At 41.5% G+C, this 72,089-nt stretch overlaps 1 protein-coding gene across 1 annotated transcript; it reads left to right on the top strand.

Moving 5' to 3' along the window:
- Nucleotides 1-30,519: 30,519 nt before the first annotated feature.
- LOC120314091 (interleukin-5 receptor subunit alpha-like) lies at nt 30,520-66,204 on the top strand (the record flags this gene model as incomplete). The annotated part of the gene is made up of 6 exons (XM_039356813.1): nt 30,520-30,874; nt 32,301-32,393; nt 36,263-36,408; nt 65,240-65,381; nt 65,475-65,647; nt 66,080-66,204. Coding segments are annotated over exons 2-6 (624 nt in total), but the record flags the coding sequence as incomplete, so codon positions are not given.
- Nucleotides 66,205-72,089: the final 5,885 nt, after the last annotated feature.

Here is a 72,089-nt window from a genome sequence, read left to right as displayed (position 1 = left end):
AGCATGGGTAACAGTCTTAATATAACAACAGTAAACTACATTGCTACATTTTGCGACAGTATACATAAAAAGCCAACCCACAGGTTGAAAACCGCTGGTTTAATGCATCCAGCAGTAAACTAAAGCAGGGAGGGGGCTGGCTTTCTACGGCATCTAATCCCCTCCTTGCAAAAGAAAAAAAACTGAAGCGTAAAATGATGGCCAATAACTTTAGCAAATAACACAAACAGAGTCGGCAGGACCCTGTCCCGGACAGAGACCAACTGGGTTAATGTGAAAGACAGTTTTTACCAGGGAATCCTCAAGGATAAAGAGATTCTGCCTTAGGTATAGGTGTCTAGGTGGGATAGATTTGGCTGGGGGGGGGTGGAGAGGGAATTTCAACAAAAGCCTCCCAATCTTAAACCCTCAGACCTCTCCAAAGGGTTTTTTCCTGAAACTTGTGAGATCTTTTTCTCATTTTACATTCTCTTCTTGATGGAAAGAAACTATTTTCTTAAAAAAGTAGGCTTGGTTTTTCTCTGCAGAAGAAGTAAGGTGGGGAGAGCCTGGACTGGAAAAAACGAGGGGGATCACACAGTCTGAATCTGGCAGAAGTCTGGGTATACTGCCTTCTTTTGATAACCCCCCTCCTCTCTTTTGCATATTGGAGAGGCGGGGGATAAATTCTATTAAAGCTGCCCAACAATGCGAGGAGTTGTCAATCAAAACCACCAGATCTGCACCTTCTGTCTGCTTCCTGTAGATGTGTAACTAAGGGCGATGGCGTATAGGTGATCAGATTTTCTTTCTGCAAAGCCGTCCTAGGCCTCTAAATCTCTTTTTTTTCCCTTCTTTCTTTGGAGCCTTTGAAAAGCATTTTGAGCAAATAAAACAAACCGCTCTCCAACTTTTCTCCCCCACCTTCTGTTAGGGGGCATCAAATTCACCCAATCTTCTCCTCTTGAATATTATTTCTCTAGCGTTCCTAAATGGGCTCTTCCTATGATTTACTTCTTTCTTTTTTTAATATGCCATTTATTTGTTCATATTTGAAGGTAATAAATCCGTGAGGTTAAAAAGTTTGAGCAAACTATTAAACGGCCAAGCCTTTGCCTATTTAATAAGGGATTGAAAATCTGGACACCCGACCTTCCGGGGCTTTTTCCTTGCCAGCTGCTTGAGCAGAAAAGCAGCTGAATCTCTCCGGTGGGTCTTTCCCTTCTTCCTAGGACCCCCCCATCAGCTCTCTCCTTCCCCAGCTCAGAAAAGCCAAAGAAGTGCAGAAAGATTCCCCACCTGGGAAAGACTATTTTTTTTTAAAAAAATGCCCCAGCAACAATTATTGGCTTGAAGATCCCCCGGCTGCTACTTTTTAAAAGCCAAGAAGAGGGAAAGAAAAGAAAAAAAAAAGAGACTAGGACTTTTTTTTTTTTTGCACTAAAAAAAGAGGGAGAGGGAAGGGGGGAGAAAGGGAAATTCTCCCCAGCAGCTGGCTGGTCTGGCAGTGGTGCTGGTGGTGGAGCTAAGGGGAATCGGGACCCCACGCAAAGCTCTCCAGCCTTCCCGGGCTTCAGTCTGGGGGTCCCTTTCCTTTGCAAGTTACAAAGGAAAGGAGGGGAAGGGGAAAAAGTCAGGGTTTGGGAGGCCCCACCTCTTTCTTTTCAGCCCGGCTGGCTGGCTGGCTGGCTGGCTTGGCTTACTCACTGACTCTCCCTCTCCCGCCCCCCACCACTGTTTTCGTGATGTCGCCGCCTTTGATTTGAGTGCTTTTCAAAAATTGGGCTCAAGCTGTGCCAATCGATACCTAAGACCATCGAAAATATGTGTTTTCCGATGGTCTTAGGCGACCCCTGTGAAAGGGTCATTCGACCCCCAAAGGGGTCTCAACCCACAGGTTGAGAACCGCTGCTCTACCATTAGCAAGGAGTTCATTTATTTCTTCTGCTTGGTTGGGTGGCCTGTAGTATACTCCTATAGCAATGTCATCATTTTTTCCTTTTATATGGACCCATATGGATTCTAGGTGGTTTTCATCCTTGGTTTTGTTTATTTCTATAGAGATGTAGTGATCTTTTATATATAATGCAACTCCACCTCCTCTTTTGTTGGTCTGTTTCTTTTGAATAGTTTATATTCTCCCATCAGTACATTCCATTCATGAGTTTCATCCCAGCAAATTTCAGTAATGGCAACTATATCATACCTGCCTTCTTGTACTAGTACTTCACGTTCACCCTGCTTGTTCACTAAACTTTGAGCATTAATATATAGAGAGGCATTTCAGTCCTTTATTGGTCTTGGGTATGTTTCTTATATCACCTAGTTTGTAACTGGGATTTTCATCCTTTTCATCATTCTCTGTTTCATTATGTTTTTCTTTTTTAATTTCTTTTTTCTCTTTACTCCCTTCCTCCTTATGTGATTGGTTTTCTAGTGGTTTTTGCTTGGAATTAGATTCTACAGGTTGTTAAGTTTGCTCCCCCCTCAATTTTAGTTTTAAACTTTTTGATAAGCCCTTTTGATAAGGTGAGTCAGTCGTTTTCTGATTACATTATTTCCAGTTCTTGTGAGATATAGACCATCCCTTGCCAGTAGCCTTTCATCTAGGTCAGGGGTGGGCAACCTTGGCTTTTTTATGACTTGTGGACTTCAATTCACAGTATTCCTGAGTCAGCATAGCTGGCTCAGGAATTTTGAGAGTTGAAGTCCACGAGTCATAAAAGAGCCAAGGTTGCCTACCCCTGATCTAGATAATCCAGACCATGGGCTAGGACAGGGCTTTTCAAACTTTTCACAGATTGTACCACTTCTAGGACATGACAATATTTGAGTACCACCAGTGCTTAGCAAGGTGTCAAAAACTTGATGACTAAAAAAAGGGGGGATTGTGGGTTTTACTGATTAGATTCATTTGTTGTTATAGAAATGGCTAGTTTATAATATTATGGAAAAGTAAAAAGTTGAGGTTCAATGTTAATGTTTCCTTCTACTGCAACAGAGGAAATACGTTCTTTTTCCCTTCCCCCCCCTCACTTTTTCCCCCTTTTTCCTCCCCACTATTTGCTTTTCTATTTTTGTATTTTATTCTATAATCTAATAAAATATTACAAACTGTAGTAAAAAGGAAAAAAGTACTAGTTTTAATTTCTTTGGTGGCTGTTCCTTTGCTGAATCACTTTCCCTTTACACTGACAAATGTATGATAAATTTATCCATGTTTATTAATATGCACCAACTACCAACTAGTTCAGGGGTCATCAAACTTGGCACTTTGAAGACTTGTGGACTTCAACTCCCAGAATTCTACAGCCCTCATGTCTGGTTGAGGAATTCTGGGAGTTGAAGTCCACAGGTCTTCAAGTTGCTAAGTTTGTAGACGCCTGAGCTAGCTGGTTGGCCCTTCTGAGATCTTCCACAGTGTAGTAAGAATGCACCCCCCATCCCTTCCCTGTACCCTTAAAAAATCACTATGCTTTAATTATGTTTAATCAGCCTGACATCAATATCTGGGAAAATACTGGAAAAAATAATCAAAAAACAGATCTGTGAACATCTAGAAACAAATAAAGTTACAACTACTAGCCAGCATGGGTTTGTTAAAAACACATCATGCCAAACCAAACTTATTTCATTCTTTGACAAAGTGAGTAAAATAGTAGACCAGCGAAATGCTGTGGACATAGTATATTTAGACGTTAGCAAGGCATTTGACAAAGTAGACCACAACCTACTTCTCGATCAGTTAGAAAAATATGGGATAGACAGCATCACCACCAGACGGATTTGTAACTGGCTGATAAACCATACTCAATGAATAGTCCTTAATGGTACCAAATCTACAGTCGGAAGTAAGCAGTGGGGTACCACAAGGTTCTGCCTTAGGCCCAGTATTCTTCAATATCTTCATAAATGACTTAGATGAGGGAATAGAAAGGGATCTCATCAAATTTGCAGATGACACTAAGCTGGCAGGAATAGCCAACACCCCAGAAGGCAAACTCAGAATCCAAAAGATCTTTTTTTTTTCTATACAAATTTTATTTATAATACAATTAAAAATAAACAAACATTGGATTTGATGTGATATTCCAGTATATACATTCTTATCAGATTATTCCACTTTTTACAATCAATTCTTCATCTCTACATATACATGTAAGTTTTATATACAATACTTGTTCTAAAACAACATATATTTCTGTCTTAACATTCATCTTTAATCCCGACTGTCCTCTTCAAATTCCTCCAGCGGTAAAATTTATTCCAGGTTTCATAATAAACTGATCCACATTTATCTTTTAATATCATTGTGAGCCTGTCCATTTCCGCACATGCTAATATTTTATGTATTAACTCTTCCTCTGTGGGAATTTCCTTGCTCTTCCATTTTTCTGCTAAAGCAAGCCTAGCTGCAGTCAGGATGTGTAGCAGCAGGTAGATTGTTCCCTTGTCATATTTTTCTGTTGTTATTCCCAACAAGAAGAGTTCAGGTTTTAACTCTAAGTCCAGTGTTAATATATCCCTCAACCAGTTTCGTGTTCTGTTCCAATACTCACGGATCTTTGGGCATTCCCACCACATATGGTAGTATGAACTTACTGCTGTTTTACATTTCCAGCATAGGGGTGAAATGTTTGAACCCATTTTGGCTAACGTATGGGTGGGAAATGCCATCTATAGAACATCTTGTAAAGATTTTCCTTATATGAGATAGCTAAAGTGAGCTTCCTATTCCTTTCCCACAGTTCTTGCCAAATATGTAGATCGATACTAAAACCAAAATCCCTACTCCAAATTAACATGGTCTCCTTAACCTGTTCTTCATACATTGTCTGATCTAAAAGAAAATGATATATTTTTTTAATCATTTTATCCTAGGGACCTAATAAAATTTTATCTAGTTCTGTCGGTTCTATCTTTATACCCCACTCTTTTTTATCTTGCCTATATCTTGCTTGTAGTTGGGGGTATGCCCACCATTCTAATTCTATCCCTGCATCTTGGAGTTTCTTCCTCGATTTTAATTCTCCTCTCTCATCTAGTATGTTTTGATAGGCTATTACTTTCCCCAACTGAATGAATCTTGGGTTTATGTACATTTCTAATGTTGAGATCCAATTGGGGACCTGCCTGTAGTTCTGTCATCGAATTTTGATCCATACATCTATTAGTGCCCATCTGATGTAGTGCCTCCGGAAGTACTGGTGAGCTTTATGCTTCTCATCCCATAACATGGCTTGCCATCCCGTCTGTATGTCATGACCTTCCAGTTTTAATAATCTCCAATTTTCCAGTCGAATCCAATCCCGCACCCACAGTAGAATTGTAGATTGATAGTATTTTTCCAGATCGGGGAGGCTGATACCCCCCCTTTCCTTAACATCCTGTAATAATTTTAATTTAATCCTTGGTTTTTTTCCCTTGCCAAATGAATTTAAGTATGGTTTGGTTGAAATTTTGAAAGAATTCTTTTTCTAATCTAATTGGTATACATTGAAATAGAAATAATATTTTAGGTAATATGTTCATTTTAATTACGGCAATTCTACCCATGAAAGAAAGCTGGAGATTTGTCCAGGTGTCCAAGTCTGTTTTAATCTGATCCATTAATTTATCATAATTGTTTCTTTTAATTGTTACACACCTAGCTGTTAGATGTATCCCTAAGTATCTTATTTTCTTTGTGATCTGAATACCTAATTTATCAGCTAGTTCGTTTTTCTATGATCTAATCATATTCTTCACAAGTATTTTGGTTTTTTCCTTATTTATCTTTAGGCTTGCCATTTCACCATATTCACCCAGTACTTCCATTGGCCTTGTCCCTGATTGTAAAGGTTCTTTGAGTATGAAAACAAGATCGTCAGCAAAAGCTTGCAATTTAAAATTTTCTCTCTTAATCTCTAAACCTTTAATATACTCATCCTTCCAAATTATTCTATTTAGTACCTCCAGGGATAGTATAAACAGTAGGGGAGATAGCGGGCAACCTTGCCTTGTGCCTTTTTGGATTTGGAAGTTTTTTGTAGTTTCTCCATTAATTATCACTTTAACTATCTGTTTGGAGTAAATCGCTTTAAACATGTTTATGAAATTCTCCCCAAAGTCCATGTATTCCAATTGATTTAACATAAAGTCCCATTTCACATTATCGAATACCTTTTGTGCATCAAGAAAGATTAGTCCCATTTGTTTTTCATTGTAGACTTCGTAATATTCCAATAAGTCCAATATAATCCTAAAATTGTTTCTTATATATCTTTTAGATAGAAAACCGTTTTGATCCGTATGTATGAATTTTACTAAGACTCTTTCAAGACGTTTAGCCATTATGGCCATGAAAATTTTATAGTCCGAATTTAATAAGGAAATGGGCCTGTAATTTTTAATGAATGCCAAATCTGAATTGTCCTTGGGGATCAAAGTGATAGTTGCTTCTTCCCATGAGAGCGGAATCTTTGCATTCTTCAGAACCTCATTAAATAGGTCTATTAACACTGGACTTAGAGATTCTTGCATTATTTTGTATATTTCTGTTGGTAACCCCATCTGGACCTGGGGTTTTATTATTTTTTTGTTTCTTGATTGCCTCAAATAGTTCCAAAGGTGTTATCTCATTGTTTAACATATTTTTAGTCTCCTCTGGAACTTTTGGTAGATCAGCTAATTGTAAATATTTTAATATGTCATCCTTGTTTTTCTGTTCTACATCCTCATATAAATTCTTATAAAACTCATAGGCCACCGTTTTCTTCCTTTCATTCTGGTAAACCATCTCTCCTTTTTCATTGTATAGTTTGTTAATCCTCTTTTTATCGTTATGTTTCTTTATCCTGTAAGCCAAACATTTACCTGGTTTATTGGCATTTTCAAAGAAATTTTGTTTGGTATGTTTTATTTGTTGCCCCAGTTCTTCATTTTCAATAATATTTATCTTATGTTTAATTAAATCTATTTGTTGCTTCAGGTCATGCCTAAAATTTTACAGTCAGTAGAGAGAAAGAAGAACTACTTAACTCATCAGTCTTTACACAAAAAGAAGCTATAGACCAACCTACCAAAATCATAACTGTAAAAGATGAACTAGAAATAAAGATTAAAATAAGCAAGAAAATGGTAAGAGAATATTTATAATAAATATAAATCACCAGGACCTGATGGATTACATCCCAGAGTTCTGAAAGAGTTGGCTGATGTTATCTCAGTATCATTTTATCATATCTTTAAAAAATCTTAGAGCACTGCAGAATGACCAGAGGATTGGAAAAGAGATAATGTGGGTTCCATCTTCAAAAAAGGGGGGGGAACCAGACCCACGAAACTACAGAGCAATCAGCTTGACATCAATATCTGGGAAAATACTGGAAAAATAATCAAAAAACAGATCTGTGAACATCTAGAAACAAATAAAGTTATAACTATTAGCCAGCATGGGTTTGTTAAAAACACATCATGCCAAATCAAACTTATTTTATTCTTTGACAAAGTGAGTAAAATAGTAGACCAGCGAAATGCGGGGGACATAGTATATTTAGACTTTAGCAAGGCATTTGACAAAATAGACCGTGACCTACTTCTTGATCAGTTAGAAAAATATGGGATAGACAGCATCACCACCAGATGGATTTGTAACTGGCTGATAAACCATACTCAATGAATAGTCCTTAATGGTATCAAATCTACAGTCGGAAGTAAGCAGTGGGGCACCACAAGGTTCTGTCTTAGGCCCAGTATTCTTCAATATCTTCATAAATGACTTAGATGAGGGAATAGAAAGGGATCTCATCAAATTTGCAGATAACACTAAGCTGCAGCAATAGCCAACACCCCAGAAGGCAAACTGAAGGCAAAAGATTTTGACAGACTTGAACAATGGGCCCTATCGAATAAAATGATATTTAATGTGGAGAAAAGCAAGGTTTTACACCTGGGCTGGAAAAACCAAAGGTACAAGTACAGATTAGGTGAAACCTGGCTCAAAAATGTACCTATGGGACGGACCTTGGAGTCCTAGTGGACAATCACTTAAACATGAGCCAATAATTTTCGGCAGCAGCCAAAAAAGCTAATACAATCCTTGGTTCCATAAACAGAGGCATAGAATCAAAATCACATGAAGTATTAGTAGCTCTTTATAAAGCCTTAGTAAGGCCACATCTGGAATTCTGCATCCAATTTTGGTCACCATATTATAAAAAAAATGTTGAGACTTTGGAAAAAGTGCAAAAAAGAGCTACTAAGATATTAAAGGCCTGGAGATTAAAACTTATGAAGAATGGTTGCAGGATTTGGGAATGGCCAGTCTAGAGAAAAGAAGGACTAGGGGGGACATGATAGCAGTATTCCAGTACTTGATAGACTGCCACAAAGAGGAGGGGGACAATTTATTTTCCAAAGCATGAGAAGGCAAGACAAGAAACAATGATTGGAAACTGACCAAAGAGAGAAGCAACCTGGAATTAAGGAGAAAGTTCCTAACAGTGAGGACAATTAACCAGTGGAACAGCTTGCCTTCAGACATTGTGGGTGCTTCAACATTGGAGGTTTTTAAGAAGAGACTAGACAGCCACTTATCTGAAATGGTATAGGGACTCCTGCTTGAGCAGGGGGCTTGACTAGAAGACCTCCAAGGTCCCTTCCAGCTCTATTCTGATTGATTGACTTCCCTAGATGGATATCTTTTGGGGGAACAGGAAGATGATGCTGAAAATGGAGAATGATAAATGGAGATAGCTAGCTGGAAGAGAGTTGTTGGTTATAAATAAGCCATTGTTTTTGTGAGGCTCCAATGACTTATTTGGAGATGGCTAGAAAGAAAAGGGATACAGAAAAAGAGAAGAAAAGTTGAAAAGCTGACAGAGGTTTCCATAATGGGCTGGGATGACTGCTGAGACCAGGGAGAAGAGGAACCCCCAGAAGAACTGTGTTGAGACAGCAAGAGAGATTCCTGTATTTGTTCAGAGAATTCCCACAGTAGTGTTTGGGAGCAGGGATGTAGTGAAGGAGGAAAAGGGTCACAAGACAAGCAACTGCTGTCAGAATCCAATTATATTTCACTTCTAGTTATCTACTCTGGGGAAAACCCACTTCTGCTCTCTCTGGATTCTGTCATAATACGAAGGGGAAGGGGGATGAGTGGGGGGGGGGTTATGGCTCTCATTTCCTTCATTAAAACTTCAAAAGGACTGGATGTTGATTCTCACCAAGAGGACTGACCATAAGAATATGGCCATCACCTTTCATCTACTCTCTCTGAAGTCTCCCTTTTGCTGGCAGTAAGGAAAAGGTGGGGGGACAAGGATTGTCACCCGGAAGAACTGTGGGATGAGGGGCTGCTTGGGAATGCTTAAAACATTGAAGGATGGGAGAGAATTTCTCAGATCCGTCTAGCATGCCTGCAATCATTTTCTCTTAATAAAGATGCCTGTTGGAAAAGATATTCCAAGAGTTCTGTCTTCTTAAGATGTAAAGTGAGGTGGGTCCTTACATTAGACAGGATCTGCAAAATTAGTCCACCTGGAAGGGAGAACCTTGCCAGGGGACTTTGCACAAAATACCATGTCAGACGAGGGAGCAGGGAAGGGAGAAAGCCCCCCGGAGAGGGAGTCGTTGCCCCGACTGAAAACCTGCCAGATGTTGGGATCTGAGGAGTCAGATTCCTCAGGAGAAGAGGTGGTGAAGACGTGCAACCACAAACGTCAGTGGTCAATGGGCGTTGGAAAGAAATGCGAGTGGGAAAAGAAATCAAGAAAGGTGACCCTGAGACGGGAGCCCACCCAACCAGAATGGAAGCAGGAGATGGGGAAATCCCTATACGCAAGCGAAGAGGAAGGAAGCTGGGCACTGCACTCGAGCTGGAACCTAGAAAAATCTATCAATTTGATGAAGAGAACCCTCAGCTGCCTAGGAAAGGAGAATTCTGAGCCCTATGGCCGCACCAGCTCCTGGAGCCACAATTGGAGAGACACCGAGGGGGAAGTGGAACCTGCAGCCCTGGGGACGTCCGCTGATCCAGTAGTCCCCACTCCCGGCCGACCTGCAGAGGGTGATCTGGATGGAAGACAATAACACTGACAACGAAGGCACCGATCCATTCAAAGGCTCCCACCGCTGGATGTGAGATTCAAGGGGGAGCTGACACACTTGGGATTTTTCCTAACCCAAGTCCTCAGCTACATGGAGGAATATGGGCGGCACATCCCCAGCAACAAAGCCCATATCAGGATCATGCAATCTGCTCTGGACAGGCCGGCTGCAGATTGGGTGGTGAACTTGCACGACTCCAATGCCCCAGAGCTCAATGACTTCAACTGTTTCATGTCTTCTCTGAGAAGGTGATTTCAGGATCCCCTGGCTGATTGCAAAGCCCATGAAAGGATCAAAACGGTAAGGCAAGGCAAACGCCTGGTAGCCAAATATACGCAAGAATTCCGGGCCATTGCCAGCAAACTGAACTGGCCGGAAGACATCCTCCTTAGCCATTTCAAAGATAGACTAAACTACAACCTATATGACACTTGCCTGCCCCGAGGGGACCCACACCAACTTGACAAATGGTACGTCCTGGCAGAGGAAGCAGAGATCGACCTACTAAAGAGGCACCGCCAAGGAAAACAATGGAGGCACTCACTGCCTAAGTCAACACGTGAACCAGTGAAACCATCGGCTATGGCCAAGAAGCAAATGGGGTGTTTCAAGTGTTTGAGAGAGGGGCATCAGGCTGTAGAATGCTGCTCAAAAGCCCCCCAGCACAACCCAGACAACCACAGATAGATCACCAACCAGCAAATCCGGGAAGTCTCCAGCTAAGCCAAAAGAACCTGCCATGAGAGTGATGGAGACCGTGAATCCTCTACATCTGCTCATCGGGGGAAAGAACTCCAGCCTACACCGCAGGGCCGGTGGATGCCTCAGATGACAGCTCAGAGGGTGAACCCCTGGTAAGTGGACCCATCGCACCCATCCTCAAGACAGTGATTATATTAATTCCCCCCATGCCTGAAGCTGTCAAGGTGAAACCCTTAATAGACTCTGGCTGAACCCGCTGCCTCATTAGCCCGATGCTAGTGGGAAACCTGGGCATTCCGTTGAGGAGACTGAAGCAACCAATCTCATTTGGCCAGTTAGATGAGTCCATGGTGTGGGGGGGTGCCAGCTACCCTAGCCACTTTACCAATCCACCTCTCCCTGGGCAAACATGAGGAAGACATAACGTTTGTAGTGACCCCAGGCATGGAATGCCCAATGAAGTGATGGAGACCGTGAATCCTCTACATCTGCTCATCGGGGGAAAGAACTCCAGCCTACACCGCAGGGCCGGTGGATGCCTCAGATGACAGCTCAGAGGGTGAACCCCTGGTAAGTGGACCCATCGCACCCATCCTCAAGACAGTGATTATATTAATTCCCCCCATGCCTGAAGCTGTCAAGGTGAAACCCTTAATAGACTCTGGCTGCACCTGCTGCCTCATTAGCCCGATGCTAGTGGCAAACCTGGGCATTCCGTTGAGGAGACTGGAACAATCTCATTTGGCCAGTTAGATGGGTCCATTGTCCACCTCTCCCTGGGCAAACATAAGGAAGATATAACGTTTGTAGTGACCCCAGGCATGGAATGCCTAATGATCCTAGGGATGGAATGGTTAAAGAAATGGAACCCCTGGGTGAATTGGAGGATGGCAGAAATCAATTTCCCGAAAGGGGATCCTATGGACTTAAAAAGCCAAGGAGTCCTACCAAAATTAAGAACGGAAAAAGCATCCAAGGGAGAGGAAAAATGGCTACCAGGAATACCAGAATAATACAGAGACCTTGCTGAAGTTTCAGTGAGGAGAGGGCAGATGAGCTTCCCCCCACCGACCCACGGACTGTGCCATAGAATTCAAGCCTGGAGCAAAACTCCCAAAGCCCAGATTATACTCCATGAGCCCAAAGGAGAAGGAGGAAATGGAAAGATTCATAAAGAAAAACCTAGAAAGGGGGTTCATTGAACCTGCCAAGCCTAAAGTGGCTGCTCCGGTCCTCTTTAGAGAGAAGAAGGATGGCTCTTTACGCTTATGCGTGGATTATAGGCTCCTAAATACAATCAGTGAAAGCAACCTATACCACCTACCCCTCATGAAAGACATGTTATCACACCTATCGAAAGGAATTTTTTTTACTAAACTAGATATAAGGGAAGCTTACTATCCCATGAGAATTAAGGAAGGGGATGAATGGAAGACCGCATTTAACTGCCCAATGGGGTGTTACCAATTCAAAGTCTTGCCATTTGGATTACAAGGGGGGCCCACAGTATTTATGCAATTAATCAATGATGTACTAAGGGAGCACCTATTTAAGGGGGTCCTGGTTTACTTAGATGACATTTTTATCTTCACCAAATCGAAAGAGGAATATGTCAACCTAGTCAGAGCGGTTTTAAAGAAACTGCGAGCCGCACACCTATATGCCAAACTATCGAAATGCGAATTCCACCAGGAAAGGATAGACTACCTAGGTTATCGCATATCCCCACAGCGCATCGAAATGGACTCAGAAAAGGTCAGGGCAGTATTAGAATGGGCTCCACCTCACACAAGAAAGCAACTGCAACGTTTCCTGGGGTTCGCAAACTTCTACTGCCAATTCATCCTCTCATTTGCCCAGATAGCCCTGCCCCTCACAAACTTACTAAAAATGAAAGGAGCATCCTCAGTAAAACCTAGCCAGCCACTAAAATGGACAATGGAATGCCAAGCAGCGTTTGAGAGATTAAAGAGACTTTTTTCTGCCGAACCAGTACTGAGGCACCCAGACATGGACAAGGCCTTCGTAATACAGGCAGATGCATTTGATGGGGCAGTGGGAGCTGTACTATTACAAGAAAATGATGAAGGGGTATTGCAACCCTGTCCATATACATCTAAGAAACTCACCAAAATGGAACAGCGCTGGCCTGTGTGGGAGAAAGAGGTGTGGGCAGACCACAAAAATTTGGAAGCCTTGAAAACACCCAGGAAGCTCAACCCCAAGCAAGCCCTCTGGTACCAGCATTTTCATCAATTCCACTTTACGCTCAAGCATTTGCCAGGGGGAAAGAACTTCCTGGCAGGTGCACTACCTTGCATGCCCCAATATAACAGCACGTGAGCCACTTACTCTAAACCGATGATGGTAGAATCACAATTGGCAGCGCCAGTAACCACCAGAGCCCAAGCTAAATTAAAACCACAGCTGGGCAGCCAACCCAGAATTGAATTCCAGGAAAGTTTGGAAACAGATGAATGGTTCCAGAAAAATAAACACGTGTGCACAATGAAAGACAGGCTGCCTTGGGTGGGGGAAAAGTTATATATACCAACAACCCAAAGAGTCACATTCATGCAGCTTTGCCCAGACTGTTACAAACAGTGGCAAATCTCTCAGCCCCCTGGAGGGAAATAGCCATAGATTTTATAGTGGAATTGCCAGAAAGCAATGGGAATACTGTTGTCTGGACGATCACGGACTTGTTTTCCAAGCAGGTGCACTTTATCCCTTGCCAAAAGATTCCCACTGCAAAAGCCTTAGCGAACCTTTTCATCCAGCACATTTACAGATTGCATGGGGCACCCCAACGCATCATCTCTGATAGGGAAGTGCAATTTACCTCTGCATTTTGGAAGGAATTTTTATCCCTTGTAGGAACCACTCAGGGACTGACATCTAGCCATCATCCACAGGGAAATGGGGGGGCTGAAAAAATGAACTCAGTACTTGAGCAATATCTAAGATGTTTTCTTAATTTCCAACAGACCGACTGAGTGGACTTACTCCCTTTTGCAGAAGTTGCCTACAATAATGCAGTCCACTCCAGCACAGGTTACACTCCTTTTCAAATAGCCACCGGTCAAAGTTTCAACCCAATGCCAGAATTAACCCCAAATGAACCAATGATCCCATTACTGAAAGAATGGATGAAACAATTACAAAACACCCGGCCAATAGTTAGAAAAGCACTAGATGAAGCTAGGCAGGCATACAAAGCACAAGCCGATAAAAAAAGGGTTGAGCCTACACCATTCATTATAGGAAAAATGGTGTACTTATCTACAAAATACCTAAAGTTCCTACAGCCCTGTAAAAAACATGGACCAAAATATATAGGTCCTTTTCCAATTAAAAAAATCATTAACCCAGTAACAGTAGAATTAGGATTACCCAAAAATCTCAGGCAAATACACCCAATTTTTCATTGCAGCTTGCTGAAAAGAGAGCGTCAGTCACCTTTATGGCCAAAAATCCCCCCACCACCACCTCCAATCATGGTGGAGGGTGAACAACACTTCGAAATAAAGGAAATCATTGACTCTAGGAGATACCATGGAGCGACTCAGTACCTAGTTGCCTGGAAATACCTCCCTGCCTCACAAAACGTGTGAGTCCATAAACATCATGTCAGAGCCCCGAAGCTATTAAAGAAGTTTCACACAGAATATCCTAACAAGCCAGACTAACTTTTATACCTGTTTTGTTTTCTTTCAGGTGGATCTATCTTATTTTTAAGGAGGCAGGATTTCAGAATCCAATTATATTTCATCTCTAGTTATCAACTATAGAAAACCCCATTTCTGCCTTCTCTGGATTCTGTCATACAATGAAGGGAAGGGGGTGAACAAAGGGGCTTTACGGCCCTCACTTCCTTCAGTATACTTCAAAGGGACTGGATGTGGATATCACCAAAAGGACTAACCATAACAATGGGGCTATTACCTTTCATGTAATCCTCTCTGAAGTCTCCCTCCAGCTGGCGGGAGGAAAAGGGGGTGGGAATGTAATACCTGAGACTGTCACTGGAAGAAGAGGGTGATTGGGTGGGGCTACTGGGAAACCCCTTAAAACCTTGAATGGGATTGCTTGGACCCCAAGTCCTGTCTAGAATGCCTGCAACCATTTTCTCTTAATATAGGATGCCTGTTGGAAGAACTATTCCAAGAGTTCTGTCTTCTTGAGATGCAAAGTAGGGTGGGTCCTTACAAGCTAAGAGGTAATGTGTGGAGGAATTTGAAAGACTATTTGGCAAATCATTAGAACAGTTACTGTTCTGAGCCCAAGTTTCAATTCTATGCAGGAGATAGGGATGCCTTTGTAGAATGAACTTTATAATATAAACACTATTGTCATAACTTTTATAGTCATTTTATAATTTGCTCTGCCCAATTTCATTGTTCTGAGATACAAAATAAAAAGCTCTTTTTTACAAAAAATAATTTTAGCAATCATATTTTGAATATAAAATCAATCTTAAAAAATCTGAAATATTGTCTTTTCATTGTTTCATACAATTTTAAGGGGTTGACTTCCATAGAAGAAAAAACTATAGGAAGTTATGGATGAAATGAGAGAAACAATCACACCACAAAAAACTGATATTTAAAAACAAGTAGGAAAAAGACCTACAAAACTGTTGGGTTCAAGTGATAAATTGGTCTCTATTTATGCAGCCAATTCAACTGAGTATGTTATAGCCATCACATCATAAAAATGACTTCATAATAAAATTTGTCATAGTGTGCATTAGGGCTTAGCTGAAACTTATTTCATCAGGTAAAGAACTGGTCCACAGTTTCACAGATGAGATATAACAAGGGTTAGGAGTGTGTTTAAGCTAGAATCAAAGGAAGCATCCTTTCTGGATATACCATCCTGCTATGGTGCTGGAACATTCTTGAAACATTTAGGTAGGTGCATAAATAAATAGTTTAATCTCAATCTCAAAATAAATAAATCCAGTTCCCAGCCTATGCAAAGTTGCCTGTCCACTGTGTTCCCTGCTGGTGACTTCCTTCACTCTCCACCACACTTGGAAGAGGGAAAAGATCTTAATTCCTCTATTTTAAGATCTTTGCTCCATGGTCATAATCACCACAGAAGGCAATACAGTGCAGCACAGTACAATAATAACACAACTTTATTGAATTAAAGCTTGGATGTAATTGTCCCTTTAATACATTTGTCAGTTCCAGTACAACTAACTTAGCCATGAAAGCCAGCTGGGTGACTTTGGGCCCGCTACTCTCTCTCAATCCAATCCACTTGAAAGGATTGTTGTTGTGGGAAAAATAAAAGGAGGAAAGTGCATTGGATATGTTCACCAACTTCAGTTATTTATAACAATAATAAAGCTGGCACTGCACCAACTCTGATTAGCAAGATTTCCCAATTGAAGCAGGAAGAGCAGTTATCCAAATAGTAATCAGATTGTTAAGAAAAGTTGTAGTTACTTTACTCCAAAAAAAAGTTTCCCTATTTGGAAAAGGTAACAAGAGGAGCAGACAAAAAGCAGCAAACAAAATAGTAAATTTCACTGTGCATATTAAGTGCGCACACGCACACACACACACATTACACAGATCATACCAAACTCATATTTGCCTATTTTATAACATCTCTGTTGGATTTTGACCACCTGGTTTTCAAAAAATAGTTTGTTTTTGGCAGTTCATATCTTAATTTTTTATACTTAGATACATCAATCATATTTTGATCTTCTCCTGAATTTTAGCCTACCCTAACTTACTATCACTATGTATTCAGATATGTCCTCCTTTAGGCTAAATACTTATCACATAGTTCATTAAGCTCATTATCCAACCTGATCATTAAAAGAGGTCATTTGCTAGGCAAGCAAGCAAAGAAGTCACATTCTGTTTAAGCAAGAATTCTCTCTGATTCAGTTAACCCTTGGCTTTGGTGTACCCAAACTATCCTTCAAACATATATTATTAGCAACATTTAGTATGATCTGTCCTGAAAATTAAATCTGTTAATATTAAAACTTAATTTCTTATAATGAAGGTATTATAGTGAAATGTTAACTATAATATTTCCACAGATGGCAGATCTTTTATGTTCTTATTAACTGATAATGATGGCTGATACTTTTTTCAGGGTTTCATTTTTTGTTTCTTCAGCTGCAGCAGAAAACAAACGAGGAAAGGAAAGGAAAAAGAAAAGAGAAAGAAAGAGGCAAGACAAGCAAGAGAAACACTATTGACTGAGTACTTATGCCACCCAGTGGTGAATGTTGCAAGTATAAACATAATGTTTGATACTACTCTTTATTATGTTGCAAGTATAAACATAATGTTTTTTTTTTTTTTTTTTTTTTTTTTTATTAAAATTTTTATAAATTTTAAAAAAAAAAACAAGAACAATACAGAACAAAAAACAACATATACAAAAGAAAAAAAAATTAAACAATACATATAAAAAAAAACCCCCACCCCACACCCCTCCCAAAAACCCTCCCTTTCCCCCCCCTGAGCTTCCCAGAGCAGAATATAGGCTTAAGAAATAATAATAATAAAAAAAAAAAAAAAAAAAAAAAAAAAAAATAAAAATTAAATTAAAAACTTTATATTTATATATATAAAAAAGATATCTATAATATATATAAAAATAAAACTTATGAAAAAGCTATATAATATTTTTGTATACCCAATCTAAATTGTATAAATTTTATCCATTTGTCCCAGATAGCAAAAAACTTCTCTTGCGTTTGTTGCTTTAAGAAAGCCGAAATCTTTGCCATTTCTGCCAGATAAGCTACTTTAAAAAACCATTCCTGCAATGTAGGCAAAGATTCCTTCTTCCAATATTGTCCAACTAACAGCCTCGCGGCTGTGATCAAGTTTAACATCAATACAACCTCCTTTGTATCACAATCTGTAACAATACCTAACAAAAATAATTGCGGAGTAAATTTTACCCTCCTTCTAAAAATTCTCTGGATATTCCACCATATTTTGATCCAAAATGCTTTTATCTCTCTACATGACCACCAAATATGATAATAGGAAGCCTCCTTATAACCACATCTCCAACATTTAGGTTGCACGTCAGGGTACATGTAAGACATTTTTTGTGGATCAAGGTGCCATCTATAAAACATTTTATAAAAATTCTCCCTTAGATTCTGTGCTTGAGTAAATTTGACATTTCTCACCCAAATAGTTTCCCAGGTGTCCAATGAAACTGGCTCACCAAAGTTCTGCGCCCATCTAATCATACAATCTTTAATTAGTTCCGTTTCTGAGTCCAATTCAACTAAAACCCCATAAATTCTCTTAATGTGGGTTTGTCTTTGATCCCTCAGTTGCTTAATAAGATTTTCATCTTCTCTAAGAAAACCCACCTTACAATCCATCTTCCATCTATCTAGTAGTTGCCTATATTGGAACCAAGAATAAGTAAAATTTTCTTGTGCTAATTCTTCCCGTGATTTTAATTGCCAGTTTTGTCCATCCCATTTAAGTAACTGTCTGTAAGACACCATATCCATTTTAACCCCTCTTTTTATTCCTTCTATCGCATGCCAAGGTATAGCCCATAATGGTACTTTAAAATCACTTTTATAATATTTTCTCCAAATCCTAAGTAAAGAAATTCTTAAAATATGAGATTTAAAAGCCCAATCTATTTTTTATTAAATATTAAATAGGCATGCCACCCATAAAGTAAATCCCATCCCTCTAGATAAAGTATCTCAGAATTTGTCAAATTTACCCAGTCACTAATTAATGTTAAAACCACCGCATCATAATATAATTTCAAATTTGGTACCTTGAGTCCGCCCCTCTCACGGAAGTCTTGCATAATTTTGAACTTAACCCTTGGTTTTTTCCCTGCCCAAATAAATTTATTGAGACCCTTCTGCCACTCATTTAAATTAATCTCATTTTTCAAAATTGGTAACATTTGAAACAAAAAAAGAAACTTGGGTAGAATATTCATTTTTATCACTGCAATTCTTCCCATGAGGGATAATTGCAGCTTTTCCCAATTCTTCAAGTCTTTCTGTACCCCGACCCACAACCTTTCATAATTATTTTTAAATAGTTTTGCATTAGAAACAGACAGCATCACCCCAAAATATTTTACCTTATTAACAATCTCAAAACCCGTCGAGTTAACCAAAATCTGCTTCTCCTGACTCAACAAATTTTTAGGTAAAATTTTAGTCTTATTTACATTAATCTTAAAACCCGAGACCAAACCATAATGGTGAATCAACTGTAATAAGTTTACTACAGACTAATCAGGTTGCGACAAAGTAACAACCAAGTCATCCGCAAAAGCTCTCAACTTATATTCTTTTTTGTTAACATATATTCCTTTAATTTCCTGAGACTCTCGAATTTTAATCAATAATATTTCCAATGTTAAAACAAACAACAATGGCAAGTATAAACATAATGTTTGATACTACTCTTTATTATGGCTTTATATAGAAATAACAATTTAATATTAATCAGTTTCCTGAAACTGCTTTTTTAGCTTTCATCTAATAAACATAAACATAATACAATATTAAATCAAATGAGAAAAATATGGATCAAAAACATATATATACTGGGTTCATGTATTATACTAAGCCTTTTAAAACTATGGTTTGTAGAATGAGCCATAATGATGTTCAAATATAACACTAAGCCAGAAATCAATGTTTACTGACCCCACTACTGTAACAAGCCAAAGACAACAAACAAAACAAACATTATGAACTTAATCACAAACTAGGAAATAGCTATGAAGCTGGCTATATTAATTTTAAAATACTGGGTAAAGAAGGACCATTGTGGCAGACACTGGGAAAAATAAGAGAACAAGTACTGAATATATTTCTGAAAGAAAATCTGGATTTGCAACTATCCTTACCCATAAATTACAAATAAATAGGTTTAAGCTAAAGATTAGGAAGAGGAACTTCCTGAGAGTATAAGGCTAAGCCAACACCCCGTAGAACAGATGATCTTATGAAGTGATAAAGTCTTCATTAGAGATCTTCAGGCAGAGTCATTTATCAAACATGCTATATAGTAAGGTGACCAACCATCCTCTTTTAGGGAGGACAGTCCTTCTTTTGTAAGTTCTGTCCTCCCTCGAAAAGTGTCCTCCTACATGTCCTCCTTTTCGATATTTGAAGACTAATCTGCAGGGCTTTTTTTTTCTCTCATAGAACACTCAAAACAGCGGTCCGGCACCTTTTATTGATGGGTTTTTTTCAACTTTTGCATGAGCTGTGCTACTCCCCCTATTGGCTTTTGAAAGCCAATAGGAATTGCTGCTGAGCCCGCCAAAACACCCGGCTGGCAAACTATGCACATGCAAGTTGTCTGCAGCGAAGGTGAATTGGCAGGAACTTTGCACCCCTCCCTGCTACCCAACTACACCATCTCCTAGTTAGTCCCAAAGATACTTGGAGGAGACTAATTTCCATTTAGGAATGGAAAAATCAAAAAAGAGAAAATGCCATTTCAACGATAAATTGAATAAGGAATTTCCATTCATCACATCAAAGAAGGATAACATTGTTTTCTGCAATATTTGCAGTGGAAAATTTTGTATTGCAGTTGGGGGCAGAGCAGCTATTACGAAACACTTGACCACCAAGAAACATAAGCAATCATCAGATGCATCTGCTTCCAGTTGTAAAGTAACAGGTTTTTTTAAAAACTTCAAAGTATTCTGAAGATGAAAAACAGTTAGCTGCAATGGAGGGAATATTTGCATTCCATACCATAATTCACAATCAAAGTTTTCATAGTATGGATTGTACAACTAAATTATTGAAAAAGTTTCACGATGCAAAATTTTCATGCGCCAGGACAAAATGCGAGGCTATTATTAAATCAGTATTTAAAAATTACTATGACAAAATACTTACAGAAGACTTGGAAACTGCAGCATTTGTAACAGTTTTATCTGATGCATCCAATCATAAGGAAACTAAATTGTATCCAATACTAGTAAGATATTTTAATGTTACCAAGGGCGTTCATGTAAAAATTTTAAATTTAGAATCCATTGAGGGCGAAATTGCTGAAATTTTGTCAAACCATCTATACAGAGTAATAAATGAAAACAATTTGAAATCCAAAGTTGTTGCACTAACAGCTGATAATACAAACACAAATTTTGGTGGGCGAAGATGCAAAGGGGTGAATAATTTGTATGTAAAATTACAAGATTTACTCCAAAAGAAAATACTAGGAATAGGTTGTAATGCAGATATTTTGTCAAATGCAATCAACACGGCATCATGTGCCATGCCAATTGATGTAGAAGTAATAATAACTACAATTTATTTGTATTTTAGTTGTTTTACCGTTCGTGTCGCTACTTTAAAACAATTTTGTGAAGAAGCGAATGTTCAATACAAAAAACTTTTAGGATATTCAAAAGTTAAATGGCTTGCTTTAACACCTGCTATACAGCGTGTTCTACAATTATTTGAGCCTCTCCGTTCATATTTTTTAAGTTTAGACAAATATCCTAAAATCCTGGAATCATTTTTCAATAATGAAATAACTGAGATATTAATGTATTTTGTACATAATCAAGCATCTATTTTTCACAAAATGATTCAAAAGATTGAAGGTGAACACATTTCAGCTACAGAAGTTTATTTATTCTTATTCAATTTATGTTGTGCTGCCCTAGAACTAATGCAACAGTTGAAAGGGTTTTTTTCAATTGCTAATGATTTTTGGAAAAGTGAGAAATCTAGATTGAATGTTGATACTCTAGCTGCAGCACTTGCCGTAAAATTCAATATGAAGGATATTTCTTGTTCAGATATTTCCAATATATTGTTAGAAGATAATACATTGACAAAAAATATTCATTCAATGGAAAAGTAATGTAAATAATAATTAATAGGCATGTAAGCATAATTACAATATAAAATGCTATTGTTACAAATGTTTTTTATTATGCATTTATCATATTATAGTGTATTCTGTATTATTGTTGCAATGAATAAAATGTTTCTTTTATTTACAATATTTTTTCTTCAATTTATTTGTGTCCTCCTTTTCATTGTATATGTATTGTTGTTGTTGTTGTTGTTGTTGTTAATTGCGAAGTCGTGTCCGACCCATCGTGACCCCATGGACAACGTTCCTCCAAGTCTTCCTGTCCTCTACCATCTTCTGGAGTCCATTTAAGTTCATACCTACTGCTTCAGTGACTCCATCCAGCCATCTCATTCTCTGTCGTCCCCTTCTTCTATTGCCCTCAATCTTTCCCAGCATTAGGCCCTTCTCCAGTGAGTCCGTCCTTCTCATTAGGTGGCCAAAGTATTTGAGTTTCAAGTACACCAGTGTTTATACAAACTTCAGGATCTGGCCTTCTAAAGAGCAGTCGGGGTTGATCTCTTCTAGGACTGACTGGTTTGAACGCCTTGCAGTCCAAGGGACTCGCAGGAGTCTTCTCCAGCACCATAGTTCAAAGGCCTCAATTCTTTGGCGCTCAGTCTTTCTTATGGTCCAACTTTCGCAGCCGTACATTGCAACTGGGAAAACCATGGCCTGGACTATACGCACTTTTGTTGGCAGGGTGATGTCTCTGCTTTTTAGTATACTGTCTAGATTTGCCATAGCTTTCCTCCCCAGGAGCAAGCGTCTTTTAATTTCTTGGCTGCAGTCCCCATATGAGGTGATCTTGGAGCCCAGAAAAATAAAATCTGTCACTACCTCCATTTCTTCCCCATCTATTTGCCAGGAATTGAGAGGGCCGGATGCCATGATTTTGGTTTTCTTAATGTTGAGTTTCAAGCCAACTTTTGCACTCTCCTTCTTCACCCGCATCAAGAGGCTCTTTAGTTCCTCTTCACTTTCTGCCATTAGAGAGGTATCATCTGCATATCTTAGGTATATGTATATCTTATATATAGAGGAAGTGACATCAAGGAGGAGGTTGGACTAGATGGCCTCTAAGATACCTTTCCACTCTTCCATGAGAAGAAAGCCCGTGAGAATATGGGAAGACTTAAAATCAGGGATGCCCAACCTTGGCAACTTTAAGACTTGTGGACTTCAACTTCCAGAATTCCCTAACCAACATGGGATTCTGGGATTTGAAGTCCATAAGTGTTAAAGTTGCCAAGTTTAGACATTACTGCTTTAGATCAAATAAGAGATAGCTTGATCTTGATCTGCTCTTTACCAAATTGAACAACCAAAAAGCACTTTTGTGGAAAACAAAATGGCAATCACTTAATGTAGTGATATAATGAAGCAAGCTATAATCAAAAAGATAAAGTAATACACTTCACTGTAATTTTGTTTCTTATAGAAAGAGAGACTTCAGCACTAAATCATATGGAAAGGAGAAACAAAACTAAAAATTGTAGAAATACAATCAGAAATGTAAAAAGCACATGATTAAATGGAAATTCAGATTTGGCATGAAAAACAAAATTGATTGTAGGCTGTGCTCTTCATAGTTAATGCAGTCCAGGAAGTTGTCTTCCCACATGAGCCCTTCAATAGATTATTTAAGATGAATTTTGTAATATCAGCTGCCTGGCATTGCAAGACTCAGATTGGTGGCTATTTAAATTCAAACAAACAAACAAATAAATATGCTGTGATAAATTCCCTACTCTGATTCTGCATGGGACAAAACATTTAGCAAGAGACAGATCTCTTTAAAACTATATTGTTATGTTAAAGAAAACATGTCAATCTCCCTAGATTTTTGGAGGGAGAAAATATAAAAGTTTTTAGAGAATTTTGGTAGGAGGTAGGCTGAGAGATGGACTGATTTTTCTGGATGTTTTCACTGATTGATATAAATGGGTACATTTATTGAAATCATTGCAATATACAATGGGATGGAATTTAAAATGGATTATGCAAATAGAACAATCCTAACCAGATCTTTCATGCTGCCTGAATCCCTTGCTCTTTCCCTCAATTCTCCCTCTCCTTAGAAAGGAGAAGAAAAAAATGATTACTGTAACTTTATAATAAAAATAATACTAGCATTCATAACTTTAGTTTCCTGGCCTGGATTACCTTGAAGGGCTGACATCAATCTTGCAAATCTGAATATGCTTCACTGACTTTTCATAGGCAAAAGGACTAGTAAGTGCCAAGCCTGAAATATTTTTGAAATTGCATTACTGCTTTGGATTCAGATTTCTGTTATCTGATCATTATCTTGATTGCTCCTCTTCCATTCTTCAAGACTTTTCATTTATAGAAAGAGATTGAGAAATCGGTATTAATTTACGTGGCTGAGTTGGGATAGTTTAAGTCAAGTAGCTTGCATGAGTGTAGAATTTGTTAGACAGTTAAGAGGACCAGTTCATCATGAGCATCACTGAAAAGTCATATTAATTATTGTTTTAACCCAATAAAAAAAGTTTTTTTCCAAATAAGGAAGTTAATAGTTTGGGTGTATGTCTGGCAGCGGAGGGAGGGGTTGAAGTGTCAGTCTCACATTTGTGATAAGAATTGGATAAGAACTCTAGAAGAGATGAACAGCCCAATCAATCAATAAAATCTTTTGTTGAAAGAAAAGTCTTCATCAGGATCCAGTCCAAGCTGGGAATAAACAAAATGGAGTCTGCTTTAGAAAGAAGATTGTAGTTTATTGAAGAGCAAAGCCAGACAGAAGCATGGTTCTGGGAAAGTTCCCATGTTGCTGGGAGTGGTGGGTTTTTATACCTTCCTGAGCTTTTGTGTTTGGAATTGTTCCTGTTTGAGGCTTTGTATTTCCTGTGTCATGTATTTCCTGAGTGTGCCTTTCTGGTATTCTGATGGTGGTGGGTTAATTCTATCATGTTCTAAAGGTTATATCCTGCTTCTCTGGGGCTGTGGCTGATGGCTATGTCCTGTGTTGGATTTTTTGGGGTGAGGGGTTGTTGATTCTAGGGATCTTTGTCTTTTTAATCCCATCAGCTCCAGCTTCCTGGCTCCAACCTTCCTGATATCTGCATTTCTACAGAGCCAGTTTCTGCTTGGGGATGGGAGACTTGGGGCTATTAAGAAAAACTGGGCATGCTTTTCTGCCTTTTTAAGATTCTTTGAGGAAATATAATATTCTGCCTTTTTAAAATTTCCTTCTCTGGGGGGGGGGGCTGACTTCCCACACTTTCAAACACAAAGGCCTGGGGGCAGGTTATGCCAATACTTGCTAGAATGTTAAAAAGCATTGATGATTTTAAGAACAGTGCAACTGTTAGAGATTGCTTATCTGGTGAATTTAACCCTATGTAATGTCTAAACAGTGCTTCTTTTGTGATTTCAGACAATTTCAGAGAATTCAGAGAATGCAATTTTACAGAATTGTAAATCAGCAATCAGCAAACATAAGAGCATAAATGAATGTGTTGACTTCTTATCACATACTTTCTCGGTAACTAGGTTGTTTATCTTCTGGTTTCTCCCAGATACTGATAATAAATAGTTGTGACTTTAGGACATGGGTCGGCAACCCGTGGCTCTGGAGCTGCATGCGGCTCTTTGAGCCATCTGCGGCTCCGGAGCCTCCCCCCACCATTTTCAGAGAGAGACAAGGAGAGAGATGCACTTTCTCTCTCTCTCTCTCTCTCTCTCTCTCTCTCTCTCTTGCTCTCATGTGGACTTACCCCCTTGCAGGGCTCCTGATTGGCCCTGTGCCCAGGAGCCCAACCCCCTGGGAGAAGGGCAGCCAGGAAGTCCCTTTCCCGGGCTGGCCCCATCTGAGGTGCATGTGGCTGGGGAGAAGTGTAGGGAAGCCCCAAGATCCCCTCTGGGAATGGCCCGCCCGAACCTCCACTGAGTAAGCCAGCTCTTCCACAAACCACGGACCCAGGGAGAGCAGCCCCTCCGATGCCCAGCCAGCATGACCGTTGGCCAAGCAGCAGCAGACCTGGAGACAGAGGGTCAGTGGTGGGGGGAGGGAGGGGGCTCTGAGTCTATGGAGCACTGCCGCGAAGCGGCCGCAGGGCAGGTGGCACCCCCCCTGGCATACTTGTTCCAGGCAGCAGTCTCAGCTGGGGCATCGCTTCCTGGGCCATCCTCAGGCCACTCCCTGGACAGCTGAGCCAGCCACATGTCGCCCCAGGCTGGGCGGCAGTCATGGCTGGTGTGGCGGCCAGCGAGGGCATTGCACCCTGGGAAGCCGAGCCAGCCACATGTCTCCCCAGGCTGGGCTGGGTGGCAGTCATGGCTGGGGCAGCAGCCAACACAGGCATCACTCCCCGGGAAGATGAGCTGGCCATATGTCTCCTCAGGCAGGGTGGCAGTCAGTGCTGGGGCAGCGGCTGGCACGGGCATCGCTCCCTGGGAAGCCGAGCTGGCCACATGTCTCCCCAGGCTGGGCTGGGCGACAGTCATTGCTGGTGCAGTGGCTGATGTGGGCATCACTCCCTGGGAAGCCGAGCTGGCCACGTCTCCCCGGGCCGGGCAGCAATCATTGCTGGGGCAGCGGCCAGGCTGGGCGGCAGTCATTGCTTGGGCAGTGGCCGACGCGGGCATCACTCCCTGGAAAGCCGAGCCAGCCACATGTCTCCCTGGGCCGGGCGGCAGTCATTGCTGGGGCAGCAGCCGGCACAGGCATCGCTCCCCAGAAAGCCAAGCCAGCCACATGTCTCCCCAGACCGGGTGACAGTCATTGCTGGGGCAGCAGCCGGCGCTGGCATCGCTCCCCAGGAAGCCGAGCCGGCCACATGTATCCCCAGGCCGGGCCGGCTGGCAGTCAGGTATGAAGCTTGCCTGGCTGCTGCAGGGCTCTCCACTGCCCAGACTCATCTCGGCCCCATTGGTGACGCCTTGCTCGGCCGCTTTCGGTGAGCCGCCGCCACCACCGCCTTTGGTGCTGGAGGAGACCTTGGGCTGTGAGGCCAGCAGGGCCAGCGGTGATCGAGACCCTCTCTCGTCACCATGGTGGCACTCCCCATTGCTGGCATGGCCGCCTATTGTGCACCCGGCCTTGGCGCCCTCCTCTTGCAACAGCGAAGTGGCTGAGGATGTGGCGGGGGGCTGGGCCGGGGGCGGCAGGGATCCTGACCATGCTGCACTGGCTGCTGCCGGAGCTGCCGCTGCTGCCACCACCAAAGCTGCTGCCTCCTGTCCTGCTCCCCCTCCCTGCCCATTTGGCTGAGGATGCGGCGGGAGCGGCTGGGAGCTGCTGCCTCCTGTCCTGCTCCCCCTCCCTGCCCATTCGGCTGTGGCGGGGGGGCGGCTGGGAGCTGCTGCCTCCCGTCCTGCTCCTCCTCCCCATCCGTTTGGCACCATCTGCCTTTTGGTCTCTCTCTTCACCTGGAGGGAAGGAGAGAGAGAGAGAGAGAAAGAGAGAGAGGAAAGAGAGAAAGAGGAAAGGAAGAGAAGAGAAAGAGAGAGGAAAGAGAGAGAAAGTTAGAAGAAAGAGAGAAAAAGAAATAAGAGAAAGGAAAGAGAAAGAGGAAAGAGAAAGAGAGGGGAAGAGAGGAAAGAGAAAGAGAGGAAAGAGAGAGAAAGTTAGAGGAAAGAGAAAGAGAGAAAAGAGAAAGAAAAGAGAAAGAGAGAGAAGTGAGAGAGAGGAAAGAGAGAGAAAGTTAGAGGAAAGAGAAAGAGAGAAAAGAGAAAGAAAAGAGAAAGAGAGAGAAGTGAGAGAGAGGAAAGAGAGAGAAAGGGGGAAGAGAGAGAGAAAGAGAGAGGAAAGAGAAAGAGGAAAGAGAGAGAGGAAAGAGAAAAAGAGGAAAGAGGGAGAGAGAGAAAGAGGGAGAGGAAAGAGAGAAAGAAAGAGAGGGGGATAGGAAAGAGAAAAAAGATTAAGAGAAAGAAGAAAGAGAAAGGAAAGAGAGAGAGAGAAAGTTAGAAGAAAGAGAGAAAGAAATAAGAAAGGAAAGAGAAAGAGGAAAGAGAAAGAGAGAGGAAAAGAGAAAGAGGAGAGAGGAAAGAGGGAGAGAAAGTTAGAGAAAAGAGAAAGAGAGGAAAGAGAAAGGAAAGAGAAAAGAGAAAGAGAGAGAAGAGAGACAGAGGAAAGAGAGAAAGGGGAAAGAGAGGGAAAGAGAGAGAAAAGAGAGAGAGAAAAGAGAGAGAAAGAGGAAAGAGAGAAAGAGGAAAGAGGGAGAGAGAGAAAGAGGGAGAGGAAAGAGAGAGAAAGAAGAAAGAAAGGGGGAGAGGAAAGAAAAAAGATTGAGAAAAGAGAGAAAGAGAAGAGAAAGAGAGAGGAAAGAGAGACAGAGAAAGAGAGAGAGAAAGTTAGAGGAAAGAGAGAAAGAGGAAAGAAAGAGAGGAAAGAGAGAAAGAGAGGAAAGTGACAGAGAGAGACCCTTTTGACATCTAAAATGAAGATAACACTGCATATATCCTTTTTTTACCTTTATTTTATATATACACACACAAACACACACACACAAACACACACATTAAAGGTAAAAAAGGATATATGTAGCGTTATCTTCATTTTAGATATCAAAAGGGGTTTGCGGCTCCCAGTGTTTTGTTTTCAGTGGGAAATGTGTCCAAGTGGCTCTTTGAGTGTTTTGAGTTGTCTACCCCTGCTTTAGGAGATGCTTCAGGGGCTCTTTTGTATTTTGAGCAAGTAGCAAATATTACAGCTTCTCTCTTTTGTCTTGCCTTTCCTTATTATCTTTTCTTCTCCTTTCTTTCCCTTCCTTCTCTTTCTCTCATTTCATCTCCATCCAGTTGTATCTTCTTTCTTTTCCATTTTTACTTTTCTTCTCAGTGCAGCTACCTCTTGTCCTCACTCCAATTCCATTGTTATAATTGGTTGCACAATCACTCAGATATTCAGACTGGATTTGGCATTTTTATTTTCTCACTGAGTCAGAATGCAGAATGGCCTATTTGGATCCAGTTTCAGGCATTGTATTTGGAAAAGGACATGAATAAACAGAAGTGTGTCCCAAGAAAAGTAATCAATTTTGAGCAGCCTAGATGAAAAGCCTATGTGGAATGATTACAGGCATGGTATGTTTTACCTAGAGAAAATAGACACGTGATCCCTTTCTTCAAGTATCTGCAGGAGCTAGGGGCAGCATCTTTCAGAGTGTTTCCAGAAAGGACAAGAAAAATAGGTTTAAACTACAAGAAAGTAGAAATCAACTGACATTAGGAAAAAAATAAATTTCTAGTGGTAAAAGGAACAGATTGTTGTGGAGTAGTAAAATCCTTCTCTGGATGTGTTTAAAAAGTGGCTGGAATTATGATGTAGCTTTGGAGACAGTAAAATATAAGTGCATTTATAACCACTATCAAAAAGTTTGAAGCCTTTTCTTTTTCTATTTTTTTCTTACTTATTCTATATTCCTCCTTATTTTCCTTAGTTTTTTCTCTAATATGTGTATTGTTTTATTTAGTTAAAACTTCTTCAATAAAAATATATTTAAAAAAAATAGAGAGTCCACATGGGCCACATGATCTCCCTGAACATTCCCATTTTATGATTGTATTAAATAGATGAGAAACAATCTTGTTGGGTATTGGATTAGTCTAATTCAATTCAGATAAAAGGCAGGTTTCATATATATCATATTGACCTCTTTGCCCTGGGTATACCCACTCAAATTTCAAGAAAGAGTGGCCCTCTTTCTCAAAACAGTGATGATTCCCTCTTGTGTTCAGCATTCTTCCCAACTGGGGACAATGTATTTGGGTTTTCAAATCTAATTACTGCATTATTGTAATGCTTGAATCAATAAAGTCTTATCTCTTGTGCTAAGGATCCACAATCTGTTGCAGATTAATTTGTGAATTTTACAAATTGTTCAAGCCTGACATAAGTTCTTTATAATAATTAGATAAATATGAATAGGTGGAACAATGATTACTTCCAAATAAAGATATGAAAGTTGCCGTTCTATTGAAGCCAAAATTAGTACTTACGTAGACATGACTCAATAGGGAGTACTTAAGCTGGATATCCATGGAACTATCTTGTTGAGTTATACAAATCTTTAATACTTTCATGTAGAAATGGAGATTCCAACTATATATTATACAGTAGTTACTATGCTTCTACTTTTATTCTTTTTTTTCCTTTTTAGGCTAAAAGAAAGTTAATAAATTTTCATTTCAAATTTTGATCATAATTGTATGTTAACAATAGATCTTTGCAGATCAGAAGCTCTTTTTCTTTCTCAGCTGAAGTGCTGTGAAAATAGGAACTCTGAAAAGAGGAAATGTGTATTCTTGATGAAGCAATATCACAATTTCTTGAAATGTTCTTTTCCTGTCATATTCTGAATTTTTTTTCTTTTTGCACAGTGAGACCTTCCCTGATAAAGAATTTTGCCTGTGATTAATATTTATATGTTACTTTTATGTAAGGGTGTAGGTCTAAACATATGTTGTATATAGTATGTTTAAATGTGTGTTATGCATGTGTACACTTTGAGAGCAAGCAACTAAATTTCATTTTTAATGTGTACCATTGTGCTCACAGTAAAAAATGACAATAAAGGTTATCTATCTATCTATCTATCTTTTTTTTTTTAAAAAAAAAGAGTAAATAATGTTGTAACGGGTCACTAAAAACATTGAAACTTTTGTGACCTCCACATTTTGTCATTAGGAAGTTCTTCTCTTGCTTATGAATTAAATATCAGAGAATGTTAACTCTATATCAGCTGTCAGTATGGTCGTCTTACTCCAGAAGGAGTGTGTTGCCATATTGCTAGTTAAGAAGCCCACTGTTCCAGTGCAGGCCTGAAGGATATCAGTAAATTGCTATTTGATGTATTATGAATAATTGCAATGGACTATGAAAGGATCCAGGCAATTTTTAGCCTATTGTCATGACTTTTTTAATAGTTGTATGCATCTAAAAACATATATACCGTACATACATATATATCTAATGTACATATAACATACATATACATATACACACATATACATACACATATACATATAACACCCTATTGGTGGTATGTGTCTTCCTCAGTCTTGGGTCATTTACATACATCTCCATATTCCACAAAAAAAAAAAAAAGAATTCAACCCTAACCTTAATCAACTTCCCTTTTTTTAAAAACAGGAACTTACTGATGTCAGAGTGATTCTGAGAACAAGAATCTATATTCTCTACAACTGTGTTTTTACAATTTCACTCAAACAACATTTTCCTTGAGGCCTGATAAGATAATGAGGTAAGGAAAACTCTCCATCCAGAAGATAGTTAGATGACAACAGATAAGTAGATAATAGAAGTAAGTTTATATCAAACTATCATTTTGCTTAATTGTTTAAGTCTAATAGTTGGACTGTCTTCATGATTTAAAGCTTCACTACTACATTTTCTTGCCCTTTACTAGCATGGCAATGGACAGTTATCATACCTCAACCAATTATAGTTCCCAGTCTCTTATCATCTAAAATAATCTAGGATTTGTATATTTCCCAAATTAGTCTTATTATAATAGACACATTCTTCTATCTTTCTGTCAGTCTAAATGGCCCTGACATTCTTTTCTCCATCAGTTGAAAAATTGTGCTCCCTAAAACAGACTCCTCTATCTTTCCTCTTGACTTCAAAGGCTATCATATTATAAATGTTACTTTCTGCATATTTTTATCTTTTTTAATTTTTTATATATGCATGAGATACCTATGTATGACTGCATGTATGTGACAGGATATTTTATTATTTAGTATATTTATATATACTTTATTGAAAAGAAACCATAACAGTAAGTTATGAGTATCATTTGACTGTTGCCTTAGTATAATTATTTTCAAATATTAGATGGTAACTAGAAAATCTTTCCATTTATTATTATACGTATTATAATTATTATTTGCTAGATTAGTCAGAATTAAGGAATGGGGTGATACTTTTGAGTTCATGAATTTTCTGCAGAATATATTTATACTGTATATATGTTGCAAAATATGTTTGGTAATGCAAGGGGGTTTAAAGTATGTATTCTATTAAGATATCCTTTGCTGTCACTGCTCATGTAAAATCTCATGCCTTTTTTCTTTAAAGTAAACTCTTTAAACGAACTATGGTTTAATTTGCAATCCTATAGTCCTATACTTGTGAATAGCCTTATTGAATGTAGAGATATATTCAACCCTTGAGACTTATTCAGATACATACTGAATAATATTGTAGGACAGCCTACCTATTTGAAGGATTATGCAGCTAAGGATACCCTCTTTTTTCTTATGGGATTATGAGCAACATACAACATTAAAAGTCCAGAAATCAAAAATAGCATTTGTTCAAGTCAGCTATTATCAAAACGTTATTTTTTATGTTCTTTTTTTTGGGGGGGGGAATAAATTATAAATTGGTTTGGAGGTAGTTACATTACATTTTGTCACACTATAAAATAGTGAGGTCATAAATTTCTTTTAACTGCTGGTATAATTAAAACTATTTCATTATCTAAAAACTTGAAAAGTATTATGATCTGTTGTCCACCATAGAAATCTCCACTTGGACTGATTAAAACATTGCATGTTTTAGGCAATATTTAACAAGATAATTAAACAATGTATAGACTTTGATACTATTTACAAATAAGCAGCTAATTTCTTTCATTCTATAATTCTTTCCTGCATATACAGAAAATAAAATGGAAACCATTCTAGGATTTAGTCACATGAGCTGGCTCATTGTGTTATGCTCTACATTACATGTTGCTTTTCAAAAGGAGAAACGTAAGTATGTTCTTTCAAGATGATTTTCAAGTTATTTTATGTTGCAACTTTATTCCAAAAAAGAGAGAGCAGGATTGCTAACCATTTTTCTTTTTTAAAATATTATTTGTTTTATCATAAAAAGTAAAACAGAAAAACAAACAAAACAAAAGCCTACATTCAACACTAGCAACAACAAAAAAGAAAAACAATAGTGTACAAAAATTGATCAAATAAATCAGTCAACAGGTTAAGCTAAACATTATACTAATCTTCAAATCCCTCTGTTAACCATCGGTTATTGTATTTAGCATGTAGAAAGTCCACAAACGGTTTTCTGTCTCTTATAAAGCTGTCTAGTCCATTATCACTAATCAAAGCAATTAATTTTGCCATCTCTTCTAATTCAGTCAATTTCAAAATGCATTCTTCAACAGTCGGCATCCCTTTTTCTTTCCCATGTTTGGCAAGTACAATTATTGCAGCCATTACCATATGAAGCAGGGATCCTCAAACTACGGCCCACAGGCCGCATGAGGTCCACCTTGTCTTTTTATCCAGCCCACCTCAACCTCCCGGGCAAACCATCCAGTCACAAAGTGAGGACAGGTGGATGGCGATGAGAACCCCAGCCAATGGCAGGACAGTGAGTTGGTGGGAAATGTTTTTTTCCCAGTTTCTCCCTTGTGCACCAGGGCGTGCACTCATGCTTCGGCCACATCCCCTTCCTCTCCTCCTCTTGCCTCTTTGCATTTTTACCTCAGGGCCGGGCTGAGTGGTTTAGGCCTCGCTTGCAGCCTCGGCCTCGCTTAGGGCAGTCAAACCAGGCAATGACAATGCCACTGCTGCTGCTTCTGAGGCGGGTCGCTCTCTCTCTCTCTTTTTTTTTAATTTTATTTTTTCACCATACACCAAAACAAACTTAAAATACATAAACATAAATCTTTTCTTTTAACAGAACAGTGCTATACATTTTAATCATTCTTTACATCTTATTTACATTTTATTTACATCAATAATTATATCTTTTTCTTTCTCTGTTCTAGCCAATTATAATATTTATTCCAAATTTCATAAAATTCTGTTGTCTCTTTGTCTTTTAATTCTAACATGAGTTTGTTCATTTCTGTGCATTCCAAGATTTTGTACATAATCATGTCATTTGTGGGTATATTTTCACTCTTCCAACATTGAGCATATGCTATACAAGCTGCAGTCAATATGTGTATAATGATGTGTTGGAGTTGTTTTTCAATCTTTAAATTTATTATGCCTAAAAGAAATAATTCCGGTTTAAAGTCCATTTGTACCTCAGTTATCTCCTGTATCCAATCTCTTATTCGTTCCCAATAGTTTTTTGTTTTGGGGCACAGCCACCACATATGATAAAATGTTCCTTCTCTAATTTTGCATTTCCAACACTTCGGGTCTATATTTTTGTGCATTTTGGCCAACCTCGCCAGTGTTAAATGCCATCTATATATTTTATATTGGTTCTCCCTGTATGCAGTTGATAGCGTCAGTTTGCAATTTATGTTCCATAATCTTTCCCATTCCTCCAAATTTATATTTCGCCCCACATTTCATGCCCACGCTATCATCGGCCCCTTCACTATTTCTTCCTCTAAATCTATCTCTAATAAGTATTTGTAAACTTTTGATAATAATTTTCCTTCCTTACTTGTTAGAATTTTATCAAGTTGATGTGGGGTCTGACTTATTCCATGTCCTTGCCTATCCCTATTATATCTAGATTGAATTTGTAAATACGGCCACCAGTCTATGGATATTCTTTGTTCCTCCAACCCTTCTCTTGAGTTAAGATTTCCTCAGTTTTCTAGTAATTCTTTATACCTAATCATCTTTTTTTTCTCTAATGTGTTGGGGTGAATCACTGCCTCCATCGGCGAAAACCAATTTGGAATTTTCCCATAATGTCTTTTTTTTTATTTTTTCCCATATCCCGATCAATGCTCCTCTTATCTGATGTTGCTGGAAATATGTATATGTTTTCTTCTGTTTCCCCCATAGGAATGCATGCCAGCCCGCCTGTAGATTGTGTCCTTCAATCATTAGTATCCTTTCGTTATCCAAGTTTATCCAGTCTTTGATCCATAATAACCCTGTTGCATAGTAATAAATTTCCCATTTAGGAAGTCCAAGACCACCTCTACTCTTACTATCTTGTAGCGTTTTCATATTTATCCTAGCTTTTTTGCCCGCCCAAATAAATTTATTTATTGTTTTATCCAATTCTTTCAAAAAAAATTTCTCTAATTTTATTGGAATTGTTTGGAATAAATACAATAATCTTGGTAGTATATTCATTTTAGTCAATGCAATCCTGCCTAATAGTGATCATTGGAGTTTCCTCAAGGTCTTGTTTCATTTTTAGTATCAATTTTGTATAATTGTCTTCTTTTATTGAGGAACACCTTGAGGTTAACCAAATTCCTAAATATTTAATCTTTTTCGTTACTTGTAATTCCAAGTTCTCTTCCAATTTCCTTTTCTGTTTGTCAGTTAAATTTTTTACTAACATTTTAGTCTTTTCTCTATTAATTTTTAATCCTGCCACTATTCCATATTTTTCTATTTCACCCATCAGAATATTTCCTCTCTCTATAAGGTTCCTCAATGAAGAAAACCAGGTCGTCAGCAAATGCCTGTATCTTATACTCTTCTGTTTTGACCTGTACCCCTTTTATTTCTTTATTCGCTCTAATTTGAACTAATAATACTTCAAGAGTCAAGATAAAAAGTAGAGGTGAAATTGGGCATCCCTGTCTTACCCCTTTGTTTATTTCAAAACTTTTCGTGTTCTCTCCATTAATTATCACACTAGCCCTCTGTGTTCTGTATATTGCCTTTATTATGTTACTGAATTTCTCACCAAATTTCATGTCCTCAATCTGTTGGAACATAAATTGCCAATTGAGGCTATCAAATGCTTTCTGTGCATCTAAAAAAATCAAAGCTGCCTGTTTTTCTGGGTGCATTTCATAATACTCTAGAACATTTAACACCATTCTAATATTGTTTCTAATTTGTCTTTTGGGTAAAAAAAAACCATTTTGGTCTGGATGTATTATATCCTGTAAAATTAACTTTAAGCTTTCAGCCATTATATTAGTAAAAATTTTATAATCAGTATTTAGCAACGAGACTGGCCTATAGTTTTTAATCTGTTTGGGGTCTGTGCCTTCTTTTGGGATAAGAGATATGATGGCTTCTATCCAGGAGTCTGGTAAATCAGATTTCTCCAACACATCATTATACACCTCCAGTAATATCTTTTCAAAATCTTCGTGGAAGGTTTTATATAGCTCCCCTGGAAGGCCATCCAGTCCCGGGGTCTTATTGTTTTTTTGTTTTTGCACCGCCATTTTTAATTCCATAACTGTTATTTCCCCATTCAGTATGTCTCTTTGTCCTTCTTTTAATTCTGGCAGACCATTCACCTTTAAATATTGTTTAATCTTTTCCCCGTCTATTTCATTTTTTTTATATAATGACTCGAAGAAGGTTTGAATTATTTCTTTCTTTTTGTCCATTTTATGTTGTAACTCTCCATTTCTATCATAAAGTTCCTGAATAATTTTTTTCTCTTTCTCTTTTTTCAGTTTATAAGAGAGCCATCTCCCAGGTTTATTTGCATGTTCAAAAAAATTTTGTTTCGCCAATTTCAATTCTTTAACTCTTTCTTCTTGTTCCATCACATTTAATTTATGTTTAGCTAATGCCATTCCCACTTTAATCAATTCATCCTGAGGCTCTTTTTGTAGTTTAGATTCAAATTTTTTAATCTCTTCCTGTAGTATATTTTGCCTTTGTCTGTTCTCCCTATTTTTTCTTGCTATCTAAGCTATTGCTAGCGGGTCACTCTCTAGGAGCTACAGAATGCAAGCCCCAGCCTCCACTGCTGCTGCCGCCACCATGCCAGCCAAGAGGAAACTGGTGTCGCTGGCCCTCAACGTCACCCCACCATCGCTGAGGGACTCAGCCCCACTGGAGGTGGCGAGTGCAATGGCTCCAAGTGAGTGGGCTTGACCCCAGTGGGGCTTCTGGAGTGGGGTGCTGGTTATGGGTCTGAGGGGAGTGGCTGAAGGGCAAGGTATTTGTGAGGGGCGACCAGGGTGAGCAAGAAAAAAGGAGGAGAATTTGCTCCTGGAAGGTTATTTTGAGGTTGTGAGGGGTTGTGTTGAGCTGAGGCAATGAAAGGTCGGTGGAGTTGCTGGGAGGGAGGACGTGGTCAGCCTTTGGAGGAGCATCCCGATCTACAAATGGGGGGGTGCCGCATCCAGGTGAAGCCCTGAGAGCTAGACAAAGCGGGAGGCAGTGGAGCAGCTCAGAGGAACCAGGGGTGCTGGTGCTGTTGGTTGAGAGAAACTTCATTGGCCTTTAGGATCCAGGAAAAAGTGGAGGAAGGATGGGGGCATTGCCATGCGCCCCATGGGAAAGAGGAATGAGATCCTGCCAGGCAGGTTCTTCTGCCTTGAGACAGTCTAGTATGCCAATCAAGGAGAATACTTCTGTCTCAGGGTTAAAATGAAGGGTCCTTGGGGGAAGGTCTCTGAGGATGGTGATTTTCTTGTAGATGTTTCAGGACCCAAAATGGGATAATAAGTGAACTGATGATGTTACCTAGTTTGGGTCATGAGATGTCTACAAGAAAGCCATGAAGCTCAGAGAGGACCAAGGAACCCACAACTGCCCTCCTCCTCTTCTCTTCTCCTTCACTCCACAAACCCTCTCTCTTCTGGCACTGCTGATGTTACCTAGTTTGGGTCATGAGACATCTGCAAGAAATGCTGAATGGAAATGGCATCTTGCCTTTCTGACAAATGTAACAGAGCTACTCAACAGTTTCAATGTGCAACTTAAAGGAAAGGGGAAGCTCATCTGTGATATGCATTCATATGTGAAAGCATTTGAAGTAAAATTGGACATACTCATTAAACAAGTGAGAAAGGAAAACTTCTGCCATCTTCCCACAATTTAAAAACTATTTGTGGAAAAACTAGCAGTTGCATTCCCAAACAAAACATGTGTGGATTCACTGGAAATGTTGTATATTTTCTTCACTTAAAAACTCATTCAAATAATTAATCAATCAATTTTTCTTGTTTCATTTTTTCATTTTATACTTGATTTTACATTGTTCTATAATCATTATTTTTTTCAAATTATAGTCTGCCCGCCCCAACAATCTGAGGGACAATGAACTGGCCCCCTGTTTAAAAAGTTTGAGGAACCCTGATGTGAAGGAATAGCACCTCAAATTGTTTTTCAATTGGCTTCTCCATCATATCTAAAAGAAAACAATTATGTTTAATTAATATTTGTATCTTAAATATTTTCTGCATCATCATTTTTATATTTATCCAGTATATTTTCACATATTTGTAAGACCACTGTTGTGTCCTGAGCCTGCAAGAGCTGAAAGCAGGCTCAGAATGTTGCAATTGATCCCGGGCATTCCAAAAGCTGCCCGGGGCCAGACAGAGTGGCGCCAGCGTGAAAATGCTAAATTCCTATTGGTTAACACTGTCTGGTTTCTGGCCCTATAAAAGGCCTGCGTGCCTTTTGCTTTTTTGCATGGTTGTAGGAGGAGGGAATAAAGTGTTTGTTAATTGTCACCATGTGTCTTCATCAATTACACACGAACCAAGAACTCAACATTGGTGATGAAGGTGGGATCCTCTGCAAGCAATAAAAAAAAAGAATTAAGGACTCACCCAGGAAGTCCTGACTAGGGGGAAGACGGCGTCTGCATCAGCGTCTCAGCCTGCCAGTACAGCGTCGCTGGGGGTGAGCTTGGCTAAAGGACCCTTTCCCAAACATCAGCTTGCAGAGGAGGCAATTGGTGAAGGTTGTAAATTTTACGATGTTGAAGATTGGCTGCTTGACTGATTTTGATGTCTCCCACCCAGAGAGATGGAATTCCTACGTAGCACGGGTGGAGAACTACTTTAGAGTAAATCAGATAAGAGAAGACGGCCTGAAGGCAGCAACTCTTTTGTGTGCCTGTGGACAAGAAGCTTTTGACATCGCAGAAAATCTGGTGGCCCCTGCACTTCTGGAGTCAGTAACATATGCTGACTTGAAAAAGATGTTGAAGGAACACTTAAAGCCGAAGTTATCCATCATTGCTTGGAGGCATGCATTCCAGCAGAGAGACCAGAGGCCAGGTGAATCTGCTGCGGACTTTATTGCTGCCTTAAGGCAAGCAGCCAGGCCTTGTGAGTTCAAGGATCTGGAAGAGAGGCTGCGAGATTGCTTCGTATGTGGCTTAAGAAACAGAGACTTACAACAGAAGATTTTTGCAAAAGAAGATGTCTCCTTCCAAGACGCGATACGAGAGATGGCAGCTGAGGAAGCAGCAGGCGGGTCTGTGAAGGCTTTGAGGCTTGCCAGGAACCCTCCAGCCACAGCTACCATCCATCAAGAGGACGCTCAAGAAGAATCAGAAGCGGATCCTGAGGAGGAGGTGGACAGACTTCACCAGCCAGCTGAGAGGAGGCCAAAGGGATGTCCAGACAAGGCCCCAGCATCTCTTCAGTGGTTCGGGTGTGGAGGATGCCACAAGCGAGCTGACTGCAGGTTCCGCTCTGCCATTTGCAGGGCATGTAGCAGGCAAGGCCACATAGCCTCCATCTGTTTGGGTCGCCAGAAGGTCCAACCTTGGGAAGAATTGCTTCAGAAAGGTACCAGCGTCCCCAGCCAACACAGGGTGGGCTTCTGTGCATCGCGCAGGAGTATTGTTAGGACAGAGACACACACAAGCCCCTTAAGAAGAAAATTTGCATTAACATGAGATTGCAATGGGTTCCCTTATTGATGGAGTTGGACACAGGGTCCGCTCTCTCAATTATTTCAATTAACACCTTCAAAAGGATTTGCAGAAGCAGTGGCCTTCGAGTTAAACTCAGGCCATCGAACCTAATACTCACTGATTTTCAAAATTCTAAGGTATGTGTGAATGGGGAGGCCACACTCAAGGTACACCATAAGAATTTTGAAGGTTTCCTGGATGTGGTGGTAGCTGGGGGTGAATGTACAAGTCTTACTGGACTTGATTGGTTCGAGGCTCTGGGAATCCAAGTAACTGTGCTGCACAACTTGCAAATGTTGGGCCTTGCAGAGGTTTGCAAGGAGTTTGCAGATGTGTTTAGTTCAGAGCTAGGATCCTACAAGGGGCCTTCCATTGCACTACGGTTAGACCCAACCATCATGCCCATCAGGGTAAAGCCTAGGAGGGTACCTTTTGCCCTCAAGGGTAAGATAGATGCTGAGCTGGACAAATTGCTCCAACAGGGCATTTTAGAACCTGTGGATTCTAGTCCATGGGAAACCCCCATAGTAACGCCTCTAAAGGCTAATGGGGAAATCCGTATATGTGCAGACTATAAATGCACACTGAATAAAGCATTGCAACAGCACACTTATCCAGTGCCTGTTGTAAGCCACATTCTGGCCTCCCTCAAGGGGGGGGGGGTGCATTTTTGCAAAACTTGACCTGGCACAGGCCTATCAACAGCTACCTGTTGATGAGGCATCGGCAGAGGCCCAGACTATTGTAACTCATAGGGGGGCCTTCAAGGTCAAAAGACTGCAATTTGGGGTAAATGTAGCCCCTAGCATATTCCAAAGTGTCATGGAGAGCACACTTCAAGGTATTCCTGGGGTCTGTCCCTACTTCGATGACGTCCTCATTGCTGGGGAGTCATCTCAAAATTTAGCAAAAAGGCTAAGGGCTGTCTTGCTTCGTTTTTGAAAAGCAGGCCTTAAATTAAAGCAGGATAAATGCAAGATAGGAGTCACTTCCACTGACTTCTTAGGGTTCAGGATTGATGCCCAAGGCATTCACCCTGCTGAATCCAAATTGCAAGCTATTCAGCAGGCCCCAAGCCCCGAGTCCAAGCCTTCTTGGGGCTCTTAAATTTTTACCATGCATTTCTCCCACATAAGGCTGCAGTGGCAGAGCTGTTACACAGGCTCTTAGACAAGCAGTTTCCATGGCAGTGGACCAAAGTCCATGACAGGAGCTTCAATGAGGTTAAGGCCTTGCTCACTTCAAATGCTTTTTTAGCACATTTCAATGAGCAATTGCCTGTTTGCATTACATGCGATGCATCTCCTTATGGGGTGGGAGCAGTACTTAGCCATCTGAAGGCTGATGGGATACAAGTCCCTGTGGCCTATTATTCAAGGACTCTGTCATCTGCAGAGCAGAATTTCGCTCAGATTGACAGAGAAGCCTTGGCCATAGTGGCTGGCATAAAGAAATTCCATGATTTCTTATATGGCTGCCACTTCACAATCTATACAGACCATAAGCCTCTGCTGGGTTTGTTTACCACTAACAAACAGACACCACATATCATTTCTCCTCGTATGCTGAGATGGTCCATTTTCCTGTCAGCATATGACTACACTCTAGTTCACAAACCTGGAAAAGAGATGGGTCATGCAGATGGCCTAAGCAGATTACCTCTGAAACAGGTAGAGGCAGATCCTGCTCCTGCTATCAATATTCTTTCCATTCAGGAGTTGCCTGAATCTCCCCTAAACGCTGCAGAAACTGCCACTGATCACATGCTTACACGCGTGCTGACCTGGGTGTTGTCAGGATGACCTGACAAGTGCCCAGATACTGAGTTCCAAAGCTTCTGGCACAAGAAGCATGAGTTTTCCATTTTCAAGGGTTGCCTATTATGGGGTAGCAGGGTAGTAATCCCAGCCTCATTGAGGTCTAGAGTCTTGCTCTCTCTGCATGAGGGACATCCTGGTATAGTCAGGATGAAAGCGCTTGTGCGCAGCCATCTTTGGTGGCCTGGAATCGATAAAGCCATCGAGGCTCAGGTGCACGCTGCCAACTGTGCCAACAGTCATGGCCTGAAATGCCTCAGGATTTCATAGGTAGGAGGAAACTCAAACCCCATGGTCAAGGGTGCATATAGATTATGCTGGGCCCTTTCAGGGGCAATTCTTCCTGATCGTTGTTGACAGCCATTCCAAGTGGCTAGAGGTTGTTCCTGTTTCCTCCACTACTACCGCCAGGACCATCCAGGTGTTGAGAGGAATTTTTGCATCGCACAGGCTTCCAAATGTCCTGGTTTCAGATAATGGCCCTCAATTTACCTCTTTTGAATTCCAGGCTTTTCTTCAGGCCAACTTTATCCAGCATGTGACTTCTGCTCCCTTCCACCCATCCTCCAATGGACTGGCAGAGAGAATGGTGCGCACTATCAAAGATGCTCCCAAGAAACTGACTTATGGTAACTGGCATCACAGGTTAGCAAATTTCCTTCTTGCACACCGCACCACACCATGTACAGCCACGGGGAAGAGCCCTGCAGAACTCCGCTGGGGTCGCCGCCTCATTACCAAACTGGACAGATTGCACCCAGACCGGGTGGCTTCACAGGTGTCACAACTGCAGGCACCTAGGAGACTTCAGGTGGGCGATCCGGTTTGGGCCAGGAACTATGGGCCTGGACATCTTTGGGTCACAGCTGTGGTCTGCAAGGTCTCTGGGCCGTTGTCATACGAAGTTGCCTTGGATGACGGTCGCATTCTTTGCCAACACATAGACCAGTGGTTCTCAACCTGTGGGTCGGGACCCCATTTGGGGTCAAACGACCATTTCACGGGAGTCGTCAAACCACGCTGTCCGCCATTTTTTCCCTTTTCGTTAGCTGTCCTACTCCCTCTTATTGGTGGCCACACCCACTTGGCCACACCCCTGGGGTCACTACAACACGGGGAACTGTATTATGGGGTCACGGCATTAGAAAGGTTGAGAACCACTGACACAGACCAACTGCGTTGGAGACTGGACTGCCACCCTTCCGCTCCTGGCTCTGCTCTGGGGGGGGGGGAGGACCATAATATGTCACTAGCTGCTGAGGCTGTTTGGGGGTCATCCCAAGATTCCGCAAGTGCTCCAAACAGAAATTCACAGGATAGGGGGTCATCCCACACATCCGTTATTACTCCAGACAGGGAGTCACACCGGGGGTAACCACACTATTCAAACATGTCAGATAGTGCTCCAGACAAGGAGACAGACCGGGGGTATCTACATAAATCACACACAGCTATAGAAAGGGAATTCCATCAGGGGCACACTCATAATTCAGCAATTGCTCCCAAAAGAAAGTCAGTAGCAAAGGGGTTTGCCATGGAGGTGGCTCCTGACTCTGGCACCTCTGGCACGTGCTTGGGGGCTACAGAGTACTGGGGCACTTCCGCCACTCAGGCCTCTTCAACTGCTGGCCTTCGGCTCAAGGGACAGTGTTCCCAAGAGAAGTCCATTGTGGGCTCAGGGACTTCCACCCCTCTGAGGTATACTGGTTTGGACTCAGAGGGTCCAACCAGTCAGCAGCTGGGTGGGTCAACCAGGTATTTGGAGCATCAAAGTCCTGGCCTGCCTAGCCTGGTAGGCGAACAGGTAGGCCAGGCACCCTCAGCAGGGTCACCTGGATACTTAGGGCATCAATGCCCTGGCTGCCTAGCCTGGTAGGCGAGCAGGTAGGCCAGGCAACTTCACCGGCCCTTAGAAGGTCGCAGCAGGCCAAGTGCCCACCTAAACATCTAGCAGAATTTGTGAGGTTGCTGTCAACCCATGAGGAACCTGGCTACGAGGTCCTGAATGAAGAAATCAACATTTAAGTAAGAGTGTCATATGCTATTTTGTTTTGGGTATATTTTAATTGAGTTAACAATTATTTTTGAAAGAGGTTGCATACGTGCAGACCCAAGCATTTCCGCCCTCCTTGCATTTGGATAATGCATCTGTATACCACTCTCCCTGCATTGCACAATGCACCTGTGTGTAAGCTAGGTGTGTTCTATCTAGGGGGGAGGGGTGTTGTGTCCTGAGCCTGCAAGAGCTGAAAGCAGGCTCAGAATGTTGCAATTGGTCCTGGGCATTCCAAAAGCTGCCCGGGACCAGACAGAGCGGCGCCAGCCTTGAGCGCATGCGCAAGGCACGAAAATGCTAAATTCCTATTGGTTAACACTGTCTGTTTCTGGCCCTATGAAAGGCCTGCATGCCTTTTGCTTTTTTGCTTGGTTGTAGGAGGAGAGAATAAAGCGTTTGTTAATTGTCACCATGTGTCTTCATCAATTACACACGAACCAAGAACTCAACAACCACCATCTCTAATAAAATGATCCTGGATTTTGACTACGTTTCCAATACTTATTAAAACCCCTTTATACATTTTTGCTAGTCTATCTGGGGTGAAGTACCAATGATACATCATTTTATAAAGGTTTTCTTTCAAGCTGTAATTAAATATAAATTTTAGTTCAATGGGCTAATCATTTTTCTGAGCCAGTAATATCAGAAGCTATGGTGACCTGATAACAGAGTATTATTCTCTCTTTCTGCACAAGATCTGTACTGGATGGTATAAGGACTTTATTAATATTAATATTGGTTGCTCAGCTATGCCTCAGCTATCTTTAATATTAATTGTGTTTGGAAATGACTGACTCTTAGTGAATGTGGGATGGAGTTTGTCATTGTTCATACAAGATTAATACAATTAAATAGCAGATATGAAGAGATTTATAGCTGAAGAAAGTCCAGATCCACTACATTTTCTGTGATGTGTCTAAAACTCAAGTTGTTTTTAAAAGGCCATATAAGATTCTCCCTATATTTCAATTTCTTCATGAACTTTCATTATTGAAAGCAATCCCAAGAAATGGCATCCATCCTGAATTTTCAAGGTGGTTACATATTTAGATTTAGATTTTAGATCAAGAATCTAACACAGGAACCAAGTTTCAACTTTTTGCCCATGTTTTATTGCTACTTGGAACTGAGAGACCAGCATGTGCTACATTTGCAATGACAAAAATAAATTAATGAATGAATTAAATTAATTAATTAATTAAAGGCCAAATTTTAATTAGTAGAACAGACAGAAACCTTTTTACTGGTCATTGACCAGTAAAAATACTTTCAATAAAACAAATAAAATAAAGTTAACCCCTAACATCAAAATTGTTGGCAGCCATTTGTGAGCGAAGCTCACATGTAATGTAGCAAATTTTTGCTATTTTTAGAGGAATTAAGTTGTCCTGATTGCCTAACAAATAATGCATGTAAAAATTACCAGAGTGCCACAGAAAGTTTAAAAAGGGTGGCAAACATCCTTGTAGAAATGACAACACAGAAAAACATGAGCTGTAGTTTCTATGGTACCCACGTCAGAGGGGTAGTGTCAAGTTTCATATGATGTTTTCCTATATTTCGCTTCCAAAACAGCTATGGGAAGAACATTAAATCACACTACAAATGAGCTGTATTCAATCTGGGGGTTGTGATATGATGTAATTGTGAAACTAGTTTAGGCACTAGAATTTGGTTATTATATTGTGAGAAAAAGCAGTGATTTCTATTTGACCTTCTTTATCTAAACTCCTTTGCCTTAATATTAATTTAGCTTGATCTGGCCTTGAAGTTAAAATGGCATCCTTGGAAAAGTTGTATTGTCTCAGTTTCTTTTAAACAGCTATTCTCCAAGAAGATTTGAAGTTGTCTGCCTAAATTAGATGAATCAGTTCACTAGAACTCTGATGTAGTTTTAGAACAGAACAGAACAGAACAGAACAGAATATTTATTGGCCAAGTAAGATTGGAGACACAAGGAATTTGTCTCCAGTGCATAAGCCCTCGTGTATATACCTGTATAAACAACAAAGTAATATAATCATAAGATACCAATAACAGAAAGGTAATAGGAAGGGTGAGAGGGATATTAGTAATACAGCCATACTACCTGGGTAAATATTCTTAGACATAAGATAATACTGTGATTGTTATGTCCTGGACTCTGATTGACAGAGCAGGTTCAGGAAGCTGCACTGAGACCTGGGCAGACCATGTGGCCTGCCCAGGCCAGACAGGCTGTCTCCGGCTTACTGAGCATGCGTGGGAGTGGGAAAATACATTGCATTCATTGGCTGGTGCTGTCCCTTGCAAAAGGTATAAAAGGGGGTGGAGCCATTTTGTTTGCTCTTCTGTTGAAGCTGAATAAAGAAGTTCCTGTTTGTTACTCTTCCTCATTCAATGCCTACCAACGCGAGAAACAGAACATTGGCAATGAAGGTGGGATCGTGCTGCAGAAGATTCAAAGGCTGACTTCACAACAGAAAACCTGCAAGTGCTTAGAAGTTTGGCGTTCCAACTTCCTTCCACTCTGCCTGTCAGTACGAAGATGCTGGAGGAGAATACGGCTAGGGCCACCCTAGAACCCCTTCGAAAGCCTGCGCAGCACGAGGCGTTGAAAGAGGCCGCCAAGAATCATCATGGCAAAGATTGGGCATCTGTCTGAGTTCGACGTCACGCATCCAGAACGCTGGAGCTCCTAAGTTGCCAGGGTGGAAAGTTACTTCAGAGTCAACCAAGTTCGTGAGGATGGACTTAAGGCTGTGACGCTGCTGTGTGCTTGCGATCAAGAGACTTTTGACATTGCTGAAAACTTGGTTGTTCCAGGACTCTTGGAATCCATTGCTTAAGTGGAGCTTAAAAAATGCTAAAAGAACATTTTGAACCAAAGCTGTCGGTCATAGCATGGCAACATGGTTTTGAACAGCGGAACCAGCGTCCAGGAGAATCTACCGCAGACTTCATTGCTGCTCTGCGTCAAGCTGCAAGGCCTTGCGAGTTTAAAGACTTGGAAGAACGGCTACAAGACCAGCTAGTTTGCAGTCTGAAGAGCCAAGAGCTTCAGCAAAAGTTTTTTGCCTCTCACGGGCTCCCAGATGTCCTCGTCTCTGACAATGGACCTCAATTCACCTGCTCAGAGTTCCAGTCCTTTCTGAGGACAAATATGATTAGGCATGCTACTTCGGCACCTTTTTACCCGACCTCAAATGGCCAAGCTGAGCACATGGTGCACACCACAAAAGAGGTCTTGAAATGGCTCACCTATGGAAACTGGCATCACAGGTTGGCAGATTTCCTCCTCTGCCACCGTACCATTCCATGCACATCTACGGGCAACAGCCCAGCTGAGCTCCGATGGGGTCGCCGCCTTATCACCAAGTTAGATAGATTACACCCAGACCGGGTGTCTTCACAGGTGTCACAGCCATGGGCACCAAAGCATTTGTAAGTGGGTGATCCGGTTTGGGCGCAGAACTATGGATCTGGATATCTCTTGGTGCTAGCGGTGGTCTGCAAAGTTACTGGGCCACTTTCATACGAAGTGGCCTTGGAAGATGGTCGTGTGCCACACAGGCACATTGACCAGCTGTGTTGGAGGTTACCTAGCCACCCTTCCGCTCCTGACTCTGCTCTCGGGGGGGAGGAGGACCATGATTGCGATCATGGATCTCAGTCTCTCAGTGAAAGCATTTTGCCAATGAGGCAGCTCCTAACTCTGGCACAGTGTCCATGGGACATTGCACTCAACCAACTTGCCACACCACTCCTTCTGCAGGCAATGCGCCAATGGGCCACTGCACTCAATCAGATTTTCATGCCACATCTACCTCAGGCTTTGCGCCAATGGGACAGTGCTCCCAGCTGGCTGTTTATGCTGATCTGGGGAATTCCACCCTATCAAGGAACTCTGGTTTGGGCCTACCGGAAAGGGCCAGACAAAGTCAAATGGACAAAGGTTTGGGCTTACCAGAACAGACCAGCCTTCACGATCTGGTTTCACCCATATCAAATGGGTCTCAAAGTCCCGGTCTGCCGAGCCTGGCAGGCGAGCTTGCAGATCGGGGGCTTGCAGCAGCTCCGACACAATCGGAGCAGGCCAAGGGCCCACCAAAGTTTTTAAAGGACTATGTGAGGTTTCTGTCCTTACAACCATAAAATGCTTGTGTATTTTATTGTAATGGAAAAGCTTGTGTATGTCTTTTGGGGAACTGACTTAATTATGCTATGATGTAATGTATGAGGAATGTTGTATATATTCCTTGTAACTGATTTCAATTATTATTTTGGTAAGTGAATGACCTATAATGTTGTGTATTATTGGTTGTTAATATAACATTGTGAGGCCACATGTAGTATTGTAAAATATTAAGTATCTGTTCCTGAACCAGGAGGGGAGGGGTGTTATATCTTGGGCTCTGATTGACAGAGCAGGTTCAGGAAGCTCCACTGAGACCCGGGCAGACCATGTGGCCTGCCTGGGCCAGACAGGCTGTTTTCAGCTTACTGAGCATGCGCAGGAGCGGGAAAATACGTTGCATTCATTGGCTGGTGCTGTCCCTTGCAAAAGGTATAAAAGGGGGCAGAGCCATTTTGTTTGCTGTTCTATTGAAGCTGAATAAAGAAGTACCTGTTTGTTACTCTGCCTCATTCAATGCCTACCAACGTGAGAAACAGAACAGTGATCATTAGATGTTCAGCAGAGTGATGGCACGAGGGAAAAAACTGCCTTTGCATCCAGTTATTATGGCATACAATGCCCTAAGCGGCGTCCTGAAGGGAGAGATTGAAACAGTTTATGTCCAGGATGTGAGGGGGTCTATAGATATTTTCTCAGCCCTCATTCTGGTTTGTGCAGTATACAGATCCTCAATGGAAGGCAGCCTGGTTGCAATTGTTTTTTCTATCTGTTGAACTCTGTGCCTGTCCTGTTTAGTTGCTGTACCAAACCAGACAGTTATTAGAACTCCAAATGACAAACTCCATAATTCCTCTTTGGTGCTGTATCAACAATTCCTGGGGCAGTCAGGTAAAGCTTTTAGCCAGTAGGTAAAGATATTTATTCAGAGACTGGATTCAACTTTACAGTGGGAAAGCACTGTGGTTTAAGATTCTTATAAATATTTGGTTTGAATTCTTTCTAAATTTATCATTCTGTTATATGATCCTAATTGGTCTTTGTATAACAGTTGTGTTTGGGCTTTAACAGCAAAAAACTTAATTGCAGATAGTGCTCCTCTAGAAAAAAAAAGTTTGAATAATTGGGGCAGATCTCTATGCATTGCAGGATACCTAATCCAGGAGAGCATTTCTACTTCCTGAAGCTTGAAAACTATCCCTAGATATTTAAAGATCTTAACCTGCTCAAGGGAGTGCCCACATAAATTGCATTCCCTCTTTTGGGAACTATCTTTGTACGCATTTGCTATCTCTTGCCATATCCTTAATTCCAGGATTTCTTCATATACACTAGGCTCCATGTTTACTGTTTAAATATGTATAACTCAATTGTTGGCTTATTGACATGGTATAATTTCTGCCATGACTTAGTCACTGCACAGAAGATGGATAAAATCTTGATAAAAGTTCCCTAGGAATAGAATGTGTTTGATATCCAACAACAGCCAGAAAATCAAATTGATTTTTCAGTTCTAATTATTGTAACTTATTCTTAAAAATATTAATCATAATTCAGATATCCTATTACTCTGAGTCATATGATCAGATAGCATAAAATACTTGTAAGAAATCATAACCTTGCATAGTTTTGAAATTTCAGCTTCAATCAATCAAAAGGGACAAATTTAAAAAATGACAGATTTTAGGGATTTTCCAGTGATGTTGCTGAAGAATAGACCCAGGGAAGAGATTTTCCTCCCCCCCAGGTCTGATTTTCGCCTGCCGGTGGGCCCATATGGGCTGAAATCCACCCCAGAGAGGTGGCCACCGAGGGGTGAAGCTTTGGAGATCATGGGTCGGCAGTAGCCAGCTCGCTGGAGCCAAAGGAACCCCCAGCAGAAGAAAGGCAGACCGCATTTATGTGGTCTGCCATTGCCAGCTGATCATCGGAGAGGGAGAAGAAGCTCAGAATGGCAGCAAGCAGCTGAGCCGAGTGAGAATACCATCTTATTTCTTACTAGAGGTGGATTTTTGGTAAAGAGCTTTTTGTCAGCTCAACAGCGAGCCCTTCACTTTTAGGGAGGTGGTGGAATTTCTTCCCCCTCCCCTGAACTTAAGCAGTGGTTTAAGCTTTTTGGCAATTTAAAAATGCTTTATATAGTAAAGCTGTCTGAGGCTTGAAATTTGGAAAGCTCCTGACATGATGGAAAACTCCACCACCTCACACGTAAAAAACTCATTCCAGTTTATAGAGATCATAAAGAAACAAAACTTACAGCCCAGCGACCTACTCATGAGCTTCGATGTCATATCCCTCTTCACCCAAGTTCCTATCAAAGAAGCCTTGACAGCTATCCAAAACAAATATAACCCCCCCCAAACACATCTTAGATCTGACCAACCACTGCCTATCCAACGCATACTTCATCTATAATGGACAAAAATACAAACAGAAGGAGCACCCATGGGATCACCCCTCTCACCTGTCATTGCAAACCTCTTGTCAGAATCCAATTATATTTCATCTTTAATTATCAAATATAGAAAACCCCAATTCTGCCCTCTCTGGATTCTGCCATAAGAGGGAGAGAAGGGGGAGAACAAAGGGGCTTTATGGCCCTCACTTCCTTCAGTATACTTCTAAGGAACTGAATGTGTTTATTGCAACCTCAAAGAGTTTGAATGTAGTTAGCACCAAAGAACCTTACCATAACAAAGGAGGTTATTTACCTTTCATGTAGTTTATCTGAAGTCTCCATCCAGACGGAAGAAAGAAAAAAAGGGGTGGAATTGTGATGCCTGAAACTATCACTGGAAGGGGGGGTGATTGGGTGGGACTGCTGGGGAACCCCTTAAACCTTGAATGGGAGAGTTTGGACCCCAAGTCCTGTCTAGCATGCCTGCAACCACTTCTTCTTAATAAAGGATTCCTGTTGGAAGAATTATTCCAAGAGTTCTGTCTTCTTAAGATGCAAAGTGGGGTGGGTCCTTACATTAGACAGGACTTGCAAAATTAATCCACCTGGAAGGGAGAACTTTGCTGGGGGATTTTGCAAAAATTTACCATGTCAGACAATGGAGCAAGAGAGGGGAAAACTCCCTGGAAAGAGAGCCGCTGACCCAGTTGGAACCTTGCCAGATGTTGGGATCCAAGAGGTCAGATTCCTCGGGAGACGAAGTGGTGGAGACACGGGACCACAAGCCTCGCTGGTCAATGGGCGTTGGAAAGAAAAGTGAGTGGGGAAAGGAATCAAGAAAGGTGACCCTGAGACGGGGACCAAGCAACCAGAATGGAAGCAGGAGATGGAGAAATCCCTGCACGCAAGTGAAGAGGGAGGAAGCTGCGCACCGTACTCAGACTGGATCCTAGAGAAAGCTATTGACCTGATGAAGAGAACTCTCAGCTCCCTAGGAGAGAAGAATCCTGAGCCCTACGGCCACCCCAGCTCCTGGAGCCGCAAAGGGAGAGACACCGAGGGGGACGTGGAACCTGCAACCCTGGGGACATCTACTGATCCAGTAGCCCCCACCCCCTACCGGACCACAGATGGCAATCTAGACGGAAGACACTACCACCAACAACGGAGGCACCGATTCATTCCAAGATGTCCACCGTTGGAGGTGAAATTCAAAGGGGAGCCAACACGCTTGGGATTTTTCCTAACCCAAGTCCTCAGCTACATGGAGGAATATGGGCAGGACATTCACAGCGACAAAGCCCGCATCCGGATCGTGCAATCTGCCCTGGATGGACCGGCTGCAGATTGGGTGGTGAACTTGCATGACTCCAATGCCCCAGAACTCAGTAACTTCAACTGTTTCATGTCCTCTTTGAGAAGACGATTTGAAGACCCCCTGGCTGATCGCAAAGCCCGTGAAAGGATAAAAACGATGAGGCAAGGCAAACGCCTGGTGGCTGAATATACACAAGAATTCCGGGCCATTGCCAGCAAACTGAATTGGCCAGAAGACATCCTCCTTAGCCATTTCAAAGATGGACTAAACTATGATCTATATGACGCTTGCCTGCCCCAAGGGGACCCACACCGACTTGAGGAATGGTACGTCTTGGCAGAGGAAGCAGAGATCGACATATTGAAGAGGCACCGCCGAGGAAAACAATGGAGCCGCCCCCCGCCTGAGCTGACACACGAACCGGTGAAATCATCGGCTACAGCCAAGAAGCAAATGGGGTGTTTCAAGTGCAGAAGAGAAGGGCATCGAGCTGTAGAATGCCGCTCAAAGGCCGCCCAGCACAACCCAGACAGATCCCCAATCAACAAATCCGGAAAGTCTTCAGCTAAGACAAAACAAACGGCCATGAGAATGATGGAAATTGCAGAACCCCCCACTTCTGCTCACCAAGGGGAAAGAACTCCAGCCTACACCACAGGGCCGGTGGATGCCTCAGATGACAGCTCAGAGGGCGAACCCCTGGTAAGTGGATGCATCACACCCATCTTCAACACAGTGACTATATTAATCCCCCCCATGCCCAAAGCTGTGAAGGTGAAAGCCTTAATAGACTCTGGCTGCACCCGCTGCCTCATTAGCCCAACACTAGTGGGGAATCTGGGCATCCCATTCAGGAGACTGGAACAACCAATCTCAAATGGCCAGTTAGATGGATCCATAGCACGGGGGATGCCAGCTACCCTAGCCACTCTACCAATACACCTCTCCCTGGGCAAACATGAAGAAGACATAACGTTTGTGGTGACCCCAGGTATGGAATGCCCAATGATTCTAGGGATGGAATGGTTGAAAAAATGGAACCCCTGGGTCAATTGGAGGACGACAGAAATCAAATTCCCGAAGGGGGACCCTATGGACTTAAAACCCCAAGGGAGGCTACCAGAATCAAGAATAGAAAAAGCATCCATAGGAGAGGAAAAAAGATTAACAGAAATACCAGAGGAATATAGAGACCTTGCTGAAGTCTTCAGTGAGGAAAGGGCGAATGAGCTCCCCTCCCCACCGACCCACAGACTGCACCATTGAATTCAAGCCTGGGGCAAAACTCCCGAAGCCCAGATTATACTCCATGAGCCCAAAGGAGAAGGAGGAAATGGAAAGATTTATAAAAAAAAACCTCGAGAGAGGTTTCATTGAGCCAGCCAAGCCTAAAGTGGCTGCCCCGGTCCTTTTTAGAGAGAAGAAGGATGGCTCTTTACGTTTATGCGTGGATTATAGGGCCCTGAATACAATCAGTGAAAGCAAACTATACCCTCTGCCCCTCATGAAAGACATGCTGTCACACCTATCGAAAGGGAAAATTTTTTCTAAACTAGACCTAAGGGAAGCTTACTATCGCATGAGAATTAAGGAAGGGGATGAATGGAAGACCGCATTTAACTGCCCCATGGGTTGCTATCAATTCAAACTCTTGCCATTTGGATTACAAGGGGGCCCTGCAGTCTTTATGCAATTAATCAATGGCCTTCTAAGGGAGCACCTGTTTAAGTGGGTCCTGGTTTACTTGGACGACATTCTTATCTTCACCGAAACAAAAGAGGAACATGTCAACCTTGTCAGAGCAGTTTTAAAGAAACTGCGAGCTGCCCACCTATATGCCAAACTCTCAAAATGCGAATTCCACCAGGAAAGGATAGATTACTTAGGTTATCGCATATCCCCCCCAGGGCATTGAAATGGACCCAGAGAAGGTCAAAGCAGTATTAGATTGGGCACCACCCCGCACAAGAAAGCAACTACAAAGTTTCCTGGGCTTTGCAAACTTTTACCGCCAATTCATCCCCTCATTTGCACAGATAGCCTTGCCCCTCACTAACTTACTAAAAACGAAGGGAGCATCCTCTGTAAAACCTAGCCAGCCACTAACATGGACAATGGAGTGCCAAGCAGCGTTTGAGAGACTAAAGAGACTTTTTTCTGCCGAACCAGTACTAAGGCACCCAGACATGGACAAGCCCTTCGTAATACAGGCAGATGCAAGTGATGTGGCAGTGGGGGCTGTTCTATTACAAGAAAACAATGAAGGGGTATTGCAACCCTGTGCATATACATCCAAGAAACTCACGGAAACAGAAAAGCACTGGCCCGTATGGGAGAAGGAGGCTTATGGGATACATTGGGAATTACTCACGTGGCGACAGTTCCTGGAAGGCAACAAAATCCTCTTCCAGGTGTGGACTGATCACAAAAATTTGGAAGCCCTGAAAACGTCGAAGAAACTCAATCCCAAACAAGCCCGCTGGTCCCAGCATTTTCACCAGTTCCAATTTAAGCTCAAACATTTACCAGGGAGAAAGAACTTCCTGGCAGATGCACTATTTCGCATGCCCCAATATAACAGTGGACGAATCACAGACTGTAAACCAATAATGGCAGAGTCACAACTGGCAGCACCAGTAGCCACAAGAACCCAAGCTAAATTAAAATCACAACTGGACAGCCAAACTGGAATTGAATTCAGAAAAAGTTTGGAAACAGACGAATGGTTCCAGAAAAACAAAAATGTGTGCACAATGAGAGACGGATTGCCTTGGGTAGGGGAAAAGTTATATATACCAACAAGCCAAAGTGTCACTTTCATGCACCTTTGCCATGACACAAAATCAGCAGGGCATTTTGGATTTGCAAAAACTTTACATTTAATTAAACGGCAATTTTGGTGGCCATCCATGAAAAAGGACATAGAAAGTTATATTGCCAGCTGCCCAACATGTGCATCTGCAAAGAGGTTGCAAGGGAAATCGCATTGAAGAACATAAGAACTCAGTCACAAAAGAGGAACCAACATCTTCTCTGGTCCAACACCTTAAAGCCACAGGACATGAAATTGACTTTAAAAATACCAAAACTATCACCAAAAATGAACATTTTAATAACAGAATAATTAGAGTAGCCATCGAGATAGAAAAACGCCCACACAGCATGAACAAACGAGATGATACTTCCCGCCTACCAGCCATTTGGAAACCCGCCCTTATTGACAAACAACTCCCTAACACAAAGAATGACACCAAACTCATAAAAACCACACAGGATGTCACCACCACACATCCACGCAAAAAGCAAACCCAAAGCCACACCGGTGATAAGGCACGAGCAAAAACCAGAAGCCAAACCACAGCTGCTTCATTAGCCATTTTAAACCCCTCCAATCCATACATGAAGCAAACTGACACCCACCATGAAGATGAGGCATGAACACGAACACGAAGCCAAAAAATAGCAAGGAAGCCCACCATCTTAAATCCCCCTGAAACTCAGACTAACCTGAGCACAACAAAGCCCCCACCCAAACAGAACACTCCCCCATCCAATCAGAGCACAACCAACCCCTCATCTAATCAGAGCACAGCCAAGCCCCTAACCAATGAGAACATACCTCCACCCAATCAGAACACAGCCAAGCTCCCACCCAAGTGGCAGTTAAAAGGAAGAAACAGCTGAGACCACACATTGCTCCTCAAAGCACGAAGCTGAAAACACCAGCCTGAAGATGATGAATGGGACTTCGTCGAAACATTGCCAAGACACTTCCAATTTTACACGAGAGAAAACCCGAATAACCAAAGACCTACATACAAACACCCGCACGCATTGAAGAACATAAGAACTCAGTCAAAAAAAGAGGAACCAACATCTTCCCTGGTCCAACACCTTAAAGCCACAGGACATGAAATTGACTTTAAAAATACCAGAACCATTGCCAAAAGTGAACATTTTAATAACAGAATAATCAGAGAAGCCATCGAGATAGAAAAACGCCCACACAGCATGAACAAGCGAGATGATACCTCCCGCCTACCAGCCATTTGGAAACCCCGCCCTTATTGACAAACGACTCCCTAACCCCAAAATCTTAAACCCCTCTGCAACTCAGACTAACCTGAGCACAACCAAACAGAACACTCCCCCAGCCAATCAGAGCACAGCCAAGCCCCTAACCATTCAGAACACACCTCCACCCAATCAGAACACAGCCAAGCTCCCACCCAATCAGTTCATACCCCCACTGGCAGTTAAAAGGAAGAAACAGCTAAGACCACACATTGCTGCTCAAAGCAAGAAGCTGAAAACACCAGCCTGAAGATGACGAATGGGACTTCGTCGAAACGTCGCCAAGACACTTCCAATTTTACGCGGGAGAAAACCCGAACAACCAAGATATATATAGTATATATATATATATATATATATATATATATATAATATATATATTAAGATGCAAAGTGGGGTGGGTCCTTACTATATATATATATATATATATATATATATATATATATATATATATATATATATATGTAGGTCTTTGGTTGTTCGGGTTTTCTCCCGCGTAAAATTGCAAGTGTCTTGGCGACGTCTTGACAAAGTCCCATTCGTCATCTTCAGGCTGGTGTCTTCAGCCTCCCGCTGGCAGATCTCTTTCTTCACAAGTCACTGGTATATTGGTGAATAATGTAGGCTTGGTCAATCTCATTACTTTCAAGGCCAAGAGATGTTCTTGTTTGGCTTGAGTCACATCCATTGCCTCAGCCACGCCACTTGGGTCTTCCCTCCTTCAGTCAAGATCAGAAGTGGGCCGCCGCCGCATCACTCCCCATCCACCCTATAAAAAGAAAAAATCCGCCTGCTTCTGGCTGCTATTTTCCGCTATTTTCCATCAATAGCTTGTGCTTTGTATGCCTGCCTAGCTTCATCTAGTGCTTTTCTAACTATTGGCCAGGTGTTTTGTAGTTTTTCCATCCATTCTTTCAGTCATGGGATCGTTGGTTCGTTTGGGGTTAATTCTGGCATTGCGTTGAAACTTTGACCGGTGGCTATTTGAAAAGGAGTGTAACCTGTGCTGGAGTGGACTGTATTATTGTAGGCAACTTCTGCAAAAGGGAGTAAGTCCGCCCACTCGGTCTGAAATTAAGAAAACATCTTAAATATTGCTTAAGTACGGAGTTCATTTTTTCAGTCCCCCCATTTGATTGTGGATGATGGCTAGATGTCAGTCCCTGAGTGGTTCCTAAGAGGGATAAAAATTCCTTCCAAAATGCAGATGTAGATTGCACTCCCCTATCAGAGATGATGCGTTGGGGTGCTCCATGCAATCTGTAAATGTGCTGGATAAAAAGTTTTGCTAAGGCTTTTGCACTGGGAATCTTTTGGCAAGGGATAAAGTGCACCTGTTTGGAAAACAAGTCCGTGATCGTCCAGACAACAGTATTCCCATTGCTTTCAGGCAATTCCACTATAAAATCCATGGCTATTTCCCTCCAGGGGGCTGAGGGATTTGCCACTGGTTGTAATATTCCTGGCGATTTCCCTTGCAACCTCTTTGCAGTCGCACATTTTGGGCAGCTGGCCACATAACTTTCTATGTCCTTTTTTATTGATGGCCACCGAAATTGCCGTTTAATTAAATGTAAAGTTTTTACAAATCCAAAATGCCCTGCCGATTTTGTGTCATGGCAAAGCTGCATGAAAGTGACTCTTTGGGTTGTTGGTATATATAACTTTTCCCCTACCCAAGGCAATCCATCTCTCATTGTGCACACATTTTTGTTTTTCTGGAACCATTCGTCTGTTTCCAAACTTTTTCTGAATTCAATTCCAGTTTGGCTGTCCAGTTGTGGTTTTAATTTAGCTTGGGTTCTTGTGGCTACTGGTGCTGCCAGTTGTGACTCTGCCATTATTGGTTTACAGTCTGTGGTTCGTGCACTGTTATATTGGGGCATGCGAAATAGTGCATCTGCCAGGAAGTTCTTTCTCCCTGGTAAATGTTTGAGCTTAAATTGGAACTGATGAAAATGCTGGGACCAGCGGGCTTGTTTGGGATTGAGTTTCCTGGGCGTTTTCAGGGCTTCCAAATTTTTGTGATCAGTCCACACCTGGAAGGGGATTTTGTCGCCTTCCAGGAACTGTCGCCACATGAGTAATACCCAACATATCCCGTATGCCTCCTTCTCCCATACAGGCCAGCACTGTCTTGTTTCCGTGAGTTTCTTGGATGTATATGCACAGGGTTGCAATACTCCATCATCATTTTCTTGTAATAGAACAGCCCCCACTGCCACATCACTTGCATCTGCCTGTATTATGAAGGTCTTGTCCATGTCTGGGTGTCTTAGTACTGGTTCGGCAGAAAAAAGTCTCTTTAGTCTCTCAAACGCTGCTTGGCACTCCATTGTCCATATTAGTGGCTGGCTAGGTTTTACTGAGGATGCTCCCTTCATTTTTAGCAAGTTAATGAGGGGCAAGGCTATCTGGGCAAATGAGGGGATGAATTGGTGGTAAAAGATTGCAAAGCCCAGGAAACTTTGTAGTTGCTTTCTTGTGCGGGGTGGTGCCCAATCTAATACTGCGCTGACCTTCTCTGGGTCCATTTCAATGCCCTGGGGGGATATGCGATAATCTAGGTAGTCTATCCTTTCCTGGTGGAATTCGCATTTTGAGAGTTTGGCATATAGGTGGGCGGCTCGCAGTTTCTTTAAAACCACTCTGACAAGGTTGACATGTTCCTCTTTTGTTTCAGTGAAGATAAGAATGTCGTCCAAGTAAACAAGGACCCCCTTAAACAGGTGCTCCCTTAGAACATCATTGATTAATTGCATAAATACTGCAGGGCCCCCTTGTAATCCAAATGGCAAGACTTTGAATTAATAGCACCCCAAGGGGCAGTTAAGTGCGGTCTTCCATTCGTCCCCTTCCTTAATTCTCACACGATAGTAAGCTTCCCTTAGGTCAAGTTTAGAAAAAAAATTCCCTTTCGATAGGTGTGACAGCATGTCTTTCATGAAGGGCAAAGTGTATAGGTTGCTTTCACTGATTGTATTCAGGGCCCTATAACCCATGCATAAGTGTAAAGAGCCATCCTTCTTCTCTCTAAAAAGGACCGGGGCAGCCATTTTAGGCTTGGCTGGCTCAATGAAAACTCTCTCTAGGTTTTTTTTTATGAATCTTTGCATTTCCTCCGTCTCCTTTGGGCTCATGGAGTATAATCTGGGCTTCGGGAATTTTGCCCCAGGCTTGAATTCAATGGTACAGTCTGTGGGTCGATGCGGGGGAGCTCATTTGCCCTCTCCTCACTGAAAACTTCAGCAAGGTCTCTGTATTCCTCTGGTATTTCTGTTAGTCCCTTTTCCTCTCCCATGGATGATTTTTCTATTCTTGATTCTGGTAGCCTCCCTTGGGGTTTTAAGTCCATAGGGTCCCCCTTCGGGAATTTGATTTCTGTCGTCCTCCAATTCACCCAGGGGTTCCATTTCTTTAACCATTCCATCCCTAGGATCATTGGGCATTCCATGCCTGGGGTCACTACAAACGTTATGTCTTCCTCATGTTTGCCCAGGGAGAAGTGGATTGGTAGAGTGGCTAGGGTAGCTGCCCCCCCGTGCTATGGATCCATCTAACTGGCCAAATGAGATTGGTTGTTCCAGTCTCCTCGATGGGATGCCCAGATTCCCCATTAATGTCGGGCTAATGAGGCAGCGGGTGCAGCCAGAGTTTATTAAGGCTTTCACCTTCACAGCTTCAGGCATGGGGGGAATTAATATAGTCACTGTCTTGAGGATGGGTGCGATGTGTCCACTTACCAGGGGTTCACCCTCTGAGCTGTCATCTGAGGCGTCCACCGGCCCTGTGGTTTAGACTGGAGTTCTTTCCTCCTGAGGAGCAGAAGTGGGGGTTTCCGCAATTTCCATCATTCTCATGGCAGTTTCTTTTGGCTTAGCTGAAGACTTTCCGGATTTGCTGATTGGGGATCTGTCTGGGTTGTGCTGGGGGGCTTTGGAGCGGCTTTCTACAGCTCGATGCCCTTCTCTTCCACACGTGGAACACCCCATTTGCTTCTTTGCTTTAGTTGATGATTTCACTGGTTCGTGTGTCAACTCAGGCGGGGAGTGGCTCCATTGTTTTCCTCGGCGATGTCTTTTCAATATGTCGATCTCTGCTTCCTCTGCCAAGATGTACCATTCCTCAATTTGGTGTGGGTCCCCTAGGGGCAGGCAAGCATCATATAGATCATAATTTAATCTGTCTTTGAAATGGCTAAGGAGGATGTGTTCTGGCCAGTTCAGTTTGCTGGCAATGGCCCGGAATTCTTGTGTATATTCAGCCACCGGGCGTTTGCCTTGCCTCATCATTTTTATCCTTTCGCGGGCTTTGTGATCAGCCAGGGGGTCTTCAAATCATCTTCTCATAGGAGACATGAAACGGTTGAAGTTCCTGAGTTCTGGGGCATTGGAGTCATGCACGTTCACCACCCAATCGGCAGCTGGTCCATCCAGGGCAGATTGCACGATCCGGATGCGGACTTTGTCACTGGGGATGTCCCGCCCATATTCCTCCATGTAGCTGAGGACTTGGGTTAGGAAAAATCCCAAGCGTGTTGGCTCCCCTTTGAATTTCACCTCCAACGGCGGACGTCTTGGAATGGATCGGTGCCTCCGTTGTTGGTGGTAGTGTCTTCCGTCCAGATTGCCATGTGTGGTTTGGTAGGGGGTGGGAACTACTGGATCAGCAGATGTCCCCGGGGCTGCAGGTTCAACTTCCCCCTCGGTGTCTCTCTCTTTGCGGCTCCAGGAGCTGGGGCGGCCGTAGGGCTCAGGATTCTCCTCTCCTAGGGAGCTGAGAGTTCTCTTCATCAGGTCAATAGCTTTCTCTGGGATCCAGTCTGAGTACGGTGCCCAGCTTTCTCCCTCTACACTTGCGTGCAGGGATTTCTCCATCTCCTGCTTCCATTCTGGTTGCTTGGCCCCCCATCTCAGGGTCACCTTTCTTGATTCCTTTCCCCACTCACTTTTCTTTCCAATGCCCATTGACCAGCAAGGCTTGTGGTGCCGTGTCTCCACCACTTCTTCTCCTGAGGAATCTGACCTCTCGGATCCCAACTGGCAAGGTTCCAATTGGGTCAGCGGCTCTCTTTCCAGGGAGTTTTCCTCCTTTCTTGCTCCATTGTCTGACATGGTAATTTTTTGCAAAATCCCCCGGCAAAGGTCTCCCTTCCATGTGGATTAATTTTGCAAGTCCTGTCTAATGTAAGGACCCACCCCACTTTGCCTTTTAAGAAGACAGAACTCTTGGAATAATTCTTCTAACAGGAATCCTTTATTAAGAGAAAATGGTTGCAGGCGTTCTAGACAGGACTTGGGGTCCAAGCTCTCCCATTCAAGGTTTTAAGGGGTTCCCCAGTAGCCCCTCCCAATCACCTTCCTCTTTCAGCGAGTCTCAGGTATTGCATTCCTAACCCCTTTTCTTTACTGCCAGCTGGATGGAGACTTCAAAGAAAACTACATGAAAGGCAATAGCCCCATTCTTATGCTCTTTTGGCAATACACACATTCAGTTCCTTTGAAGTATACCGAAGGAAGTGAGGGCCATAAAGCCCCTTTGTTCACCCCCTTCCCTTCCTCGTATGGCAGAATCCATAGAAGGCGGAAATGGGGTTTTTATAATTGATAACTAGAGATGAAATATAATTGGATTCTGACATATATATATATATATATATATATATATATATATATATATACACACATATACTTAAGTGTGAGCAACTATGTAACAAATAGGAATGAGCAGTGCTCCCAAAATGGCATCTGACACAGTGAGACAAAACCGGGCGTTTCCAACTGCCTCACAAAATGGCGGATGCTATGAAACCAGGGTGGAGGTAGGAGAGATGAGATCCTATAATAGAACTTAGATTGATCTAAGGCAGGGAACTACTACAATTCTTCACCCTTCCAGGCTTTGAAATCGATGTAAACGAGTCACGCCTATCAGCTGTTATCCGTGACTGAGCTCACTGACCTTAAATGAAGCTTCATTCTCTCTGAACGGCAGCCAGAGGAAACAATGGGAAAATAATAAAGTACTTGTCCCCTGCAGCGCTCTCCGAGCATCCTAAGCCATCCGTCTGCTGGCCGAAAGGTCTTCGGCGATGATTTGAAGGCCAATGGACTCAAAATGGCGGCCGTTAGAATGGACCTCCAACCGGGCCCCCGTCAGAAAGGAAGGCCATGTGGCCTCAAAATGGCAGCCGCAAGAAAGACTGTTGTCCTCCACAATGGGAGTAGAAAGACTCAACCTCTGCTTAATTTAAAGAAAAAAAACACCCCCCTCACCTATCTAGAAGGGGTATTGGGAACAAAACTCAGTAGACTGCTGAGTTTGGTGAAAGAAAGCCGCCCTCCCTCCTTTTCTGGAGAGGAATACTACTTCCTCCCCTGATAGAAAGGGAATAAGGGCCAGAAACCCCAGTAATCAGAGTTGTAATTCTCTAATCAACAAGAATCCACCAATGGTTTACAAAATCTAGTCTAACCTGCCATCCAAAAGACCTGAGAGTCAAGCTATCACGTCCTCATGGGCAAAAGACTACGATGAAACTGGGAGGTTCCAGTCAAGGAAGGGCGTGACAACTTGACAACTTAGTCTGATTGGGCAGGAGGACTGAAATAACCCATTGGTGGATTCTTCAGTCATCGTGCTGGAGAAACTACAATATACATTCTATTCAAATAGACATAAGTCTTGGTCTAGAATTGATATGATATGGACATCCCTTGACTTGAAAATGATGATACAAGAGATGGCGATAGAAACTAATGTTTGGGCAGAACACAACCCAATAAAAATGACCTGGAAAGGAACCAAGAAAAAACTAAAATGGTCTTTGAATAAATCCATATTGAAAGAAAAAGAATTTGTACAACTAGCAACAAAGGAAATGGATTTTTTTAAAATAAACAAGAAAGAAGAAACATCCCTTCAAAATGTATGGGACATGGCCAAAGCATATTTTAGAGGCTATAACTTATACCTCTAAAAATAATAAAGAAAAGTAACGATTACAGTTAAATCTGAGAGAAGAACTTAAAAAATTGGAATTAGAGTTACAAATAGACCCACAAAAGAAAATCCTTAAGAAACAAATGGAGATAATAAAACATACATTAAACCTGGCAGAAATGGATATAATCGCACAACAGATTAAACGGACTAAACAGATTTTTTTTGAAAATGCCAATAAGCCAGAGAGATGGTTAGCATATAGATTGAAAAAAGAAAAAAAAAAGAACGATAAATAAGCTACAAGATTCAAAAGGAAAATTACAGTTCCATAATGATGCAATGAAAAAAAATATTAAAGACTACTATGAGATACTTTATAAGGCAGAGGAAGCTCCTTAAGAAAAAAATACAGACATACTTAAAAAAAAAACAGACTTGCCAAAAATCCCAGAGAATATTTGAAATATACTAAATGGGAAAATATCAATGATGGAGATTACAGAAGCTATAAAAAGACAAAAGAAAGATAAGACTCTGGGTCCAGATGGGCCACAGAATTTTATGTAGCATTACAAGATGTATTAAGTCTGACACTGAAAGAATGTGTAACAAAATCTTTTTGGAGACTAAAATACCAAAGTTGTGGACTGAAGCTAATATTACTTTGATAGCCAAAGAAGATACCGACCTTACACACAAAAAAACCTACATACCAATATCGTTATTAAATGTGGATTATAAATTTTTTGCTTCAATCATGGCAAAAAGAATTAAGAATTTTTTGACTGAATTCATACATACAGATCAAAATGGCTTTTTACCTAAGAGACAGATAAAAAATAAGAATGATTTTGGATGTTTTAGAATACTATGAAAACCACCCAGGGAAACAGATGACATTAATATTTCTTGATGCGCAAAAAGCTTTTGACAATTTAAATTGGCAATTTATGTTTCAGCAGCTGATAGAAATGGACTTTGGGAAAAATTATATAAATGCAATTCAAACAATTTACCACAAACAAATGGCTAGAATAATTTTAAATGGAGATTATACATAAACCTTTGATATTAAAAAAGGTACAAGACAGGGATGTCCACTATCCCCACTGTTAATTATACTAATATTGGAGGTACTGACTAGAAATATTAGACAAGACACCGAAATTAAAGGATTGGAGATAAAAGAACAAAAATATAAATTACAAGCCTTTGCGGATGACCTGGATTTTATCTTGGAGGAGCCACTTGAAACAGCTACCAAACTGTTGGAGAAAATAGAAAAGTTTGGAGAAGTGGCAGGTTTGAAAATAAATAGAGAAAAGACTAAAGTATTAACAAAGAACTTAACAGACAAACAGAAAACTCAACTCACAAAAAATACAAACTTACAAATAGTTAAAAAAGTTAAGTATTTAGGAATCTACTTAACAGCAAGATGTATAACATCAGGGCTTTTTTTTTTGTCATAGAATCCCCAGAACGGAGTTCCGGCACCTTTTTTGGATGGAACCTTGTAGGGTAGGCAGGGCGGGTTGTATGACATGTGTGAGTTTCGGCACCTTTTTTTTTTTTTTTACAAAAAAAGCACTGTATAACATTAAAAGAAGACAACTATGAAAGATTGTTGAAACAAATAAAATTGGACTTGGAAAAGTGGAAAAATCTTCAATTGTCACTGTTGGAAAGAACAGCCACAGTGAAAATGAATACTTTACCGAAAATACTCTTCTTATTCCAAATGATTCCTGTAAAATTGGGAAAGTTCTTTTTTGATGACCTAAATGCAACAATATTGAAATTTATTTGGCAAGGAAAGAAAGCATGAATTAAAGTGAAAATGTTACAAGAAGCTAAAGATAGTGGAGGATTTGGACTCCCAGACTGGAGACTATACTATCAAGCACCCATCTTACTATGGCTTAAAGAATGGATAACACTGAGAAATAAAAGACTATTGTACCTAGAGGGGCATGACCTACAAATTGGTTGGCATGTCTTCCTATGGTATGGGAAAAATAAAACACATACTTTCAAAACCACTTTATAAGGAATGTACTTCTTTTAAAATGGGAAAGAATAAAGCAGAAGATTTATATTAAACTACCTGAATGGCTTTCAACAATGGAAGCTTTTGCTTACCCAAATTTAATTAACTATGACAAAGTCGTCACTTATAAAGATAACTTGGACAATGAAGGAAAATTGAAAGATAGACAAGATCTACAACGACAAGGTATTGACTTAGCATGGTGGCCATATTTGCAAATTCAAACGAGACATGGAAAAGATGCAAAGACAATGGGATTTTATAAAGACAGAATTTGACCAAATATTGTTAAAAACAGATGAAAACCTGACTATGGAATAGAAATATTAAACTGACTAAAGCAGTCTCATATAAAGAAAATTTGTATAAAATGTTTTATAGATGGCATATGACACCAGTAAGACTAGCAAATTTTTTTAAAAATACTTTGAATAATTGTTGGAAATGTAAACAAAGGCCAGGCACTTACTACCATATCTGGTGGATATGTCCTAAAGCGAAAAAGTTCTGGCTTAAGATATATACATACATGGCTGGAAAAGATGACTAAAAGACAGATAGAATTCAAACCAGAACTGTTTATGTTAGGAATATTAAGAACTAAATATGAGAAGGAGAATTTTAATATTGCATGTACTGACAGCAGCGAGAATAGTATTTGCCCAGTACTGGAAAAATGAAAATTTACCAACTGAAGAGATTTTAATTAAGAAAATTTTAGAATGTGCAGAAATGGATAGCTTAACCTTAGAGATCAAAGTGAAAGAAGATTCAGTTTATTTTAGAACATGGGAAATTTTTTACCAAACGAACTAGTGAGAAATGAATGTGATATGTTATTTTGAATATATATTAGTAAGAAGAATGATGTGTATTGACCAACCAATACTGTTCATGATTATCATTTATCATATTTACTACAGCTATTTACCATTATATTAATCAGTGTTAATTGAACATATGTACCCGAACAATAATCTGCTTGCTAAAGCTTGAAAATGTTATTCAGGGGTAACCCAATGTTGTTTCCAATCCCGTCCTAACCCCAATCCCGATTCTAACCCTACGCCAAACCTTAATCCCTATCCTGGTCCTAGCCCTTCCCTAACCCTATAAAACTAAATAAAAACTTTTATTTTTTAAAAATGACAGATTTTTATGGAGTTGACTGAAAGGCTTGAAGCTTATATTGATCCTTATATATAAGATAAAACATTGTCTTGAATATTTAACTTCTCAATTTTTACCCATTTCTAGGTATGAATGGAACATCTGTTGAAAACTTTTCCTGTATTGTTCGCTCATATATATTTAAGAATCCTACTATGAATTGTACTTGGAATGCTGGCACAAATGCTCCTTCAGACACCCAGTATTTTATGTACTTAGCTTACCACAAGTAATGCATTTTCATTTAATAAACTAAAAAAATATTCTTGAAAGTATATTGTGTTTGATTGGTTCTTAAATAAAATTTGTTTGGTATAAACAGGGCTACAGATAACGAGTGTCCACATTACATAAGTAATATGCATAGAAGACACATTGGTTGCTACTTCCCTGATGTGATAGTAAATAAATATCGTGTGAATATTACAGTAAATGGATCAAGCACAAAATCTCCAATTCAATCGTATGTTGATGATTTCCGACTTTATAAAAAAGGTGAGAAAAAAAGGGAGAATGTTTATAACTAATAATAATAGAAGCATTTATACTAGATATATTGAAATATGAAGATGGCCAGATATGATATGCCCAGAATTATTCCTTCTGTAAGGGTCCAACATTTCATTTTAAAAAATAGTCTTGCATTCTTTTATGAAGAAAACATACATGGTAATTCATCTTCTGACTTGCAATAAGTAAGAAGTAACAAGGCTTTCATTTTTAAATATTAATTTTCATTGATCTAGAGACTGAAAGAACTAAAAAAAGAAAACCAAATATACCTATCAAATTTGGGCTAAAGAGACTGTGCTCATTTTGTTTATCTCTTCTCTTCTTAAAGTATTTCATTGCTTATACAGTATCTGTGCATATAGACATGATTTCCTAAGTCTTCAACTACTTATAATGCTGGTTATTTCATTCCAGAACAGCTTCAACCTCCCCAAAATATTACTGTGGATTATAAATCACCATTATATTATAGAATCCAATGGGAACCTCCTCCAAGCTCTCGTAAAGTTGGAAGGGAATGCTTTGAGTTCCAAATAAAGGTAAGAGCCAACAAATTGAAAATTCCCTTGCCACACTAATGTCAATTTTTGAGCTAGAAAATGACATCTATTGGAAAACAAATATTTCAAATTTTGAAAAGATTGCCAGATTGTTATTGATTTAAAGAATATAGGAGTGTTATTTCATGGTTTCATACATACCCATACAGACAGGGTAAAAATCCCAGAAATAATTGGATGAAGGGACTCTTATTGTCTCTTCAGTGGTTCTCAACCTATGGTCCGCAGTTACCTGGGGGGCCGCAATGTCATCAGACGGGGTCTGTGAAGGCTTGAAGAAATATTATGATTTAAATCTTAAGTCTTGTGGGTCACTGGCCATGGTTTGTGGCCACAAAAGATATTTAAAGGGGTCCGTGATGAAAAAAAGATTGAGAATCACTGCCCTAGACAGTAGATGGGGTTTTCTTCCCACCAGGCACTCCCAGGGATACAATAGATTAAATTTATTGCCAAGGTGTGTTGGGAAGATTAATCACTCTCTGGTACTAATCAATACAAAGAAGCTTGTATAAATCTGTAATAATTACCAACTAGGCTATGCAAAGCAACTGGAAGCAATGCTTCACAACGCTTTCCTAAGTTGTGTTTGTATGTGTACATCTGCAGACATACCTATTTGCTTTGCTGGTGATTCTGACAGAAGTAGTTTGTGTGTTGAAGGGTTTTCTATGGATTTTATATTGTATTACTTTATTTGAGTATTTGCTAAAGGAGAAAGATGGATCTATAAATCAAATATGGTTGCCTAAACTGTAGGCAAACTGGATGCAGGAGATGGTGATGCAAGAAGGCAAAAATGCTCATCAGAATAGGGTTATCATCAGGTAGCAGACTTGCTTCCATAATTTAGAAAGAGAAGTAATTAAAATAAAAGAGTAATATTTAGGGGGGAAAAGCATAAGTCTGCTCAAAAGATAATTGACCCAATAAAAAAATTAATGCTACTGGGCCTAGAACAAATCAAAGGGAGTAGATGAACAGAAATGTGCACATACACATTTTTCTTTTCAGTTGTGTAGTTAGCAAAGAATTAGATTAATAGGGGAAAGAGTATAGACTAGAGGGAGTGGCTAGTGCTTCTCTAGTACAGGTAGTCCTCGACTTATGACCACAATTGAGCTCACAACTTCTGTTGCTAAGTGAGACAGTTGTTAAGTGAATTTTGTCTCATTTTACAACCTTTCTGGCCACAAATGTTAAGTGAATCACTGCAGTTGTTTAAATTGATAACACAATTGTTAAGTGAATCTGGCTTCCCCATTGACTTTGCTTGTCAGAAAGTCACAAAAGGTGATCACATGACCCTGGTGTTCTGTTTTAGAATCAGAGACATTGAAGCAAGGCAGGAGTAACAAAACACAACTTCTTTATTGAGATCACAAACAGAACAGAATAGCAAACAAAATGGGGCTGGCCCTTTTATACTCCCTTTGCAGGGACAGCATCAGCCTATCAATACAAGGCTAGTCTCCCACCTTGCACATGCTCACAAGGCTGGAGACAGCCTATCTGGTCCCAGGCAACCACACGGTCTGCCCAGGTCTTCTGCAGCCTCCTGAGCCTGCTGAGTCATTCAGCAGGCCTAAGACATAATACCCCTCCCCCTTGGATAAAACAATAAGTGAATACTTACTGTTTTTATAGCAGCATACATACACATGTGTTCAATTAAGCATGTTGTTATTTCTAACACAGTGATGCCTGCATGCAGGCATACCCAGTCATGACATTTCTCATATTTACAAGAATACCACACATTGTTTAATACTATCAAACAAAACACCCCAACTCTTAGTGTGCCTAACTTAGTTCAAGAGAACTATTAAGCCACCCTTACATGCATTCTATATTTTCACAAGACTATTAGGCCTGTCCTGGAATTGACAAGAACCTTACATAGTTTTGTAAATGCTTGGGGGGACCCCTTGCTTGCTCTGATCTTCTTAGAGCTGTTGTGGGCACCTGGCCTGTGAGCTCGCCTGCCAGGCTTGGCAGACCAGGATGTAGATGCCCCCTTGAATCCGGTGACCCTTCATCGTACTGACTGACCAGAGCCTGTAACCCCAGACCAGAGTTCCTTGGTGGGGTGGAATTCCCCGAGTCCACAATGGACCCCTCTTGGAAGCACTGTCCCATGAACCCAAGACCAGCAGATGGAGAAGCCTGTAGTGCCGCTTGACTGGCCAAATCCATAGACCCAGTGCCCGAGTCAGGAGCCGCCTCATAAGCAGAACCCCCTTCTGGAGCCAGTGTATCCCCACTTTCACGGAGAGACTGTGGTCCACAATTGTAATCGTGGTCTTCCTCCCCCCCAGAGCAGAGCCAGGAGCGGAAGTGTTGCAGGGAAGCCTCCAGCGTAGTTGATTGATGTGCCACCTTAACATATGACCATCGTCCAAGGCCACTTTGTATGACAGTGGCCCAGAAAACTTGCGGTCACCCAGAGATGTCCAGGTCCATAGTTTCTTGCCCAGACCAGAACGCCCACCTGTAGTCTCCTAGGTGCCCGTGGCTGTGACACCTGTGAAGCCACCCGGTCTAGGTGCGACCTGTCCAGTTTGGTAATAAGTCTGCGACCCCAGCAGAGTTCAGCTGGGCTCTTCCCAGTGGCAGTACAAGGTATGATGCGGTGGCAAAGAAGAAAGTCACCTAACCTGTGATGCCAGTTGCCGTGAGTGATTCTCTTTAAAACATCTTTAGTAGTATGCACAATAGTATGCACCATACGCTCAGCCTGGCCATTGGAAGCTGGGTGGAACGGTGCAGATGTGGCATGCCAGATCATGTTGGCTTGAAGAAAAGCCTGAAACTCAGAAGACATGAATTGGGGTCCATTGTCGGAGACAAGGACGTCTGGAAGACCATGTGACGTGAAGATTCCTCTCAGCACCTGGATGGTTCTAGCAGTAGTAGTGGAGGAGACAGGAACAACCTCTAGCCACTTGGAATGGCTGTCCACAAGGAGAAGGAAGAATTGCCCCTGAAAGGACCCAGGGTAGTCGATATTTACCCTCAACCATGGAGTATGTGTCTCCTCCCACCTATGTACAGAGGCCTGAGGCATTTCAGGCCTTGACTGTTGGCACACTTGGCACCCATGAACCTGGGTCTCGATCTCTTTATCGAGCCCAGGCTACTATAGATGGCTATGCACAAGCGCCTTCATCCGGACAATTCCGGGATGACCTTCATGTAAAGATTGCAAGACTCTAGTCCTCAATGAGGCTGGGATGACTACCCTGCTTTCCCACAGGACACACCCCTTGAAGGTGGAAAGCTCGTGTTTCCTCTGCCAGAAACTCTGGAATTCTGAGCTTGGACACATGTCGGGCCATCCGACAACACCCATGTCAGCACGCGTGTAAGTGTGTGATGAGTGGCAGTTTCTGCAGCCAAGTCCCTAGCATTGAGGGAAGATTCAGGCAATTCCTGAATTGAGAGAATGAGAAGAGCAGGAGCAGGATCTGCCTCTAGAGGTAATCTGCTGAGGCCATCTGCATGGCCCATTTCTTTACCTGGTTTGTAGACCAGAGTATAATCATATGCTGACAGGAAAATTGACCATCTCAGCATTCTAGGGATATTATATGAGGGGTTTGTTTGTTGTTGTAAACAATCCCAGCAGAGGCTTATGGTCTGTGTAGACTGTGAAATGTCAGCCATATAAGAAATCATGGAATTTCTTTATGCCAACCACTATTGCCAAGGCTTCTCTGTCAATCTGCACGTAATTACGCTCTGCAGATGAGAGAGTTCTGGAGTAGTAGGCCACAGGGACTTGTGTCCCATCAGCCTTGAGGTGGCTCAGGCAAGCCCCAATCCCATAAGGGAATGCATCACAGGCTATGCATACAGGAATTGCTCACTGAAATGAGCTAATACAGCATTTGAGGAAAGCAAGGCCTTGACCTCTGAAAAGCTCTTTTCATGGACTTGTGTCCACTCCCAAGGAGCCTGTTTATCCAAGAACTGGTGAAATGGGTCAGCCACTGCGGCCTTGTGAGGTAGAAATGCATAGTAAAAGTTTAAGAGTCCCAGAAAAGCCTGAAGTTCGCTTTTGGACTTGGGACTTGGGCCTACTGAATTGCTTTGAGCTTGGATCCGGCAGGATGGATGCCTTCAGCATCAATACGGAACCCCAGAAATTCAGTGGAGGTAACTCCAATCTCACATTCAGCTTCAGCCCTGCTTGGCAGAAACGCAGCAAGACAGCCCTCAGCCTTTCAGCTAAGTTCCCAGATGACTCCCCAGCAATGAGGACGTCATCAAAGTAGGGACAGACCCCAGGAATACCACAGAGTGTTTGCTCCATCACACTCTGGAATATTCCAGGGGCCACATTAACCCCAAACTGCAGTTACTTTTTACCTTAAAGGCTCCCCGGTGCGTCACAATTGTTTCGGCCTCAGCCATTGCCTCATCAACAGGTAGCTGTTGATAGGCCTGAGCCAAATCAAGCTTTGCAAAGATTTGCCCCCCCTTGAGTGAGGCCAGAATGTGGCTCACCACAGGCACTGGGTAGGCATGCTGCTGCAATGCCTTATTTAGTGTACATTTATAGTCTGCACAAATTTGGACTTCTCCATTGGCCTTCAGTGGCGTGACTATAGGGGTTTCCCATGGACTAGAGTCCACAGGTTCTAAGATGCCCTGCTGGAGCAGCTTGTCCAGCTCTGCATCTATTTTGTTCTTTAGGGCAAAAGGCACCCTTCGGGGCTTGATCCTGATGGGTGTGATGGCTGGGTCTAAATGTAAAGCAATAGGAGGCCACTTGTATGAGCCAAGCTCTGAACTGAACATATGAGTAAACTCCTTGCAAACTTCTGCAAGGCCTGATGTTTGCAAATTGTGAAGTCCAGTCACTTGAATCCCAAGGGCCTCGAACCAATCGAGTCCAATAAGATTTGTATGATCACCCCCAACTACCACCACATCTAGCAGCCCTTCAAAACTCCTACGCTGCACCTTGAGCATGGCCTTCACGCTGACTCTGGAATTCTGGAAGTCAGTAAGGATTAAATTTGAAGGCCTGAGTTTAACTTGTAGGCCACTTCTGCTGCAAACCTTATTAAAGGTGTCTAAGGAAATGATCCATAGAGCGGACCCTGTGTCCAATTCCATCGACAAGGGAACCCCTTGCAACTTCACGTCAATGTGAAGCTTCTTTTTAAGTGGCCTATGAATCGCGGTTTTGAAAACACCTCTACGTGATGTGCAGAAGCCCACCCTATTTTGGCTGGGGACCTTGGTACCTTTCAGAAGCAATTCTTCTGGAGACCGGTTCTTCTGGTGACCCAAACAGATGGAGGCAATGTGGCCTTGCCTGCCACATGCCCAGCAGATAGGGAGCAGAACCGGCAGTCAAAGCACTTGTGACAACCTCCACACCCAAAACACCAAGGGACTGAAGTTGTCTGCTGTCTATCTTCCTGAGGCCTTCTTCCTGCTTGCTGCTGAAGCCTGTCTACCTCCATCTCTGGCTCCTCTTCGGAATTCTCCCGAGCGACCTCTTGATGGACAGTACTAGGCATTGGAGGGTTCTTGGTAAGCCTCAAGGCCTTCACCGCTCTGCCCACTGCTTCTTCAGCTGCAATCTCTCTTAACGCATTTTGGAATGACACATCTTATTTTTGCAAAAAGTTTCTGTTGCAGCTCACGACTCTGAAGCCCACAAACTAAACGATCCAGGAGCCTCTCTTCTAGATCCTTGAACACACAAGGCCTAGCTGCTTGTCTTAAGGCAGCAACAAAGTCCGCAGCAGACTCAGCAGGCCTCTGATCCCTCTGCTCGAAGGCGTGCCTCCATGCAATTACTGAGTGTTTGGGTTCAAAGTGATCTCGCAGCATACTCTTTAAGTCAG

This window comes from Crotalus tigris, unplaced genomic scaffold (assembly GCF_016545835.1).
Source record: "Crotalus tigris isolate CLP2741 ecotype Arizona unplaced genomic scaffold, ASM1654583v1 scf7180000018830.229766, whole genome shotgun sequence".
NCBI lineage: Eukaryota > Metazoa > Chordata > Lepidosauria > Squamata > Viperidae > Crotalus > Crotalus tigris.
Note: the sequence above shows the minus strand (reverse complement) of the source record. Positions and strands in the feature narration are given on the sequence as shown.